Below are 72,089 nucleotides of genomic sequence, written 5' to 3' on the forward strand. Positions count from 1 at the left end.
ATGTCATGATGAAAGGTTGTGCGATGTTGTGTACCGACAGGAATCTTTTAAATAGAAGGAAAGCCCTGTCATAGGTTCTCCGGGTATTGGTGGACAGTGCTAATTGTGACAATGTCCTGCTATGTTGCATGATAGCGTCTAGTCCATTACTAGCTGGTGGAAAGGTGTAGTGGTCGTGGCTGTGCGTGCAGCTGACGGAAGTATTTGTCGAAAAGCCTGTAAATTGAAACGAGACAAATGGTCAGCCACCGTGTTACATACACCTGGGACATGAACACAAAACAAGAAGAAATTATGACACGCAGCCAGCCAGGTGAGTTTCCTCAAGAACCTCATAATGGTCAGTGATTTGGATCGACCTTTGTTTATGATGTGGCATGTTGCTTGGTTGTCTGAGTAGCAACGTGCTGACGAACCTGCCCATAGATGCCCCCATGTCACGGCAGCTGCCACAATGGGATATATCTCAAATAGAGCTGAGGTAGTGGAAAAACTCTCCAGGTCCTGAACCTCTGGAGGCCAGCTACCCCAAAGCCATTCATTCCCGTAAATTGCTGCAAAACCTGTGGTAGACGCCGCGTCTGACCAGATGGTAGGTGAGGAGTCAGACAATTTAGGGAGGAACATGCTTTCCCATTCCAGGTGGTTAAAAAGTTTCTCCACATAAGTAGGTCTGCCGTGGCCTGGGTATCCAGGGGTAACCTGTGTGCATCATGGCTAAACAGTGGGAACATGTATAGGAGCCGTGAGATGAAAGCCCGGCCTTGAGGTATAATGCGCATGGCAAAATTCAGTGACCCAAGTAGAGATTGCAATTATTTTCGGTTGCAAGTACCGAGCTGTATGTAGAGGTTAATGTTGGTAAGAATGTTCTCTATCTTGGTGCGTGGCAGGCTGGCTTGCATGGTGGCTGAGTCTAGTATGATTCCCAGAAAGGTGATGACTGTATCTGGTCCTTCAGTTTTGGTGGGGGAGACTGGAACGCCCACCTGTTTAAAAAGACTGATGGTTTCTATGAGGCTACTGGGAGGGGAAATATTCTCTTCGATCAGTAAGAAATCATCCAGGTAGTGTATAACTGTAGGGCATCTGGCTACATTTAATAATAACCAGCATAGTGTTTCGGCGAATACATCGAAAATGGCCGGACTACTTTTTGAACCAAACGTTAAGCGTGAGAAAAAGTAGTAGTGCCCGGCCCACTTAATGCCATGCAGGTGCCATAGTGTAGGGTGGATAGGCAATAATCTGAAGGCATTTGTTATGTCAGTCTTGCTGAGCCATGCTCGGACCCCTGCCTGCATGATAGCCGTAATGGCGTGATCTATGGTGGAGTATTGAAGTGAAAATTCCTCGGAGGGGATAAGGGAGTTCAGACTCAGTGTGGCAGAGGTGTGCGGTGCTGACAGATCGATGATAAGTCTTTGTTTGTGGTAAGATTTCCCCGTGACAATACCGATGGGATTTGTCCGCCATGTGGTAAAAGGAGGGGACTGAAAGGGTCCTAATAAGAAGCCCTCTGCCACTTCTTTGGCATATAAGTGCGCTAACCGCTGTAGGATTTTGTTGTGCAGATTGTAAATTAGGACATTCAAGGATTCCTGAAGGCATGTGTATGAGACCAGTATGGAATCCTTGTGATAGACCAGTGATGATGAAGTCTACCAAATGTCTAGATGGATGTTGTGACAGTAATGCCGTGAGTACAGAAATATTTATCTCAGTTAAGTATTGCTTAGGGTACATTTTATTCGGACACATAGTTTTCGCATGTGCCCTAAAACATTTTGAACATATATGCAATAACCGACATCCACTGTAATTACATGCACCGACATTGAAATTATTACATATTTGGGATTTCCCCAAAAACTTGATGGGACGACCCAGTTTGTCTTTGGGTGTTTTCTCTGCCGAACCAGCGGAACCAGTGCCCTGCGAGGTAGTAGGTTCGTTCGCAGTGGTTGGGCCATGGAGGAGCAGTATGCACAGTCTGGTGCTCTTAGACCTGCAAAGTGCCTGCAGAAAATGATCGTATCAATCTTGCTCCAGTTGGACCTTGTCCCGTACTGTGAGAAGGCGCCAGACACTTTGGCAGAAAAGGATCTATGGTAGTCATAGAAAGCTGACCCACCATATTTGTTGCCCAGGTCCACCAGCCTGTGCATATATAAGTCAAACTCCTCATGTCTGTGGGGATATACCGTACAGATCACATCACGATAAATGGCAAATGCTAATACAAATTCTGGAATAGTTAGCTTCCTATTTAATCGTGCATCCCTAGATTTTACCACCACAGAAATATAGTCATAAGCGTATGTCTTATGTTCCACTATATCCTGGGAGGCAATTAGTAGTGAGGCCAGATTGACATCTTTACCTATCTTTTTTTAGGTGTTCAGGTATCATGTGGGCAGGGTAAACCTCTTGGTCATCCGAGGTGATGGCTGGAGAAACTGATTGCAACTCAACCACTGCTGGAGGGATTGCCGTGGCCGGTCCAGCCATGGTGAGGGCTGTAGTGACCGATTCAAGTTTCTCCAGCCTAGAATTGACCTTGCTCATAGATGCCATGAGGGATGTGAGCATGCCATGTATGTCTCCTGGGTTAGACTAGCTAGATCCTTCCCCAGCGTCCCTGTTATCGGTTGAGGTGTGCAGTAACTTGTAAAGTTCTGCTTTCCTTGCTGTTGCGGAAAAGGGATTTGTCATCTCCTGAGTTCGCTAGTGATGCGAGGGATAGTCCACGACCTGAAAGATGCTGGACTAGCCGTATCTTCCTCCTGTGATGGGGTGTTTGCTCTAGCCGGAGTACTCGGGATGGAGAAATCCTCTACCCCTTCTTGAGACATACTAGATGACAAAATATATGGTTAGCATGGAAAACCCCAGGGGATGTACTGGCAGGCTAATTATGCTGGATAAGGTGAAAAATTAATCTTGTTCTTTGGTGACAGGTGAGGCCCTGCTAGTTGCCAAGTGGCTATGAGAGGCTCAGTCTATGCGTTGGCGCGAGGGGTTATTGAGGCCACCCGACGTAGCGGCAGGAGTTCGTAGGCCTCTTGGTGACAATAAAAGAAAACAGGGGAAGGGAGTGACAGGTGGCGCCCTCTCTATAATTTGCGAGGCGGCTAACTCACGTGTGGCCCTGGGGGCATTACCTCAGAAACGTTGAGGCGGGGTGTTGGCCTCGCGGACCACTAAACAATAGGCAGAAAGCCCAGAGGGGAGATACCTATTTGGGCCTATAACCCCTCAAATTTGCCAGTACTCTATGTCCTATGTAGAGATGGAGCCGTATGTGATATATGGCATGAGCAGGCTTAACGTACCTGGTAGTATGTATGAGTTTGATAAGCGACAGGTATAGAAAACCTGGAAAAACCTGAAGGGTTAGAAACAAGATATGAAAGTGTGAGAATTGGATCCTTTGATACCAATTTAGACTAGCTAGCTGTAGTGAGTTTATATCAATACATATGGAGGGGAAAATTTTAATGAATGGTAGTTACCTAACTGCCCATGTTATGTGGTATGGCCCTGATAACCAGGTTTAGGGGTATGTATAATATGTCTCTATGGTGACAAGATTAATGTGTATGATTTGATAATGCTAGTGTTTGTAGTCTAATATGGTGCAGGTTTTAAAACAATACGGTCTATCTTAGGCCGTGAATGTAAGCCACAAAAGAGGTATGTATGAGGTAAAATAATAATTGAAAATGTTCTTAAAACAGGAAAAAACGTGACGTATGAGTGGTTGAATCAAGACGTATGAGTGGTTGAATCAAGCAGTAGAAAGAGGGAAGTGCTCATGCCATTGTACAGAACACTGGTGAGACCTCACTTGGAGTACTGTACACAGTACTGGAGACCCTATCTTCAGAAGTATATTGATACCTTAGAGAGAGTTCAAAGAAGGGCTACTAAACTGGTTCATGGATTGCAGGATAAAACTTACCAGGAAAGGTTAAAGGATCTTAACATGTATAGCATGGAGGAAAGACGAGACAGGGGGGATATGATAGAAACATTTAAATACATAAAGGGAATCAACACAGTAAAGGAGGAGACTATTTTTAAAAGAAGAAAAACTACCACAACAAGAGGACATAGTCTTAAATTAGAGGGACAAAGGTTTAAAAATAATATCAGGAAGTATTACTTTACTGAGAGGGTAGTGGATGCATGGAATAGCCTTCCAGCTGAAGTGGTAGAGGTTAACACAGTAAAGGAGTTTAAGCATGCGTGGGATAGGCATAAGGCTATCCTAACTATAAGATAAGGCCAGGGACTAATGAAAGTATTTAGAAAACTGGGCAGACTAGATGGGCCGAATGGTTCTTATCTGCCGTCACATTCTATGTTTCTATGTTTCTATGTTTCTATGTTTCTATGTGTGATTCAACCCGAAAGTTTGTGAGATTTTAGACCGAGTTCTTGTGTATGTAGTTTGAGTAAAGTCAGAATATATGCGTGCCATGTAAGAAACGTGTGTACGTGGTGTGATAGAAGCGTAATCTTCTAACTGATTTTTAAACATAATTTATAACATAAGTGCTGCGTGAGATATCTATAAATAATGTAAAGTTGTTTAAGCAAAACTCCATATATATGTATAACATGAAAACATTCCAATATCACTAATAGTGCAATATATGATAATAGATTGAAACCATAACCTAAATAAAACTTATTTTAAATATTTAATAGGAAGGATATGCTCCAGTCATATGCAAGGTTCCGTAATTTGTATAATAATACCAATAGAACATGAAAACAAACTACAGGTACTGATATTGAGAGAGGGAAAAAAACAAAAAAAAACAGAATAAGATTGCTGAATACAAGACCTTAAACGTTGGTCAGTACATAGAGTATACCGTGATTATGCCGGAAGCCAGAGGGTTAATGTGCCTGTGACTTGGCCGTAAAGCGTGTGGCCGTAAAGTAAGGCCGTTAAAATTGCGACGCCGTGGGAAGTGATCCGGGCGACGGACTTACGATTTTGAAGTCCTGTGGACTTAATCTGCGACGAAGACCGGGTTTGTGCGTGGCTGGCCGGGCGGAAAACCTGTAAGGACTCCTGGACACAGCTACACCAAACGAAACTGCAGGGTTTTTTGAAAAGCAAGATGGCGCCGTACGTGAACCGGAAGTGGATTCAGATGCAGCGCTGTCCTAGAACGGTATGGAGCCAGGTAAGGGGTGTCCCTTAAGTAGGGAGAAGGTGAGTCATACGCCCCTCTCACAATTACAGGCCAAAAGGCCTTAATACATATACACACATATATACACACACAAACATACATATATATACACTGCTGTGTGTGTGGGTGTGTGTGTGTGAGTGAGGGTGCTGTTAGTGTGCTGTGTGTGTGTGTGTGCTGTGTGTTTGAAGGGGTGCTCTGTGTGTGAGGGTGCTGCTAGTGTGCTGTGTGTGTGTGTGAGAGGGTTCTGGTAGTGTGCTGTGTGTGTGTGTGTGTGTGAGGGTGGTGTGTGTGTGAATTTGTTTGGAGGGATTCTGTGTGGGGGTAGGGGGACAGATTAGGAATTAGCCCCCCCCCCCCTCCCTTCTTATTACCTTTTGCCTGGGAGGGGGATCCTTGCTGCCATCCCTGATCCCTGGTGGTTTTAGTGGTGAGTGAACTCTAGCCTGCAGGGCTAGAGTTCACTCTCATGAGATCTGAGCATTGCCATGGCATTGCCATGCTGGCAAGAGCTCCCGGGGTCCTCTCCTGCCTCCCTCCCTGCCTATGGATGCACACAGTGCGGATGCGGATGCAGGGATTAGGGTGTGACGTAAATGTCCAATCAACACTTGAATTTTTTTGATGTGATACACGAATAAAAAAGTTTAACCCCTTAAGGACACATGACATGTGTGACATGTCATGATTCCCTTTTATTCCAGAAGTTTGGTCCTTAAGGGGTTAAAGGAACGGAGATCTTTGGAGTGCACCTTTCTCCCATTTGGTTTATATGTTTACGCTAAGGTAGTAAGGTAGTAAGGTAGTTATATGTTTACGCCAAGGCAAGATTTATTAATCAAAAACATCTAGAGGGTGAGTGCCAAGATTTATCGTTGTGTATATATATATATATATATATTTTGTTGTAGATGTACCTTGTATTTGCATGTAAAGTGAATGTATGTTTCTGTGTATATTCACAGTAAGTGAATATATGTATGTCTTTGTGTGAGGTGTTAGGATATTAGGATTCAAAATATATTTGATTGTATGTGCATGTAAAGTGAATGTATGTTTCTGTGTATATTTACTGTAAGTCATTTTGGGATATTAGGATTCAAAATATATTTGATTGTATGTGCATGTGAAGTGAATGTATGTTTCTGTGTATATTTACTGTAAGTGAATATATGTATGCCTTTGAATCCTCATATCCTAAGCAGAAATACAGAGTATCTATGAAGGGACACTATAAGCACCCAGACCACTTCCGCTCATTGAAGTGGTCTAGGTACAGTGTCCCAGGTCCCTTAACCCTGCAAAGGAGGGGGCACTTTAGGAAACTATAGTGCTAGGAGAAAAAAACATTTGTTTTCCTGGCACTATAGTTTCCCTGTAAGTAGATAAAAACTGTGGGGTGTTTTAGTGGGTGCAGGGGACATGGGGCTGATGGGGCATAGAAACTGTAGTGGTTATAGGGGCTGTAGTGGGGGCAGAGGCTGTATTGGGTATAGAGGCTATAGTGGGGGCAGTGAATAATAGGGGCTATAGTGGGGGTAAGGGGTAATAGAAGCTACAGTGGAGACAAGGGGTAATAGAAGCTACAGTGGGTGCAGGGGAGTGATAGGGACTGTGGTTGTTTCAGGGGGGTAGGGGCTGTAGTAAGTGCAGACAGCAATGAAGGCAGTAGTGGGTGCAGGAAAAAAGGGCAGTAGTGGGCATGGGAGCTTTCATGGATATATGGTTGTAGTGGATGCAGGTGTTTAGGGGCTGTAGGAGGCTGTTGTGGTTGCAGCGGGTATAGGGGCTGTAGTTGGTTTATCAGCTGTAGTGGGTGTAGAGGCTGCAGGGGCTCTAGTGGTTTTATGAGAAATAGGGGCTGTAGTGGGTGCATGGTATATAGAGACTGTAATGGTATAGGGACTATAGGAGGTGTAGTGGGGTATTGTACAGCGCTATGGAATCTGATGGCGCTATATAAATAATATAATAATAATAAGGGCTGTAAGGACTATATAGGCAAGCGGTTTGTGCATGCGGTAAAAGGGCTGTAGTGGGTATAGGGACTGCATGGGGTACAGGGTCTGTAGAGTTTGCAGGGGTAATAAAAAAAAGTAAAAGGACGACACACAGTTTGTAGGTTTAAACACTGGCATTTCACCAGGCTGTGTCACCCTCTTTATTGAATACTGGCTTATTTCCTGCAAAGACCCCCACAGGGGGTCTCCGTTCTTTTTTTTTTTTTATTCTTTTTTTTTGCGTGCATATAGTTAACATCGTTGTAAACTTAGTTCACGTTCACATTTAAAACATTAATGGCTATTATGTCAATGCACATTTTTATAAAATATGATGAACTCCATAGAGAAATAAACTTTGTAGTGGTAACTGTAGTGCCCAGTGTGGGGGTGCAGAGAGCGTGGTGCTACTATCTATGTGTCTACCCATGAGGGCTACTCCCCTAGCCTTTGTTCGGTGTGGTCGCTTTCCATGTGGACCGCTATGTGTCGGCCGGGGGAAGGCGGGTGAGGGTATCGTGTGGTGAAGTGGCCTCTTTGTAAGGCATGGGCCTGCCTACCTATGTGGGTGCGTGAGGTATGTGTGTTGCGCTGGACGCCCGTATGCCTCCTAGATGTGTCAGCCGCTAGGAATTTAAATTTGTACGTGTGGGCAGCAGTGTAGATTCACACTGAGAGGGGCATGGCAGGCCAACCCATACAATGTTATGATAGCAAGTTCAATGAGAGTCAGTGAGTCTGCGGAGGGTGAGTCTCTGACTTCAGAAAACGTTCCGTCTGCGTGAGTGGTGGAATTGGGGAGGATAAAAGAATCACTGTATGTCGGCTGGTCGGTGGTTCTTCAGGTAGGCGATCCGCCTGGGGAGGTTCTGGAGGGGTTCCTTGGGATAAAGTCCCGGATGTTGTTTGGGTTCAGGTGGGCTATGCCCTGTCTGGTTGCCGGTACCCCTTGCAGGATGCCGATTGATTGCAGGTGATGTTCAAGCTCCTGCTTATCTTGCGCCTTATATGTAAGTCCGTTATGGGTGAATGAGATGGCTCGAGGAGTGCCCCATCTGTATGGGATCTCTCTGGACCGGAGATGGAATAGCAGGGGTTGCAGGTTTTTACGCCAGGATCGTGTTCCTGGTCAGATCTGGGACAATGTCAGTGGTGCCCCCTCAAACATTAGGGTTTTTTTTCCCCGCAGTGCGGTCGTGAGTGAGTGCTTGTTGGCAAGAGTTTGAAACCTGAGTATGAGGTCCGCCGTCGCCGCTGCAGGTGCTCGAGGTGATTTCGGCAGCCTGAACATGCCATCAATTTTCACGGTCTTCACCCACTTCGGTGGGAGCAGGACTTCGAGGAGGCGCCTGATTTAATGGGGTAAGTCATCTAGGCCTACCGACTCTGGTATCCCCCTCAGCTTTAAGTTGTAGCGGCTTCTTTGATCTTCCAAGGTATCCAGCTAGTCGTTGGTAGCCGTTTAATCAGGTCTGTAACCTTCTGTTCGACTGCATGAAGCCTTGTGTCATGGGAGCAGGATCTGGCCTCTGTGTAATTTTCGTCGTGGCCCCTTCAATGGCTTTTTTATTGTAGGCCATGTCTGCTGCCAAGTCTTTGCGGAGTTCCGCCAGCATTACCTTGAGTTGGTCGGCCGTGACCGGGACCCCAGTCATTGGGGGAGTCTGTCTGCTGTCCGGCGGGGGCCTGTAGGATGCTACTTCCAGGACACCAGTGGCGAAATCTTCTGAGGAGTAGGAGGAGAGGTCGTCGTGCTGCGCCATTTTGGGCCATGCGGCCTGTTGCGATAGCCGGAGCATCTCGCTAATGTCCCTCCCGTGGGGGCTTTTTTCAGCTTTAGCCTTTTTAGATTTTCTGCCCATGGTCTTGTAGCCCTTGTCTGGGTAGTTGTGGGGTATTTTGGAAACGTTTTCCACCATATATCTCAGTTTTTTCAAAGTATGGAGACGGAGCTCCGAGAAATGCGTCCTCTCAGTTGCACTATCGGCTCTGCCCCTCCAGGGGGTCTCCATTCTACACAATATACTTCCCTTAGTCCCAGGCAGGAGGGGGCTGGGTTACAGATAGCCATCTCCTGCCTTAGGAGATACCAAGCAGTACACAGGGATAAACTTTACATCACTGTTACAGAGATCCCCTCTGTCGGATATATACAGTTACTTTTGTTTCACTTTGCTATTTTGTTTCATATGAATGCATCCTGCAAGCCATTCATATATACGAATGACCGACCACCCAGCCCTTGGCGTGTGTCGCCAGTTAACCTTGTTGACCTCAAAACTGCGGAAAGAACTAACGAACAGCAGACCACCCCGCTACAAGAGTGTGCCGACAATTAACCACCCGAGAGTTGTGGTTTGTGGTTAACTGCAACCTAATGGACTGTCATCAGGGTGGCCACCGTTCGCGCCCAATTGCCCGAACAGGATACTGAATCACGCACGAAAGAACTGTCGAACGATGACCACCTAGACCCTGGCGTGTGTCACCAATTAAGCTGTGGTTTCTGCGGTTAACCGCGGTCTAAGTACTTATCCCAAGGTGGTCGCCTGTCAGGATCGGGACAGGAATCCAACACGCAGAGTACAAACAGTAGCCAGATACGTATACCGGACCTTAGAATGGCCGGACTAACGTAAGTAGTACAGTATAGAATGGTCAAAGACAAGCCGAGGTCGAGGGTAACAGAAGACAGGTAAGCGAGAGACAAGCCGAATCAAGGGTAACAGAGATAAGCAGAGTAAGGTAAACAAGCCGGGTCAAAACCAAAAGGGATAATAGAATACACAAGCACTGAGTGACTAGAACAAGCTAGAACCACGACAGGGCAATGAGCTAATGAACGAAGCTCTGTTAAATACCCTGTTCAGAGCAGTAACCACGCCTCCGAGGCTTCCTGATTGGTCCTGCAGCAATTGAGTGACAGGTCGTTCCGGAGGAGTGTCCTGATGACAACTTCCTGCCTAGATGCTGTAAAAGGCAGTCACTCCCTCGCGGCCGGCCTTGCATGACCGGATAGACCGTGGGGAAGGGAGCCATCAGGCCGTCTGGATGGAGGAACAGCTAAGTCTCTACCTCTTTCGGAGGTAGAGACCGCAGGTACCCTGACAGTACCCCCCCTCTCAGATACGCCCACCGGGCGGAATACACCAGGGCGAGAAGGGAATCGAGAGTGAAACGCCCTGCGGAGACGGGGAGCATGCACCTCCTCCTGAGGTACCCAACTTCTCTCCTCAGGACCATAACCCTTCCAATCGACCAGATATTGCAGTTTCCCCCGGGAGATTCGAGAATCAACGATGGAATTGACCTCATACTCCTCCTGACCCTCCACCTGAACTGAGCGGGGAGGGGCGATCGTGGAGGAGAACCTGTTACATATTAATGGTTTTAGCAAGGAAACATAAAATGAATTAGGAATGCGTAAGGCACTAGGCAACGCAAAACGATACGCAACTGGGTTAATTTGAGACAGTACCCTGTAAGGTCCAATATATCGAGGAGCAAACTTCATGGACGGCACTTTTAACCGAATGTTTCTAGTACTTAACCATACTCTATCGCCTGGAACAAACACCGGTGCTGCCCTTCTACGTTTGTCAGCGTGTTTTTTAACCAGCGTAGAATTGTGCAGAAGGATTTGTCGAGTTTGATCCCACAACTCTCTTAAATTGTCAAAATGAACATCCACCGACGGTATCCCTTGAGAAGAAGACTCCGAAGGAAGGATGGAAGGATGAAAGCCATAATTCAAGAAAAAAGGGCTAGAATGCGTAGAATCACAAATGAGATTGTTATGTGCAAACTCCGCCCAAGGAATCAAACCGACCCAATCGTCCTGGTGCTCTGAAACGAAACAACGTAAATATTGTTCAACTTTTTGGTTAGTGCGTTCAGCAGCTCCATTGGACTGAGGATGATAGGCAGAGGAGAAATTCAATTTGATGCCTAGTTGGGAGCAGAATGATCTCCAAAAACGGGAAACAAATTGGGAGCCTCTGTCAGAGACAATTTGGGAAGGTATCCCATGCAAACGGAAAATCTCCCTGGCGAATATCTCCGCTAATTCGGGCGAAGATGGGAGTTTAGGTAAGGGAATGAAGTGAGCCATTTTAGTAAATCTGTCTACCACAGTGAGGATGACAGTCTGCTTTTTAGAGATAGGCAAATCAACAATGAAGTCCATTGCCAGGCAGGACCAAGGCTTTTCAGGAACCTCTAAAGGGTGCAGAAATCCGCATGGAAGCGAATGGGGTAGCTTGGTCTTGGTACAAACTTCACATGCCCCGATGAATTCTTTAATATCCTTGCGTAAGTCAGGCCACCAAAAATCTTTAGAGACCAGCGCATAAGTCTTGCGGATGCCAGGATGCCCAGCCACCTTGCTGTTATGGAGACAGCGTAGCACCTCCAGTTGGAGAGCGGCAGGAACGAAGTGTCGATCCCCAGGAGTCTGTTTGGGTGCCAAATGCTGAAACTTCATGATCTCAGAAAGCAATGGAGAGTGAATCCTGAGATTCGTGTTCGCGATGATATTCCCCTTAGGAACTATGGAGGAGAGAAGTGGTTCAGTTATAGTGGATGGTTCATATTGACGAGACAAAGCATCAGCTTTAGAGTTCTTAGAACCAGGTCTATAAGTAAGTACATAATTAAAGTGAGTGAGGAACAAAGCCCAGCGAGCCTGCCTGGCGGACAAGCGCTTAGCCTCCCCAATATAAGACAAGTTCTTATGATCCGTTAGGATAGTAACAGGGTGTAGTGTCCCTTCCAGTAAATGTCTCCACTCCTTTAAAGCCTTAATGACCGCTAACAGTTCCCTCTCCCCGATGTCATATCTGCTCTCAGGCCCAGAAATTTTTTTAGAGAAGAAACCACAAGGGTGTAACGGTTTATCCACCCCTAACCTTTGAGACAGAACAGCCCCAACTCCTGTCTCAGAAGCATCGACCTCGAGCAAGAAAGGCAGAGTCGTATCCGGATGAACTAGAATGGGAGCTGAGGCAAAAAGTTCCTTGAGAGTCTTAAAAGCACCAAGAGCTTCCTCAGACCAGAACTTAGTATCAGCCCCTTGTTTGGTCATATTGGTAATAGGCGCAATGATAGAGGAGTAACCCTTAATGAAGCGCCTATAGTAGTTGGAAAAAACAATAAACCTTTGGATAGCCTTGAGTCCTTTGGGCAAAGGCCAGTCTAAAATAGATTGGAGTTTACCAGGATCCATTTTAAAACCTTCCCCAGAAATCACGTACCCAAGAAAGTCTACCTGAGACTGATCAAAACTGCACTTCTCCAATTTGCAGTATAGACCATGTTGCAGAAGTTTGTGTAACACCTTTCTGACCTGTCTATGGTGAGTCTCAATCTCCTTAGAGTGTATTAGTATGTCGTCCAGGTAAACAATAACACAATCATGCTGAAACTCCCTAAGTACCTCATTAATCAAGTCTTGAAATACTGCAGGAGCATTGCATAGTCCAAATGGCATAACAGTGTATTCGTAATGGCCATACCGGGTATTGAATGCCGTCATCCACTCGTGACCTTGCTGGATTCTCACCAAATTGTAAGCCCCTCTGAGATCTAACTTGGTGAAGATTTTGGAGCCCTTAAGACGATCAAATAACTCGGTAATCAGTGGGATAGGATAGGCATTTCTGACAGTTATTTTATTCAAGCCTCGGTAATCGATACAAGGTCTCAGCGTGCCATCCTTCTTCTTAATGAAAAAGAACCCCGCCCCGGCCAGAGAAGAAGACCTCCTGATGAATCCCTTTTCTAAATTCTCCTGAATATACTCCTCTAGAACCGAGTTTTCCTGAACAGACAAAGGATATACATGGCCCCTCGGAGGCATAGTCCCGGGTAGAAGCTTAATTTTACAGTCAAATGACCTGTGTGGCGGCAAAGAATCGGCATTCTTCTTGTCAAACACTGCCCTTAAGTCTAGGTAAAGGTCTGGTATTTGTCTTTCTGTGGACTGAGTAGGATTCTCCTGTATGTTAATATTAGCTAATGGAGAAACCTTGCACAAACACCGATCCTGGCAGCCCTGGCCCCACGAGAGTATCTCCCCTAACTCCCAATCAATAATAGGGTTATGTACTTTCAACCATGGGTACCCCAGAACTATGGGAACGGAAGGAGACGAAATGAGCAGAAGAGATAAATTCTCCACGTGTAGGATACCAACATTTAACTCAATGGGTATGGTCTCACGAAAGATAACAGGGTCTAGTAGTGGTCTACCATCTATGGCCTCAACGGCCAAGGGTGTCTCCCTTAGCTGGGATGGGAAATTGTTTTTACTAGCAAAGGCTTGGTCGATAAAATTCTCAGCAGCACCGGAATCTATCAAAGCCATAGCCCTTACTACTTCCCTCCCGCAAGTTAAGGAAACTGGTAGCAGAAGCCTGTGATCTTTATAATTAGGAGTAGAGGACAAAATAGAAACACCCAAGGCCTGTCCTCTAGAGAGACTTAGGTGCGAGCGTTTCCCGGGCGGTTAGAACAGTTCGAGAGTAAATGACCCTTAGCTCCACAATACATACACAAACCCTCTCTTCTCCTGTACTGTCTTTCCTCCTCAGAGAGGCGGGTATACCCTATCTGCATAGGTTCAGGAAGCAAAGATACCGTGGAGTCAGGACTTGGAAAAGCGGGGGCTAACCTAAAAGAAGGTCTCCGGGTCCTCTCTCGAGTGTCCTGTCTCTCTCTTAAACGTTCATCTATACGAGAGATGAACTAAATTAAATCCTCTAAATTCTCAGGGAGTTCTCTGGTAGCAACCTCATCAAGGATTACTTCAGATAAGCCATTCAAAAATACATCCATATACGCCTGCTCATTCCACTTGACCTCTGACGCCAGAGACCTGAACTCTAGTGCATAATCCACCAGTGTTCGGTTCTCCTGTTTCAGACGCAACAGTAATCTGGCTGCATTAACCTTTCTACCTGGAGGGTCAAATGTTCTTCTAAAAGCAGCTACAAAGGCGTTATAGTTATAAACTAATGGGTTATCGTTCTCCCATAATGGGTTGGCCCATCTCAGAGCTTTCTCAATAAGTAGGGTGATAATAAATCCTACCTTTGCCCTATCTGTAGGATAAGAGCGAGGTTGCAATTCAAAATGGATACTAATTTGGTTTAAGAAACCACGACACCTCTCAGGAGCCCCACCATAGCGTACTGGGGGGGTAATGCGAGAAGAAGCACCCACTGTGGCTACCTCTAGACCTGAACCGACAGGAGAAACAGGGGTATTACGTATCTCCTCTGGTGGGTTATTGGCACGAGATAATAGAGCCTGTAGCGCAAGCGCCATCTGATCCATTCTGTGATCCATGGCTTCAAACCTAGGATCAGGAGAAGCAAGCTGACTGTTTGTACTTGCAGGATCCATTGGCCCTGTCGTAATGTCAGGATCGGGACAGGGATCCAACACGCAGAGTACAAACAGTAGCCAGATACGTATACCGGACCTTAGAATGGCCGGACTAACGTAAGTAGTACAGTATAGAATGGTCAAAGACAAGCCGAGGTCGAGGGTAACAGAAGACAGGTAAGCGAGAGACAAGCCGAATCAAGGGTAACAGAGATAAGCAGAGTAAGGTAAACAAGCCGGGTCAAAACCAAAAGGGATAATAGAATACACAAGCACTGAGTGACTAGAACAAGCTAGAACCACAACAGGGCAATGAGCTAATGAACGAAGCTCTGTTAAATACCCTGTTCAGAGCAGTAACCACGCCTCCGAGGCTTCCTGATTGGTCCTGCAGCAATTGAGTGACAGGTCGTTCCGGAGGAGTGTCCTGATGACAACTTCCTGCCTAGATGCTGTAAAAGGCAGTCACTCCCTCGCGGCCGGCCTTGCATGACCGGATAGACCGTGGGGAAGGGAGCCATCAGGCCGTCTGGATGGAGGAACAGCTAAGTCTCTACCTCTTTCGGAGGTAGAGAGCGCAGGTACCCTGACATCGCCGTCCGTATGCCGAATACGAGGTAGCGGCCATCTTTTTGTCATCAAGTGTTCAGCGGGACCTGGGAGTAACATCTCTGGAACTATAATCAGCGGATGATTTGCACGAATCCCGCTGAGGTGACGGTTGTCCCTTCCATTCGCACAAAAACCATACGAACAAACTATAATGTTGTGACTTTTATACACCATTCGTGAGATCTGAGCGCAATTCGAATATCTTGTGCGCTCAGATCTGAGCTATCTAGAGAAGGGTCAAATGGGCTATTTTCGTAATAAAATATAAAAGTTATGCATTTTTATGTTATTTTCATGTGGGTGATAGAATGTGGTATTTTCATGCGCTTGGTGTGGGGATATTTATGGGATAATAATAGTAAACAGTTGAGAATTGCCCACTATTTCAATTCTCAGATCCCAAAGATCATTATCGTGTAAGTGAAATGTATTCCATATAAATAAAAATCACAATTTGTAATAAAAATAGATACAATTTATTGTGACAATTTAAATAATAATAATAAGTAACATGCGTGACAATAATCAATGACTATTTAGTATAACATAGTATGGAAAGTAACAGATCAAAGAACACGGTGTAGTTAATATCAAAAAATAAAAATAAAAATGGGCAGCAACATACATATACAAGCGACTAAATATGAGTGTAAGCTCACGATATAGAATGCATGTGCGCTCCTAAATAAACTATAAGGATAATCAAAATTTATACAAATATAAATGTATTTATTATTCAATGATAAATAAAAAGATAGCTAAATAGATCTATAATTGATAAAGTTAATATAGTATTAGACATATGACATAATAAAGCTATCTAGATATATAAAAAACACACAATTATATAAAAATGAAGCGAAAATATATATAAATGAGAAAACTCAATAAAAGTACCTAACCTCGGTGGGGGCCCCCACCGAGGTATAAACCAGAGGAATGCTCGGGAGCAGGACGAAGTCCGACGTGTGAGGAGTGTAGTGCTGGACCGCGGTCGGTGTCTTCTAAAAAGACCGCGGTGAATAGAGAAGGCACTCCAACAGGGGACGCGTTGCACCACGGTCGGTGCCTTCAAAAAAGACCGCGGTGTGTGGAGACCGGCCGGCAGCAGAACACGCCTCAAGTAGATACTCACGGGGATTCCTGCACCCGACCTCTTCCTGCAACAGCTGATCGAGGTATCAAGCTAGCAGCTGTGTAACATAGTATGGAATACAATGGCAATACACATTCCAATGGTTAACAATGATTTATGATGGGCTTCAGAGAAAGAAATTGAAACTTACACACAGCTTGCAGCATAAGGCCATAAAACTTTAGCTAACAGTTAGAATAACTGAGTAACCTTTTCAATGCTGGTTAGATCTTTCTGGGTAATTAAGACCTATTCTCATTTAATTTTAAATAAAATAACATTTAAACCAGCTCATTAATCATTTCCTGGAACCATCCAATAAGAGTAATCTACCATGTTCTATAAGCAGAATTTTAACTTGCCTAAACAGATATTTTATCTTATTTTAGAGCAAATCAATACACCTGGATAAATATCACGATATGCTAACATGTGATATGTCACATTAATACATAATAATTCTTTTCCCATCTGCAGATTGGGATATTCTAACTATATATTCTTTAGTAACTAAGATTTCTAAATATTGAAATCTGATCGTGATTTATCCAATCATATATCATGCTATTAGAAAAATGTTAATTCATTTAGATTAATTAAATGAAACCAGCATATTTACCAGTTAAAGAGATGTTCTCATCAGATGTTCTCAGGTAGCTAAGTGTCAAGGAATGTTTGTCATGGGTCTCTTTCTCGCTCTGACTCACTTTGTTCTTACTTCTTGTCTTTCTTCTCCGACTGCTCACCCCTTTTGCCTTTGCTTAACTTTCTTCCCTTTGTCTTAACTTTTTAAAGGGAACAATTCTCTGTTCGTCACTAGGTGATAGACCAATAGAAAACTGGAGGTGTGGTTAACTTCCAGATAGCAATTTAAGTATTTGGTCTATAGAGGGCAGTCTCGTCCCACTAAACATACCTATCCAGGAAAGAGTTAACTTTCCCTGGTGGCTATTTTGACATCATTTAGCTTATCTTTATGGTTATCTATAACTTAAGTTTTCTGTCATTTCAAAGTGTTTCTTTGAGTTTTGTCCAGACTATGTGTCTGGCAAATTCTGCTATAATTTCTAATATGACAGTTATAAACTAAATATGACCCTTAAATTACAATGGGACCTTATACAATATCGAAAGTAAAATTAAATTATTTAATCTTCTCTGTCACAAATGTCTGGGTTTAGAATTGATTCTATTCCATTAGCATTTAGACAGTCTGTCCATCCCCCGTTCTCATTTCTTATCACTTGGTTTGTATATACTAAGCATTCCTTTAGCTCTGGCAAAGTGGTTAGTTTTACAGAAGGGATAGAAATCTTGTGTCTTTTGTTAGCTTGAAAATAACAAAATTGAGTCTGCTCTGTTCAGAGTGACTCTGACAATATACATGTTAATTTCTTAAAGAGAGAAAAAATATATATATAAGGGGGGTGCTATATAGACATAATATACTTATATCTGTACATCAATAGATCCCTCGGCAGTTTACCGAATCAATCTAGAAAAAACATAAACAGAATGCACATAGCATAATACTGTATGAGGAAATGAGTATGAGTAATTGTGGTATTGGGTCACTCACAATAAGCAGAGCCTATTTTAGCAGGCTCTGACTGTGTAGGCTCCTCAAATCTCCTGTATGCTGTATACTCCAACAGGATCAGCTCCAGCCGCCTCTCAGTATTCCTCCGGTCACACCACACCACGGCTCAAAATGACCAAGTGGTAAAGTATAAAGGAATTTATTGGAAATACTTTTATAAAACAAATTGTATAAAAAAATTATTACAAAGCACAACGCGTTTCGACTTCCGTCTTCTTCAAAGGTGCATAACATACAAGTCAATTCAGTCTCTTTAAATACGTCCGGAGCTTTCAATTTTCGCGGGTAAAAGTTCAAATTACTTCCGTGTTGTGATGTCACTTCCGGGTCCGTCGGCCTGATTTGCGTCAATGACGTCATCACGGTTTAGTTCGTATAGTGTCCTTCAACCCGGACGTTAATGTATTCGGACGCCATCTTTATGCCTGGCATTTTACTTATAGAACATACTTGCAAATAAGGGAAAATAGATCAGATAAAAATAAACTATTCGCTTTTGTAAAAAATCTGCTTGGCAGAGCTTTCATATACATTATATATTCTACAATATTAGGAGAAAAATATTTGTTCTCTAAATTTAAAATTGCTAATAAGAACGGAATGAGGCTTTTCCATAAGAAAAAGGGTTAAGGGTGTGGAACCCCCTCTTAAGGGGAAAAAAACCCTGTTAGGAGAAAAAAAAATGCGATTCTTAAAGGGGAAGTGTATCAATAAAAAATATATAATAAAATTTAATTTAAGAATGGCTGAAAAGAAGGGCCAAACGGGGGCAGATCTTCTAAATAAGGGCTGCCATTTCGAAGTCCACATTGAGCCCGCCCGGGGTCAGTGTCTCCAGATCGAAGATCCACCTCATCTCACAGCGGCTCAATGTGGACTCGAAATGACCTCCCCTCCAATGGGGTTTAGTTGCCTGTATTCCAAAAAAATTAAGCCCTGCAGGGTTCCCGCCATGAGCGTTTAAAAAATGTGTAGAAACACTATGCTTTAAAAAACCTCTCCTTATATTGTAGATATGCTCACGTATCCTTGTTTTTAGGTTCCTTGATGTTTTCCCCACATATTGGAGTCCACAAGGACACGTGAGCAGATACACCACATTCTTAGTGTGACAAGTAATAAATGAATTGATCTTAAAATTAACAGAGCCAATCTTAGAGTGAAAAGCTTCTATTTTCTTAGGTTTATTTTTGTAGTTCCTACAGCCCATACAATCCCCACAATAATGGAAACCTTTCTGCAGGGATTTATTGATGGTTAAAAGTTTTTTTTTCGATTTAGGAGCTTCTAAATAACTAGAGGTTAATTTCTGTCTTAAATTATGGGCCCCTCTAAAGATTAACCTAGGTTTGTCGTTGAGGTATGGTAGGATTTCTTCATCCTGTTGGAGGATATACCAATGTTTGTTGAAAATTCTTTTGAGCTCTCTATGATCTTGACTATAATTACAGATAATAGGTATTTTGTCCTGTTTCTCCTCTGATACAGTTTTTAGTTTATATTCTAATAGGGTATTCCTTTCCACATCTCTAACTGATTTTATCTCCTGATCCAAGAGTTCACTACAGTATCTTTTATTTACAAATTGTTCTTTTAGAAATTGGGTTTGGGAATCAAACGTTTCTATTCTTGTACAGTTTCGTCTCATACGTAGGAATTGGCTCTTCGGTATATTATCCAGCCATGGACGAAAATGGCAACTCTCTTTATGGATATATCCATTAACATCAACCGGCTTAAAGAAAGTGCACGCATCGATAGTACTCCCTGTAGCAGAAATTTCTAGATCCAAAAAATGGATTTTATGCTGGCTGTATTCCTGAGTCAGCCTAACATTCCACTCATTAGAATTTAAGAAATTAAAAAATTCCAAAAAGGTGGAATGATCTCCCCTCCAAATGATGAAAATGTTGTCTATGTACCTTCTATAGAGGACCAGATTCGCACTCCAGTCATGCTGGGAATAGACAAAAGAATTTTCCCAAAAAGCCATAAATAAATTGGCATAACTGGGTGCGAATCTGGTCCCCATAGCGGTCCCCCGACGTTGCAGATAGTACTCCCCCTCGAACCAAAAGAAATTGTTTCGAAGGATTAAAGAAATTCCCTCCATGACAAAATCTATTTGCGCCTTAGGGTACAACCCAGATGTTTCCAAAAAGGAATAATTTGCTCGGCATCCAATATCGTGCTCTATACAAGTGTATAAGCTAGTGACATCACACGTGATAAATGCGAAGTCACTTTGCCATCTAAAATTCTTCAATATTTGTAACAGGCTCATAGAATCCTTTAGGTATGAGGGATTTTCCTTCACTAGAGGTTGGAGAAGGGTGTCTATGTATTTGGACAGATTCGAAAGAAGTGAGCCCACTCCGGAGACTATGGGTCTCCCCGGGGGGTTACTAACGTCCTTATGAAGTTTCGGTAATACATAGATTACTGGAATTTTTGGGGACTTAATATTCAGATAATCATACTCTTTTTTAGTTAAGATCTCTTTTAAGAGGCCTTTGTCCAGATATTCTACAAAAATCTTTTGGATATCTTGTTGGGGATTTTTGTTTAATTTGACATAGGTGTCTTTATCATCTAATTGCCGGTTGATTTCCATAATATATTTGTCCCTGTCCATAACTACTACTCCCCCCCCTTATCCGCGGGTTTTATTACAATCTCTGAGTCTTTTCTTAAATCCTGTAATGCCACTAATTCTGATTTAGTGAGATTATTCTTTTTGTTCACCTTTATCTTTTTTATGTCTTTAGTACATGCCTTTTCAAAGACCTTCATGGCATTGGATTTTAAGTGGATGGGGTAGAAGGTAGAAGGGGCTTTTAGTTCTGTATGTACAATTTTCCCTGTTTCCCCAGTAGTTAAATTCTCTATATTTGGTTTTCTATCAAAGAATTTTTTAATACACAATTTTCGCATAAAACGATTAATATCTGTGTAAGCATCAAATTGGTCAACATTACAGCTTGGGACGAACTTAAAACCCTTTCCCAGAATTTTTCTTTGGTCACAATTTAGAACTTTTTTGGAAAGGTTGAAGATTTTTATCTCCTCATTGTTTTCCCTCTTGCGTCTCTCCAATCTTTTTTCCTCCCCTATTTCCCCTTCTTCTACTTCTCGGTATCTCCTTTTTATAGGGAGTGGGGTTTTCTCTAGGGGTTCGATCAGGAGATAAAATCAGTTAGAGATGTGGAAAGGAATACCCTATTAGAATATAAACAAAAAACTGTATCAGAGGAGAAACAGGACAAAATACCTATTATCTGTAATTATAGTCAAGATCATAGAGAGCTCAAAAGAATTTTCAACAAACATTGGTATATCCTCCAACAGGATGAAGAAATCCTACCATACCTCAATGACAAACCTAGGTTAATCTTTAGAGGGGCCCATAATTTAAGACAGAAATTAACCTCTAGTTATTTAGAAGCTCCTAAATCGAAAAAAAAACTTTTAACCATCAATAAATCCCTGCAGAAAGGTTTCCATTATTGTGGGGATTGTATGGGCTGTAGGAACTACAAAAATAAACCTAAGAAAATAGAAGCTTTTCACTCTAAGATTGGCTCTGTTAATTTTAAGATCAATTCATTTATTACTTGTCACACTAAGAATGTGGTGTATCTGCTCACGTGTCCTTGTGGACTCCAATATGTGGGGAAAACATCAAGGAACCTAAAAACAAGGATACGTGAGCATATCTACAATATAAGGAGAGGTTTTTTAAAGCATAGTGTTTCTACACATTTTTTAAACGCTCATGGCGGGAACCCTGCAGGGCTTAATTTTTTTGGGATACAGGTATTTAAACCCCATTGGAGGGGAGGTCATTTCGAGTCCACATTGAGCCGCTGTGAGATGAGGTGGATCTTCGATCTGGAGACACTGACCCCGGGCGGGCTCAATGTGGACTTCGAAATGGCAGCCCTTATTTAGAATTTTTTGGCCCTTCTTTTCAGCCATTCTTAAATTAAATTTGATTATATATTTTTTATTGATACACTTCCCCTTTAAGAATCGCATTTTTTTTTCTCCTAACAGGGTTTTTTTCCCCTTAAGAGGGGGTTCCACACCATTAACCCTTTTTCTTACGGAAAAGCCTCATTCCGTTCTTATTAGCAATTTTAAATTTAGAGAACAAATATTTTTCTCCTAATATTGTAGAATATATAATGTATATGAAAGCTCTGCCAAGCAGATTTTTTACAAAAGCGAATAGTTTATTTTTATCTGATCTATTTTCCCTTATTTGCAAGTATGTTCTATAAGTAAAATGCCAGGCATAAAGATGGCGTCCGAATACATTAACGTCCGGGTTGAAGGACACTATACGAACTAAACCGTGATGACGTCATTGACGCAAATCAGGCCGACGGACCCGGAAGTGACATCACAACACGGAAGTAATTTGAACTTTTACCCGCGAAAATTGAAAGCTCCGGACGTATTTAAAGAGACTGAATTGACTTGTATGTTATGCACCTTTGAAGAAGACGGAAGTCGAAACGCGTTGTGCTTTGTAATAATTTTTTTATACAATTTGTTTTATAAAAGTATTTCCAATAAATTCCTTTATACTTTACCACTTGGTCGTTTTGAGCAGTGGTGTGGTGTGACCGGAGGAATACTGAGAGGCGGCTGGAGCTGATCCTGTTGGAGTATACAGCATACAGGAGATTTGAGGAGCCTACACAGTCAGAGCCTGCTAAAATAGGCTCTGCTTATCGTGAGTGACCCAATACCACAATTACTCATATTCATTTCCTCATACAGTATTATGCTATGTGCATTCTGTTTATGTTTTTTCTAGATTGATTCGGTAAACTGCCGAGGGATCTATTGATGTACAGATATAAGTATATTATGTCTATATAGCACCCCCCTTATATATATATTTTTTCTCTCTTTAACCTATTTGTATAGTGCCTTTGGGTGATTTATTGGGCACTTGGGGGTAGTTGCTGTTTTACCACCTTTATATTAGCATTAATAGCGCCAATCCACCCATATATATTTTCGTAAGAAATATTGTTTGTAACATGTTAATTTCTATCATAGCACAAAATGTCTGCCGATATAAATACCCTGACATTGGAGATAATTAGGTTAGTGTAACCGTTGAAACCAATTATCTTCAAGCTAGGGGGGAGTATTTTCAAAAGATACACTTTGCTCTCATTGGTTGGGACATTGCATTGTCCAGTGTACCATCAGGTCCAGAGGGGTTGTTTTTTGGCCGGATAAATTGTATAAATTGCCATGCATGAGTGCCAGTTTGTTTTTACCCTCAACTCGCAGCCTCGACTAGTGTTGTAGGGATCCACTGTTCCCTACAACAGTTGCCTAAACCAAGCAACTGCCAATCAGCTAAAAGGGCGGGAACCAAATCGCGCCAATCAGCGTTCAGGGGAGGAAGGAGTTTCGCCACCCAATCTGAAGGAAGGGCGCAAAACTCGGCTGCACTAATTGGTGCTCGGGGAGGTGGAGGATTTCTCTGCCCAATCAGGAGAAAGGGCGCGAAACCCGATTGCACCAATCCGCAAAAAGGCACGAAACCAATTTGCGGCAATCAGCGCCCAGGGACAAAGGAGGTTTCGCCACCCAATCGGAAGAAAGGATGCAAAACCCCATTTGAACAAGCGCTCCTTCTCTGATTGGTCGGCACAGACTTCCATGCGGCCAGCGGGAACCCTGCGACCGTGAGACCAACTCACGGCCCCAGGGATTCCCTGCTTGCGCGCGCCCTCTGTCCGGTGGATACCCACACTTAGGCATCCGCTGGAGAGAGCATTCTTCTGGGCAGCCACGAGCCTAGCCTCGTAGCTCCCAGATAGGGGACAAGTGATCATAGCTCCTTTCAGAGCGGGTAGGATGGTCCCTGACACGGGGACCGAAGACAGGGCGTGCAGGCTGGTTTGGTATACGAATGCACACAAATATGCACACACAGTGACAAGCACAGATACACACTGTGGCGGAACCAACCTCGCCACTGAGAACTGGAGAAGCCTGGTTGCTAGCCTCCTGCCCAGTGATTATGGTCCCTGGGAGATATTGCCCTTTAAGGGACTGAATTGGGACTTATGGACTGCTACCATAATGTACTGACCCTTTAAGAACTACTTTTGGGCATGTGAATTGTATAATACTGTCCCTAGCCCTTTAAATACTTTGGGGAAAGATTGATACTTTTTTATATGGCACTTCGGACACAGTCGAAGCTGTCGAAGCTGTCGAAGTGCTGAAGTTACCGAAGTTGTCGAAGTCGTCGAAGTGGCCGGCATCGGACAAAGGACCACGTGGCGGCGGCCATTTTAACTTCGAACACCGCCGACCCTTAACATCAACTCCACTTCGACACTTCGACTAAAGTCGAAGTACAGGCACACTTCGAATGGGACTTAGCCGTTTTTATGCCAGTAATTGACCAACCGCACAGCCCAAATCCATGGAACTGTTTTGGGCAGGAAAATGTGCTTGCGGTCGGTCATAAAGGGACCTCCAGCTAACTATTGATGTACTGGAGGGATTGGGATGATTTTTGAGAGTATTACTAATTGAAGTATTCTGAGTAAGAAAATGTATGTTTTATGTTTGTGACATGTATATTTTAGAAGTTATAGATATTGTGTAAAAGTTATGTTTAAACTGTATGAATAATGGGATTATGTGTCACACTAAGGGGAGGGGATGTGTGGGTTGCACCCGTGATACTATTGGTTATTTTATGCCTCCCCCTGGGTGTGGCCTGTATGTGTACACTTGTAATAAAAGCCAGGCTGGATGTGCCAGTCCAGAGTTCCTGTTTTACCCTCAAAGTGAAGTGTCGTCTCATTATTGGGGGAAGGATTTATTGCATGCTGTTCCAGTTTGACTGCTAGGAGTGCAAACCTATTCGTATGGTTCCTATTCAACTGGCTACAGCATTCAGAGGCTTGAGAGCATTCATATGCTTCTCAGATTCGGTGATTGTGGTGTCTGCCAGAGTGCTTGGAGTCCTCAGGAAATGCTAGGAGCACCCTTTAACGGAGGTACCCTGTCGGGGTGCCAGGCGATCCGTTACACACACATACTGACACAGATACACACTGACACACACTGACAGATGCACACACATACACAGATATACATCAGTACACAGATATACTTAAACACAGATACACACACTGACAAAGATAAATATACACACTAACACACTTGCATATACACACATACTGACAGACACACACACAAAATTACAAAGATACACTAAAACATACACAAATACTGACCGTGTGTGTGTGTGTGCATCTGTCTGTATGTGTATCTAAATACACATACAGACAGATGCACGCACACCCACACACACATATATGCACACATACTGACACACATACACAGATACACACATATACTGACACAGATACACACACATTATTAGTATTTTATTATTTATATGTCAGGGTATTTATATCGGCAGACATTTTGTGCTATGATAGAAATTAAAATGTATATTGTCAGAGTCACTCTGAACAGAGCAGACTCCATTTTGTTATTTTCAGCTAACAAAAGACACAAGATTTCTATCCCTTCTGTAAAACTAACCACTTTACCAGAGCTAAAGGAATGCTTAGTATATACAAACCTGTTGATAAGAAATGAGAACGGGGGATGGACAGACTGTCTAAATGCTAATGGAATATAATTAATTCTAAACCCAGACATTTATGACAGAGAAGATTAAATAATTTAACTTTACTTTCGATATTGTATAACGTCCCATTGTAATTTAAGTCATATTTAGTCATATTTAGTTTACAAACTGTCATATTAGAAATTATAGCAGAATTGCCAGACACATAGTCTGAAGAAAGCCCAAAGAAACTCTTTGAACTGACAGAAAACTTAAATTATAGGTAACCATAAAGATAAGCTAAATGACGTCAAAATAGCCACCAGGAAAAGTTGACTCTTTCCTGGATAGGTATGTTTAGTGGGACGAGACTGCCCTCTATAGACCAAATACTTAAATTGCTATCTGGAAGGTAACCACACCTCCAGTTTTCTATTGGTCTATCACCTAGTGAATTTTCCCTTTAAAAAGTTAAGATGAAGGGAAGAGAGAGGTATGCAAAGGATGCAAAGGATGCAAAGGAAGCAAAGAAGCAAAGAGGTGAGCAGTCGGGGGCAATGCAGAGAAATCCATGACAGATATCCACTCCAGGGCACTCAGAATTTCTTACACACCATCACACATCCATTCAGTTCCTGAGACTACCTACTAATCTGATGAAAATATCTACTCAACTGGTAATTATACTGGTTTCATTTAATTAATCTAAATTAATTACAATTTTCTAATAGCATGATATATGACTGGATAAATCACGATCAGATTTCAATATTTCGAAATCTTAGTTACTAAAGAATATATAGTTAGAATATCCCAATCTGCAGATGGGAAAAGAATAATTATGTATTAATGTGACATATCACATGTTAGCATATCGTGATATTAATCCAGGTGTATTGATTTGCTCTAAAATAAGATAAAATATCTGTTTAGGCAAGTTAAAATTCTGCTTATAGAACATGGTAGATTACTCTTATTGGATGGTTCCAGGAAATGACTAATGAGCTGGTTTAAATGTTATTTTATTTAAAATTACATGAGAATGGTATAGCCAGCATTGAAAGTGTTATTCTAACTGTTAGCTAAAGTTTTTATGGCCTTATGCTGCAAGCTGTGTGAAAGAAAGTGTCTCTGTGAAGCCCATCATAAATCATTGTCTTGACAATTGGCTGTGTTAACCATTGGAATGTATTGCCATTTGTATTGCATACTCATGTTATACTGAATATTCATTGATTATTATCACGCATGTTACATATTATTATTATTTAAATTGTCACAATAAATTGTATCTATTTTTATAACAAATTGTGATTTTATTTATATGGAATACATTTCACTTACACAATAACGATCTTTGGGATCTGAGAATTGAAATAGTGGGCAATTCTCAACTGTTTACTATTATTATCCCATAAATATCCCCACATATATAGCACCAGCAAACTCAGTAGTGCTGTAGAATGGCAAAGATACACACTGACAGACACACAGACACAAACATACAGAGATAAACACACATACTGACACAGATACGCATACACACTGACATAGATATACAAAAACTGACAAAGATACACATATACAGACATACTGGCACTTACACAGAAACACATACACACTAAAACAAACATACACTGGTACACATACTGATACAAACACAAGTCATGTGACACAGATACACACACATTGACTTGATATACATGCACACAGATATAGATATATATACACACACAAACTGACAAGATACACACACATACTGGCATATGTACCCTTACATACTGGCACAGATACACACTGACATAAACAGAGACACTGGTACACATACTGACACAAACACATTATACACATACACACAGATGCATGCTGGCGGAGGATGATCAGAGATATCCATTGAATGTCCCTAAGTGTGAGGAACACTTAATGGGCCCCAACAGTGTACGGGTCTCAGGGTAGCCAAACTGACCAGGACAGAATTACCAACGGGGCAGGATGCAGGTACTGTGCTTCAAAACAGGCACAATCCAGGTCAAACCGGATGTCTTATCAGTCATTGTTATAAGCATGTCTTTTGCACTTGACAGTCAGCATAGAAAAAGCAGACAGAGAAGAGGAGATACTTTGGTCAATTCTTTTAAAATTTGTGCCCTAGTTGTGCCTTGTCTGAACTGGATTGTGAAGTCATTTTACTAAGTCTTTAATATAAATGTAAAAGAACAGAGCATCCCATGAAAAATGTTTATAGGACACTCCAGAACAGCTCCAGACTGTCCTTGCAGTCTCAATAATGCAAACATTGCCTTTTCTGTAAAAAAGCAGTGGTTGCTTCCTAAGGAAATCTAAACAGCCACAAGAGGGGCTTCTTGGTGCAGACTTGCAGGATTGATGTTTGGTATCTTCACACAGCATGAATGCACCAAACTCCCAATAGAGCATTGAGTCAGAGCATATCTATAAGGGGATTGTCACAATGCATGTACACTAGCCCTCCCAATGCTTCCCTTGGGGGGAAGCATTGGATTGGCGAAGATCATCAGTAAAGATGATCTCTGCAAGAGGAGGAGCAGTGGCTGCAATGAGACTGGCTAACCTGAAGAATAAAGGTGAATTTTATTACTTCTGGAAGGGCACAATAATCTAACTAGTTAGTATAACACTAACTTTAGAAATACATGTATGTATTCCTAATGTTAGTGTCCCTTTAGTTTGTTGACGACGCCCTGGAACTCTTTTCGGACACTTATTCCGACGAACACCGAAACTGAAACTTACCAACCTCCACCTCGTTCGTCTCCTAATGCACAAACAATATATCTTTCGGGACTTTCATAACAGACGAATGAGACCAACCCCAGGTAGCTGAAATTATGGAACTCATTTCGGATTCATTTGCACGAACAGCCAGTGAACTAAAACTTTAACTCAATGGCATTTGAACTGTGTTCGTAGGATCTGAGCGCTATTCGGCTATATTGTGCGCTCAGATTCAAGCTATCTGGACCATTTGGACTTAATGCTGAATTAGAAATAGCACATATTTTATGATTTAATATTTGAAATGGAGATAAGATTTTTTTAATAGGATTCATAGTATATACATATTTAAAAAAATTGTTTTAGTTATATCTGTTGGTTTATTTCTATAAGACATCAGAATATGTGGGATATCCCTGGCTGGAAATTTAGGGCACTTGGACCGACATAATTAAATAGGAAGAAGGTCTGTGCCTTTAAGGGATGTCTGCACACAAATATATCAAGATTAAAGAAATTTTTGTCTATGATTGTATTTTCTAAGGTATCATGTTTTATGGCTGTGAATAGCATTTGAAAACAAGAGGCAATGTGAACGGAAACTGATGATAAAATAGATTGTTTATTTTTCATTGTATAAAAGATCGGATCTTTGATTGCTTCCCTAGATATACAAGACTATGTTGATTCAAAAAGCCTGTCATGATTAACCATCTATTATATTTAGAAATTCATGTAGGACATACTGAGTGATGATTTGTGTTTTAATGATGTTTTAACTGATGAAAAAATAGAGGAACACAAACCGTTTATTTTCTACTGCATAAAAGATTGAGATCTAATTGTCTAAATTAACTATATAAGATTATGTTGATCTATATTGTTTGCTAGGATTAACTGCTCATGATGTTTAGAAAATTGATGTTTTATAATTTATGTTTCAATTATGCATTTTTACACTAATCAATATGAAATAATTATATGCTGCTAAGAGATTGAAAATATAACGACAATCAGAGAATGCAGAGATACATAGAGGACTTGAATGCACCAGATGATTTTTTAATTAATTTTTTAATTGAAAGAGGTTTATATGGAACCACAATCCCCCAGAACACGGTATCTTGAGAAAGCTCGTTTAAACGAGCGAAATGCGTAGATCGTGTTTCTGGCGGGATTTTTGAATTTGGAGTGACTGCAGTAGTATCGGTTAGTTGGCGTCTCAGTGAGGACCGATCCGAGTGCACAGGACCGGTCTGAAATTCACATCAGCGGAGCGGTAACCTACCAACTTATACTCTGCATTACTAAGCTTTTATTGTGAACCTTAGAAATAACATTAACATTTTTTATTGTAAGAGTTCTTCTTATGGGGGGATTTGCGTATGGGAATAAAATGTTGTAACTGTATCACGCTATGTCAGTATCTTTTTTATTAAAGGTTGGATACATATAAAGACAACATTTTACCAACTACTGTTACAACTATCAAATCCCTGCGGACATTTGAAAGCACCCCATTAAGCTTGGAACCGAGACTATTTATTTATATATTTCTTTTGTTGACCCCTATGTGAAAAATAGGGGTATATTAACTAAGCGCTGATACTGGTGTTATATTAATTTGTATCTGGGGGTATGTTGAACATGGGGACTCCGTTCGGCGAAATATGAGTTATTGATTTTAATACAGGTTTGTCAAAATGTAAAAAGAAAATGTTTCTCTCTACCTGGAGATAATTAGGTTTTCTCCAACCACTTAAGCCAATTATCTCCAGGATAGAGAGGAGGGGTTTCACTGTTTGTGTGGTGCATTTATTAATTGTACTGTAAACTGATTGGTTCTGTATTTTGTTTCACAGTTTTCCACAAGGTCCCCTGTGGTAGTTGGTAGTTGGTAGAGGGCTAGCTGGCTGCGATCCTAAGCAGCAAATTATCAGGCAGAGCAGCAGAGGCATTCAGAGCCGTGCCAGATGGGGACATACAAAATTATGACAAGATAAAATACATTTTGTTGGCTCGATACGCTGTGACGAACACCAGCACCACCGACAAGAGCCGCCGCACACTGTGTGCAAGAGGATTACAATCTCACTGCACAAAGGCCCCCCAATAACAGCATGGGAAACTGGTCCATGTTACATGAGGTCAACCCCATCCAAGCAGCTGAGGATATCCGATCTCACCACCGGCAGACCGTGAAGTTGAATGGGCAAAAAGCCCAAGGACTGAGGGACAGTGGGGCCACAATTACCCTGGTACAACCTCACTGGGTCAAACCTTCCCATCACACTGGGTGCACCGTTGCTGTAAAGGTAGCCGGATGAGTTATCCACAAAATACCTACGGCTCGAGTACACATGGACTGGGGTACTGGGGTCAAGTCTGTGGAGGTGGGCATCATGCCAGATTTGCCCACAGAAGTACTGCTCAGAAACGATTTTGGGTGCTTGACGTCCCAGTTTGTAGCACCCACCCTGGAGGGAGCGTTACCGGTCACACCCGGCAACAGTCCAGAGCTATGGATGCCTCCCACTCAACCGACGACCAGGTAATCCATATCCCCCTGACGGTTAACCCTGACCATGTCCCATACTGGGGTACCCCACAAGACTTTGGGCAGGCCAGCAGGAGGATCCCACACTAAGAGGGTATCGGAGGGAGGCAGACCAACCCCAAGGGGACTTAGATCAAGCAAAGTTTATCTGGGAGAAGGCTTACTATACCGGGTGACCGGGGGGACGGGAACAGGGGCTAGCTAAATAGCTAAGAAACAATTGATAGTACCCTTCTAGCAGGACACTTAGGGATAAAAAAGACGAGGGACCGACTCATCCAGTCATTCTTCTGGCCCGGAGTCACCAGGGAATTGCAGGACTACTGTCGGACCTGTGACGTATGCCAGAAGGTAGGAAAAAGGGGGGACCATCCCGAGCTAAGCTACACCCCCTTCCCACAATTGAGGAACCCTTTTACAGGGTGGCCGTAGATATAGTCCGGCCACTCAGCAAGCCTAGTCCATCCGGTAAGAAATATATTCTTACTGTGGTGGACTATGCCACCCGTTATCCTGAAGCCATAGCACTGTCCAATATACATGCGGAGACAGTGGCAGAAGCACTGGTCCAAGTGTTTACCCAGGTTGGGTTCCCGAGGGAGATAGTGTCTGATCAGGGGACCTAATTCACGGCTGTGGTTACCCAGCAGCTCTGGCAGAGCTGTCGAGTAAAACCCATACTGAGTTCCCCCTATCACCCTCAGACGAACGGCCTCTGTGAGCGTTTTAATGGCACCCTTAAACAGATGCTGATCACGTTCACAGACACCTGTCGAAATTGGGAAAAGTTCTTTCCCCACCTGCTGTTTGCGTACCGGGAAGTACTCCAGGAGTCCACAGGCTTCTCCCCGTTTGAGTTACTATACGGGAGATGGGTCCAGGGGCTCCTGGACCTGGTACGTGAGCACTGGGAGGGTTATATTTGGAGACTCAGGCACCCCTGTAGTGCCATTTGTGCTGGAGCTGAGGGACCGTCTGTAGAATAAAAAGGTTTATTTTATCTGTGATGCAGCTGGCGTCCTGCTATTTTCATCTTTGAGTCCTGGTCTGTGGACTACAAGCTGGATAAGTTAGAGCAGACTTCCACTGCTCTTCCTTTGTGAGTCATATTCCATTTCTTCTTTTAAAACTCATTCATTATACAGTATTATACTATGTTTTTTCTTCTATTTTTTTTGTATGTACCACAAGTCCTAATTCTATGTGAAGTACTAGGGAATATTGTCTCTTGTAAGTTATAATTTTTTTAAGCTGGTTTTCACAATATTCACCTATACATGTGCACATATGGTTATTGTGTTAAGTTTGTTTACATATTGTGTGCACTTTTTGCACTTTTGATGCACTTGCCTTCACTTTGAAATTTAAATGTATAGCGCACCTTTTTTTCTATTTGTTATTTATTACTTGCCTCCTATGCATTGTTTGGACATTGTGATACTGGGGTGAGGAAATTAGGAATTGCCATTTCCAGTGAAGTGACGTCTCTGCATTAAAAAAAAAAGTGCAAAATATCCAGAATTATAGATTGCCAAAACAGATTTCCATATAATTTTCATTATTTTTACTGTGACTACAAGAAAGCATTTCACTCAATCACCAAGATAGACTTTTCACTACAACCAGATCTGCCCTCACAGTGAGTGCCTTCTCATTTTAGTATGAACATAATTTAAAGTCAGATGATTTTTGTTCCAGTAATTTTTCTGTTTGTACTGTGTGGATTGTGTATGGTGTTTGGTTGCACTGCAAAATTTTGACTGCATGTGCTCATTTGCATGTCAAACTGGGGACTCTGGGATAGATGTGGAAACATGATTTCTCAAGTTACTTTGAGGACTTCTCAGAGTCCAACTTGAGCTATGTAGATGAAGCATACATTTTTTTTTTGTTTTTTTCTATTTGCACTGTGGGGAGTTTTATTGTGTTTGGTTCTAGGTTTTGGCTACTTTGGCCTAAAATGTTTAATTTAGTTTGAGTAACCCTAAAGATGTACCTAATAAGCCTAGCACTTTCCATTGGCACAATGTGCAACTGTAAAGATCACATGACCTCAAAAACCCACTGATATTGTAAACTAGAATAATTGCTCAAATTACTTGTTGCTTCAAATACAAACACTGGTGTCCACTTGTCCTATCTAAGAAGTGTGCCTGTATACACGTTTTGCCATAACAAATTATGGCTGTGGCGTCCCTTGGTCATGGATGGGTCAGAACTCAGAAGTAGGGCCTATGTTCCCTTACACGCAATGCACAGCTCAGTGAATTTTGGCTACTCATTGTGAGTTGGCTGAGAATTAAAGAAGTGTAATGCACTGGTAAGGGAGCAGACTCATCAAGTCAAGGCAAACTAAATGTGGGCATAATAAAATGTTGGCAATGTGTCATGGATGTGGACATAATAGAATGAAGGTGATATAGATTATTTTAAGCAAACAAATATGTTTGAATGACTATCTGTTCCTGTCCAAATCTGAGATGATTAAATTGCGTATACGCAGAAGTAAATTCACACTGACACATGCAGTTCAGGTTAAAATAACTTCAGAAAATTTAATGGCATCTGGAGAAAAAGCGGGCTCGCAGACCCTTATAAGAGCAAAATTACATCATCATTGAATATCAAGATAACAACAAATAAACATCATTAATTGGTCTATGTATTAAGTGGTAAGTTAAATGCCCTCCCATCTATATTAGTAATTGGCTTAGGGATTTGAGTGGCTAGTGGGGCATCCTCCCATCATGGGATGTCGTCATTTCTGACAAGGGTGAGACTGAGATTCAGTCGCCATTGCTCTTTAGCACGAGGCTCACTCGATGGAAGGGCGAATCTGGCAGCCAGCCATTTTGAGTTTAGCTTCAAGGTTAGTTTCTCAGGCTTTTTAGAGAATGGACATTTCATTAGCATGGGCTAGCTATGGTATACTTTGTTACATATTACAGGAACTTGATAATTCCGGTGTTAGTCATATCCTTCTAGAAAATACATACAATACATTCTCTTTCTAATATTCTAAATGCTGTTAGGAAAATCTGTCATATAATGAAGTTAAATGGAGTTAGTGCAAAAATTTAATAAAGGTTTAATAAAGGTTTTTAATAATTCTACATCAAAGGCAAACTGAAATACACCTAGGCAATGTGGCATGTGGGCCTAATATAGCTTGCAATCGTATATGTGTTATATTAAACCATGGCAATTGTAGCGGGACCTGTTCCCAGGTTCAGACAACACTCAGCCCTGGAGGCACTCTGTCCTTACCAGGAATTTTCCCCTATTTTTTTCTCCTTGCAAGCTGGAACCGCAGACGCAGGGGTTAAAATCTTCTTCCCCTCCAGTAAAAGGAGGACACACAGTTGAGTCACACTCTTTAATGATTACAGCTTCCTTTAACCCCTTAAGGACCAAACTTCTGGAATAAAAGGGAATCATGACATGTCACACATGTCATGTGTCCTTAAGGGGTTAAGCACAGACCTCCGCAGGGGGTCTCCATTCCACACAATACACTTCCCTTAGTCTCAGGCAGGAGGGGGTTGGGTTACAGATATCCATCTCCCGCTTTAGGAGATACCAAGCAGTACACAGGGATACACTTTACACAGGGGCGGGCTGGGAAGGGGGGCAGGGAGGCAATTGCCCCCCAGGCCGCCCTAAACCAAGGGGCCAGGGCTGCCTACATCCAGCAAAAAAAGGAAAATCTGAATCCCCTGCCTCTGGCCGAGGACTCAGATTTTTCAACTTCCCTCACTCTTCCTGTAGCCTGCAGTCAGTGGAGTCGGCCGGCCTCTCCTGATGATGTCAGGAGGAGGGGGCGTGACTTTCACTGCTCTTCTCTCAGGACCGCTGGGGAGTCTGGGAGAAGAGCAGAGGAAGCCACGCCCCCCTCCTGACATCATCAGGAGAGGCTGGCCGACTCCACTGACTGCAGGCTCCAGACTTCACTGACTGTTGCTGTATGCTGGCTGCTGCCCACCCCTCCCTGGCTTAAGGTAAGACTCAGGGAGGGGGAAATACACTTTAGTTTTATTTTTATTCCCCTCCTCAGCCCTGCCCCCCCTCCCCTCTCCTCAGCCCTACATCCCCCTCCTCAGCCATACCGCTTTCCCCCTCCTCAGCCCTACCTCCCCCCTCCTCAGCGCCTGTCCCCTCCTCAGCCCAGCCTCCTCTCTTCCCCCTCCCCAGCCCTGCCCCCCTCAGCCCCTGCCCCCTCCTCAGCCCTGCCCCCTCTCTTCCCCCCTCCTCAGCCCTGCCCCCCCTCCTCAGCCCCTGTCCCCTCCTCGGCCCCTGTCCCCTCCTCAGCCCTGCCCCCTCTCTTCCCCCCTCCTCAGCCCTGCCCCCCCTCCTCAGCTCCTGTCCCCTCCTCAGCCCCTGTCCCCTCCTCGCCCCTGTCCCCTCCTCAGCCCTGCCCCCTCCTCATTCCCTGTCCCCCTCCTCAGCCCCTGCCCCCCTCCTCAGACCCCTTTCCTCCCCTCCTCAATCCTTGTCCCCCTCCTCAGCCATCCCCTGTCCCTTAGTCAGGCTCTGGTCCCTTAGTAAAGCTCTGTCCCACCCTTTCCCTGCTTCTTTTTCCCCCCTCTCAGCTCCTGCCCCCTTTCTCAGCCCCATCCTTCCCACTACAGCCCCATAACATCCCCACTACAGCTCCTCTTCCCCCAATTGCAACCCATATCACCCACACCACAACGCATTTCCCAAATTGTAGCCATCAACCTACTTAAGCCCCTATCCCCCCTACATTTCCTAAACCCCCCAATTACAGTTTATACCCTCCACTACTGCCCCTATCCCCCCACTACAGCCCTGCCCCTTTACTCAGCCACTGTCTACTGGTTTTAAAAGTGTAAAGTTTGGGTGTATGTCTGTGTCAGTATGTCTGTGTGTGTGTGCGCCAGTATGTCTGTGTGTGCGTGCAAGTATGTCTCTGTGTGTGAAAGTTTGTGTGTGTGTGTGTGTGTGTGTGTCAGTATGTCTGTCTGTTTGAGTCAGTATGCCTGTAACAGTGTGTCTTTCTGTGTGTGTCTGTGTGCCTGTCAGTGAGTGTGTGCGTGTGCCTGTCAGTGAGTTTGTGTTTTTTTAGTGTGCGCCAAATCAGCAAGTGTGTGTGTACTTGTCATTGAGTGTCTGTTTAGGTGACTGCTCCCCCCGCCTCCCCTTTCAATCACATGGGAAAGGTGTTTTTACTCTCCTCTTGGTGCAATGGGCCACTTGACTGGATTTGCCCCCCAGGCCAAAGGCTGCCAGCCCTCCCCTGACTTTACATCATATTACATTAATGGCGGGGGGGTGGGGTTACACTTTAAGTGGCTGGTTTTGCCACAGATAGGAATAGCAATGCAGTAATAGCAAGATATATACAAGGACATTCTGTAAGTGGCTAGGTTTGCCACAGGGGACAGGGGCAAGTGATTGCCAAATACAAAGGGAAACACATACTTAACAAGGGAAAAACATCACAGTACATATTGGAGACACAAAATATAAAACCAAACCTCTGAATACTCAGGGGACATGGCACTGAGTGGCGATGTCCCGCCACAGCAATACACTTTTATTAGCCTTGAAAGAGAGGCACTGACAAAACTATTTTGAAAACAGTTTAAGGTTTACATTTTGCACAAACATTTAGTATGCACATACTTGTAGCAGGAAAAAAAATTGCAAACAAAAACTTTTCTGCAAACACCAACTAAAATGAGGAAGGGAACATGTTCCATTATAAGGCAATTGTTTTTCTACCTTTTTCTAGGGAATCATTTTGAAAGCATTTACTGCTGAGTTGCATTAAAGGGACACTATAGTCACCCAGACCACTTCAGCTCAATGAAGTGGTCTGGGTGCCAGGCCCCTCTAGGGTTAACCCTGCCTGCTGTAAACATAGCAGTTTCAGAGAAACTGCTATGTTTGCATTTGGGGTTAAGCCAGCCTCTAGTGCCTCAATTATGCCTCAATTACGCAGAGCGTCCATAGGAAAGCATTGACAAATGCTTTCCTATGGGCACTTTGAATGCGCTGACGTCGGCAGGGGAGGAGAGCTAAGGGAGCCTGGCGCTGGAATTAGGTGAGCTACTGAAGGGGGACCCTGAGGGTAGGGGCACCCTCAGGGAACTATAGTGTCAGGAAACCCGATTTGTTTTCCTGACACTATAGTGTCCCTTTAATTAAAGGGTATATGCATCCCCTACCCCTCCAAATTATGCTCATTTTAAAGAGCATAGTTTTGCTAGGAAATTCAATAATTTGGAGAATAACACTGGAAAAATAGGTATTTTTTCCATTTCTCATTCAAATATTCGGCATAGATTCTATGCTAATGATTCGACTGACAAGGGAGAGCAGAAAAAAAGACCATCCTTTAGTGTTCCTTTTGCTGTGCAACCACAACACATGCGCTCCCTAGCTGGCACAGCTAGCTTTGGCTGTAGAGCATAGGATTGGTGGAATAAAGCGTCACTGAGGAGCTTTGCCCTGCTTGGGGAAACATTACCAAGCTGGGCAAATCAAAGAAGACTGTAGAAATGGAAGAGGGACCTGGAGGTGGGTGTCACAAGGAGTAGCACCCACCAAGCTAAGAAGATGCTTGCGCTGGAACAGAGGTGAAGTGAGAGTATCTTAAAAAATTACATTGAATATATCATGTATGTTGTGTTTTTTGAGACATATAATGTATTCAATGTAAATGGGGGTGACTCAAGGTAAAATTACTTTACATTCTTTTGCTCTCCAATTAAATGCATGTATCAAGTTATGCATTCAGGCCACAATTATGTAATAATAATAATAATAATAATAACAATTATGTAATATAATTGATGTATGAATTAAAGTTAACTTGAACTTAGTGATATATTTTTTCTTATATTACCAGTGCCCATTTAGGAATTGATACATTACTCGCAGTTATTCTTTAACGAATGCCAACTACTTCAATGTAGATCCGAACCATGCATTAACCAATATACGAATTAAAAATAATAAAACCTCAGTCTTCAGGCATTCACACAACAAAATACCACCTGCCCGTCGATCGGCAGTTACTATAATGAGCAGAATTATTTAGCTGCAAACGTGAGCACAATGAGCCTTCAGAAACATTCCTCTCTTTTAAATTTCTGCCTTGTTTGACGAAATCAGAGACAAGTCATGCTGCAGAACAGGCTTTCTGGTCGTGTAAGTAACCTTTGCCCACATTAAACAAAACTTGGCAGCCGCCTATGATTGGCCACAACTGAAGGTGTGATCTTCCCTCCTACAGGCAAAGATCCGGCTACAAATATAAGGAAGCTGATGCGGCTAACTCTGCCTCAGTCCTAGAATTTGGGTTGTTTTGTACTAACCTCTCACCGGTAAGTGTAACTAAGAAGCGAGTTGTGGATATTTTAATACGATAGTATTCTAGCTTTGCTATTGTTCTTGGTTGTATTATTGAGTGCAGCACTGATCATTCTTAATTGTGTGTGCATCTCACAGGGGACCGAGAATTTGGTAGGGTCTATTCTCTAAACAGGAAATTGTAGTGAACAGAGAAACTGACGAGGTTATGCACTAAAGTGAGAATTTAAAGTGTGTTTTGACCAAATTTAAGGTCAAAATAGCTGAGCTGGAAAACAATCTCTGTCAGCTATGCTTTCAGTTTAGCTACTTTGGCCTTAACTTCAAAATTCACTTAGAATTCTCACTTCAGTAAATATACTTGTTTAATGCAAAAAGTGTGGAGTTGGGAAAAAAAGTTCTCGAATTCTGCTGGTTCCTTGATTATTCTCACCTGATTTTTGTAATTTGGTTTCTTTTCCAGAATAAGCAAATGTCAAAAACCTGATTTGTAGCAAATTGAAAACTGAAATTCAAAATGTAGTCAAAATCAGCTGGAAAAACATTCTGACTTGGCAATTGTCACATACTATTTTAGCCTTCACTGTGGCATTTGGATTTCCATTTGCTGCATTTTGTCATTTAGTGAATAATCCTGAATGAGCACCAGAGTATAATATTGAAATTCCAAGGGGTCATGGTAATCTTAAATTATCTGATGCTCATGTGAGGTGCTGTCACACTCATTTAAAAACAAACAAAAAAAAAAAAAAAAAACACTTTTCTTTCCTTCGATGTCACAGACCAGAAGTACCTTGTTAAATCTATTATTTAAAAAAAAAAAACCAAAAAAAAAAACTATTTTGTTTATAGGACAAAGAATCCCATGATTTCTAGCATGACTGTCTTTGCAATTATGCTCTCTATGTGATCCTCTACATGTCTAAGGGATAGTTATTTTAATTGTTTATATGCAATATTCTAGATTCTCTATATATTTATATCTCTATATATATTTTTTTGCCTTGTGATTTTCATAATGGATGGGTCATTTACATGTACCTTTTGTACACAGTGTTCATTCCTCTCCTGAATGCCAGGTTGGAACATGTCTGGTTACTTGTTATCTAGGGGCAATAATTAACCCATAATCTATGAACTATGTCCCAACCAGCCTTCTATTTGATTGACAAATAAGTGTATGTCAATGAAAAGTTGTTTACTCTAGGGTTTATTTGAATATTACAAAGTACAAATCGACCAGGGATCCAGCTAGTATCACTAGACTATAAACATAAAATGCAGCATAGTGTAATAAAGTTACAATTTAAATATTCATTTCATGTTTCAAGGTTGCACTCACAAATTGATGTTTTTTTGAAAGCCCTCAGGTTGCCTCCCCTATGATTAGGGGGGTTCCTCCTGTTTGGTTACCATTCCAATTCCAAAATTAGGAAGTCCACACACTCCCAATGGTTAGTAAAAGAAGGGACCAGTAACAGTATTTTATTGTTTTATTTTTTATACTTTAAAGCCAATAAATTCTCTTCTTTTACTAACCATTGGAAGTGTCTATTAGTTCTAGATATGCATCATTAATAATACGAACCTTTAAAATATGACAACTTATATGTATTACTTTTAACAGGCAAAATCAACATGACTCCCCAACATCAAGCACTCACTCCAGAGCAGAAAAAGGAATTGTCAGAGATTGCTCAGCGTATAGTTAAGGATGGAAAAGGAATCCTGGCAGCAGATGAATCAGTTGGTATGACATTTTGGTTTAATATATATATATATATATATATATATATATATATATATATATATATATATATATATATATATATATATATATATATATATATATATATATATATATATATATATATATATATATATATATATATATATATATAATTTCATTTATATCTTGTTAAGACACTCCCGGCATAAAGGAGTGAAATCGCCGTTTAGGAGAGCTTCCCCTTTCAGAGATGCATGCACCACACAAATACTTTAGACCCCAAACTCCCGAACTGGAACCAGGGGAATGCGCCTATCTCCCGAACAGCATACTTAGTAATACTCCCAAACAGTAACCTCACGAATCGCTAGATAACAGCCGAACCAATACAACATCCAAGCGACGTACATTCCCAGCAATCAGTCTCTAGCCGTGTATAGTAAATTCCCCCCCCCCCCCCCCCCCCCCCCCAATCACGAAACCAAGCTCCGTATTGAGGGTAAAACAAGATCTGGCTTTAATGAGGGCTACCTGCCCATATTTATGCAGGTCTCCCACTTGGTGGACACTACCCTAGGAGACCAAATGCGAGACTGTAACAAAGGACAGACAGGTATCAGATTAGGACATAGTCACAATACATCCTGGCTTCCTCTGTCCTGGAGATAATTGAGAAGTAATTCAATTATCTCCCAGGACAGAGGCAAATTGCCATTATACACATGTGGACCACTGGATAGAGAATTACTTTAAAATGTACAGTGTTACAATAAATATAGACATGTAACATATCCCCAGATAGCTCAGGTCTGAGCGTACATTATTAGGTGAATGGCGCTCAGACCACACGTATACAGTTTAATCGCCATGGAGCCAAAGTCTTTAATTCCACGAACAGGCTCCATGGCATAGCTATCTGGGTACCTTCACATAGATTGTAATATAAAACTCAGAGTCCCGAATGCTCCGCCGTTCGGTTCACGAACGGAGCTGAAGACCCGTAGGCTGGTAGCTCAGCGGTGCTTGGAAGGAAAAGTGTCCGCTTTTGGTGTACTGAAGCTGGGCAGAACAACGCTGGCTGCCCAGGGAGCTCCATAACACAGCCATCATGTGGCGGCTATGTGTAACCGCGACCACCCAGTAACAGTCAAATAAGCTGCGGTTAACCGCAGATACTGGGTGGTCAATTGACTGCACACGCCAGCTTCCTGGTGGTCGCGTAATCGGTAGCCGTTCGGGAAACAATGTGGGGAAACAAGGGGGCTGTACAGGCAAAGAAATAACCAAACAGACGAATGGAGGGAGGAGACACATAATTCAAAGACAGACGGTTCTGTCACATATCCTTTCTTCCTTCTTTCTTCCCCTCAACCATTCTTCTGTTCATGTATCTGCATAATATGCTAATAACTTTGGAGGTGCTCTTTTACAGGTACTATGGCAAGCCGTCTCAAGCGTATTAATGTGGAGAATACAGAGGAGAACAGACGATTCTTTCGCGACCTTCTTTTCTCTTCAGACGCCTCTCTGAATAAGTATATTGGTGGTGTCATTCTTTTCCATGAAACACTCTACCAGAAATCCAGTAATGAAGTTCCATTCCCCAAAGTCCTTAAAGATCTTGGCGTTGTTGTGGGAATTAAGGTACATCTCTATAATTATAATGCACTCTCCTGTGTCACTTGTTTTGAGGAGTGGCATAAAACCCCAAACACATCATCTTATTTTTCCTCTGCTATTATAGGTAGATAAAGGTACTGCAGCCTTAGCTGGAACAGATGGCGAGACCACAACACAGGGTTAGTTCCTTATAGCATGTTGTGCATTATTTAGTTCTGAATCACTGCTTTATTTACAAGCTTGATTTTTCCATTCTCTAATCCCAGGTTTAGATGGACTTGCAGAACGATGTGCTCAGTACAAAAAGGACGGTGCTGACTTTGCCAAATGGCGCTGTGTGTTGAAAATTTCTGACTCTGCTCCTTCAAGTCTTGGTATTTATGAGAATGCCAATGTCTTGGCACGATATGCCAGCATCTGCCAGCAGGTGATTATAGTAAAATAATTGTTCAAATGTGCATAAGATGATACAGTGAAGGGAATAAAATACTTCACAACGGCACAGTGGATAGGCTACATGGGCCAATTGGCTGTTGTCAGTCACAGCAGGTGTTCAAAAACACAGCTGCAATATGCATATTTTTATATTCTCAATTTTATTTATAGGACACTTTTTTTTTTTTTTTTTTTTTTTAAAGGCTTCATGCACCAAATTACTGCATGATGTAGTGGGTTTGTTATTCAAGACTTTTTCATAAAAGAAGCAGTCATGGTCTTTTACATATTTTAGCAAAAGGCAAGTGTTTCATTAAAAGAATAATAATATCTTTATACCCTTTTGGCTTTACACACTCCCTTCCAGCCATTCTATATTCATACCAGCAATGGGAGCTCTGATAGACTGAAAGCGGTCATCTGAAGCTCTCAGCCAATCACAGACACCCATTGGTGCTTCCTCGTTAGTGCTAGCAGCACAGAGGGGATGGGCTGCTGGGGACTCTTGTTTAGCATTAAAGGAACACTACAGTCACCTAAATTACTTTAGCTAAATAAAGCAGTTTTAGTGTATAGATCATTCTCCTGCAATTTCACTGCTCAATTCACTGTCATTTAGGAGTTAAATCACTTTGTTTATGCAGCCCTAGCCACACCTCCCCTGGCTATGATTGACAGAGCCTGCATGGAAAAAAAAAACTGGTTTCACTTTCAAACAGATGTAATTTACCTTAAATAATTGTATCTCTTTCTCTGTAAATTGAACTTTAATCACATACGGGAGGCTCTTGCAGGGTCTAGCAAGCTATTAACATAGCAGGGGATAAGAAAATCTTAATTAAACAGAACTTGCAGTAAAAGCCTAAATAGGGCTCTCTTTACAGGAAGTGTTTATGGAAGGCTGTGCAAGTCACATGCAGGGAGGTGTGACTAGGGTTCATAAACAAAGGGATTTAACTCCTAAATGGCAGAGGATTGAGCAGTGAGGCTGCAGGGGCATGGTCTATACACCAAAACTGCTTCATTAAGCTAAAGTTGTTCAGGTGACTATAGTGTCCCTTTAAATACAATTGGACACTGAATGGAAGGATGGTGCCAAGGGCCTTCAGACACTATAACCACTTCAACGAGATGAAGTTCCCAGTGTTTTAATTATATGCCTTCTTTGCCAAACCTCAATTATTCCAAAACAAAAATTCCTTCCTTATCTGCTCACTTACCAATGTATGTAGAGCTCAGTCATTGGCTGAGCTGAACTGTAGGGAGTGATGCACCCTGCACTTGAATAAACTAATACAAAGACATACACATTCAGTTTTGATCTTGTAAGCAAATACAGCATGTTTAGGTCAAATATGTTAAAATTGATTTGGTGCTTGGAGTGCTCCTTTTAAAGTGGCCAAAGGGCCTTTGCTGTTTTAGTATCTGGTGAGCGCAGGAAAAAGTGATACGTTTTAGTTACCTGAAGCTGTCCCTCGAGACTGTCACCAATTGCACCTGTTGGATCCTCTTGCTATTATATTCAGCATAAAGCTAATTTTTGTAGGTGGTGGTCAGGCAGCTATTTTATCATAATAATTCTCTAACATAACAGGACTATATTCTATTCCACAGAATGGCTTAGTCCCAATTGTAGAGCCTGAAATTCTATCGGATGGTTCTCATGACCTCCAGAGATGTCAGTATGAGACTGAAAAGGTGAGAACATATTTTTATAATGTGTATGTTCATTATTCCTCATAAAATGAATTGTTAAACTTTTTTTTTTTTTTTTTTTTCTCCCAAATACGACATGGGTTTTCTCAAAGGCTGTTTAGTACTTGAACTGCTCTTGACCAGAATGTTATCAGTAACTATGATGCTATAGGTTAGTTAGTTATGTAGTTGGTTACATGGGCTAAAAAATACATGTCCATCAAGTTCAGCCTTCCTCACATTTGTTTTTTGCTGTTGTAACGGCACCCCCAGGCATAAAAGGGGTTAACAGCCGTTTAGTAAATCTTCCCCTTCCAGAGACACAGGCACAGCTACTGTAGACACCAATCCACCGAACCAGAGAAGCATGTGAATGCTCTCAAACATATGAATGCTGTAAACGGCTGAATAGGAAAAACCATACGAATAGGTTTACACTCCTAGCAGTCAAACTGCAACAGCATACAATAAATCCCCCCAAGATTGAGACAAGGCTCCGTGTTGAGGGTCAAAACAGGAACAAACAGAGTTGTGGGTTTATTGTTCTTGTATACACATTAGTACCACCCACAGGGTTTTGGGAAAACAACCAATAAACACGTACAATACATTCAGACACTCCCACACAAAATCCTCCCCTCTGCCTGTGATACAATTACCTTACACAATGGGTAATGTAATTATCACAGGCAGAGAAATACAGTTTTTCAACATTATTCATAACTTAAAAAGTATGCATCACATTCACATAAAACTTAAATTTTTCAGAATCAGCATACTCCAAACATGCGTCAAAATCATACAAATTGGTCCAGTGGTTCAAAAGATAGATAGTCCTTTGTGACCAAAGGAAGCATGGCTTTTCTGCCCAAAACCGGTTCCACAGAGTCTTCTATCCTGGAGATAATTGGGAAGTAATCCAACTATCTCCAAGGTCAGAGGCAAAACTCCGTTAAGCACAAGGCAGTAAAAAGATAAACAAAAATAAAAAACATTTATTACATAAAATACAGACATGCAACATATCCCCAGATATCTTGGGTCTGAGCGCACATTATTACTGAATGGCTCTCAGACCACACACATACAGTTCAATTGCCATGGAGCCAAAGTCTTTTATTACACGAATAGGCTCCATGGCATAGCTATCTGGGTTAAATGAGTTCATTCAGTAAATCCGAGAATCTACCGAACGCCAGAGCAGAAATACATGAATAGACCTTTCTGCATAGGAAAATAAAGTATTTAAATGCCGGTACAGTCAAAAGGCAGCAGGCAGGCAACCAGGCTCCTCCAATGCACAGTGGCGAGATTGGTCTCGTCACAGCTGTTGATCCAAAAGTAGGCAAAAAAAACTAGAGGTTTAAATTTGTTAACCTTTCGTCAACCTTTCGCCTAAAATGTTCTATCACTTTTATTTATTTTGTAACCCGCCTCTGCGCACATGATACCCTTCTTTAGAACAGGTGCCCACTATTGCACAGCATATTCAAGATGTAGTCTTACCAGTGATTAATAAAGAGGCAAAATTAAGTAATGCCCTATTTCATGCATGGCATTATCTTACTGGCCATTGCTACTACTGATTGACATTGCACATTGTTGCATCGTTTGTCTATAACAATTCCCAAGTCCTTCTCGTGTGTTGTTATCCCTATAGAAAGAAATGGAACTAATGAGGTCAGCGATCCGCCTGAAACAGGAGGAAACTGCACCCCACTTGAATTACCTCTAAATTAAAAAATCATTATAGGTAATAATATTTATTATGAAAATAACCGACACACAAACAAACAAAAAATGTGCAACCTAAAGTAAATAAAAATAATAATCAAAAATGTTAATGGTAACAATTAAAAGGGAATGGAAACCTAGATGACTAAATATAGAGCCTGAGTGAAAATTATTATTTATAAAGCGCCAACAAGTTCCGTAGTGCTGTACAATGGGTGCACTAACAGACAAGTAGATGTACCCAGACAACAGAGGAATTGAGGGCCCTGCTCAATGAGCTTGCATGCTAGAGGTAGCAGGGTAATGTGAAAAGTAGGTTGCTGGGATAGTGTTTGTGAAGAATCACCCTTCACTCATGTGGTTCTCTCCCTCCCTGCTTCTTTATTCATTGGATTTGTAACCTTTATTGCTGGTTCATTCGTTACTTTCATTTCGTTAATTTCCCTTGTTCGGTAAAATAGTCAGCTTATCGAACGAGGACCACCCTGGGTAGCAATTAGAACTCTGAGTAACTGCACAAAAACCGCAAGTTAATTACTGTTCCGAGGTGGTCGCCATTTCGGCATACAAACTCGTGGCGAGAACAATGGGCGGCGGCCAGCGGGACTTGGTTGTCGAGTGCCTGGAACTGTTTTCAGCAGGGCACTCGACGAACACACGGTCCCCCTCTGGAAGTCCCATACGAAGCCCTTCTAAATACGGCAGAAGAACGGCGTTTGGGAGTTTGTAACAGACGAACGAGGGAAGCATTCTCCAAGAACCAGATTGAAGATATCTACAGTGGTTTTCGTGCAAATTTCATCCGAATGGAGACCGGCTCTTGCCCCTGATTCTATGGAATTCTGAGTCAACAATCTCGTGGCGAGCCGGTCAAACTTCCACACGGTGTAACTCCAAAACAACCAAACAGATTTTCACGAATTTTGAATATGTTGCTCACATCACCCTCAGCTACCCAGGGATATATATGAGGGCAGACAGAAAGGTGAGCCTCGAGGCAAGTTGGGAATACGCAAGACCACTGAGAAGCGAATTACAGTAGCCAAGGCGAGAGAGGACAGTGGCATGGACAGGACCTTTGCCTTATCAGGCGTTAAATAGGTTCGAATGCACGCAATATTTTTGAGATGGAAGCAGCAGGATTTGGCGATTGATTGTACATGAGGGGTGAAGGAGAGGTCAGAGTCAAAGAGAACACCTAGGCAGCGAGCCTTAGAGGTAGAGCGGATGCCTGGGTATTCTATATGAGGCTGATCCTGTGCAAGCTGCATCCCCGGACAACCTTCAGCACCACCGCCAAGAGGTACAGGTGAATGGCCAGGTAGCTCAAGGCCTGAGGGACACAGACGCTACCATCACTCTGATGCAACGACATTTGGTCAAACCAGAGCTCCTGTCCAACCGCACCGTTTCGTGTCGCTGGAGTAGCTGTCTTCTGCCTCCCTACTGCCCGAGTACACCTGGACTGGGTAGTCGGATCTGGAAAAACCACTGTGGGGATTTTGGATAATTTGCCTGCAGAAGTCGTGCTGGGCAACGATATTGGCCCACTGGCTTCTGCCTATTTACCCACCAACACTGCTACCGCTTGCCCAGTGACCACTCGATCACAGACCCATGTTGCAGAGGACCCTACACCAGGACGAGAGACCTAGATAAGCACCCCACCGACCCTTTCCCCGACTGTAGTTAATAGACCCTTAGCTTGGGATACCCCGGAGGAGTTTGGGAGGGAAACCAGAGAGGATTCCTTCCTCCAAAAGTACCGGGAGAAAGCCGAGACTGGGGGGGATGAGCATGAACGGTTTATATAGGATAATGATTGAGAAGCGCAAACTAGTAGTACCCAGGCAGTACCGGTTGGAGCTTCTCCGAATTGGACATGCTATTCCCTTGGCAATGGTACCCTAAAACAGTTACTGCGGACCTTTACAGATGAGTACAGAGACTGGGAGCGATTTCTACCGCACCTCTTGTTCGCGTATGGAGAGGTGCCCCAGGAATCCACTGGGTTCTCCCCTTTCGAACTGCTCTATGGAAGGAGGGTGCTAGGACCCCTTCACCTCATCTGTGAGCACTAGGAAGGGGAGATGGAACATGAGGGGGTCCCCATTGTGCCATACATTCTGGATATGCGGGACCGCATGGAACAGATGGCCAGAGACCACCTCCATGCGGCCCAGTGCCGACAGAAATGATGGTACAACCGGGGCGCCCGCCAGAGGTCATTCCAGGTAGGACAGAAGGTCCTGGTGCTTAGACCAGTCAAAGGGAACAAGCTACAGGGCCCTTACAAGGTGGTGGCGCAAATCTGCAACACCACCTGTGTGATTGGCAGCAATAAGGATGAAAGGGTTCAGAAATCCTTCCATGTTAATCTCCTGAAAGAGTATCAGGAGAGGCCAGAGGATATTGCAGCCATATGTATCCCTGCTACCGAAGACCCTGACCGTCTGCCTATCCCCTTGTAGGTGATGGAAGCGCACTCAACCCTTCGTCCTGGAATTCAGGGTGCTGTGCTGGACAAGTCCTCGTACCAAAGAGGACCAAATATAGAATTTGAATATAGAGAATAATCCAGGCACTCCAACGAATTCCAAACAAGGCAGTTTTATTGGAACCAAAGAGCAGAAAGCAATGTTTCAACCCCTTAGGGCTTGACAAAGGCCCTAAGGGGTCGAAACGTTGCTTTCTGTTTTTTGGTTCCAATAAAACTGCCTTGTTTGGAATTCGTTGGAGTGCCTGGAATATTCTCTATATTAAAAGTATGCCTATCCCCGACCTCCTAGCTCGCCCGATAGCCTGCTCAGTACTGTCCAGCTAGAGGAGCGCTTAAATCCTGCAGAAAGGGGCCAATGTAGACAGCTGCTAGCTGAAAAGGAATTAACCTTCTCCTAAGAGCCAGGTTACATCACACCACGTAGAGACCCCGGGACAAGCACCCCTCAGACAACCCCCCTACCAAATTAAGGAGGGGATGAGTAAAGAAATACAGGAGCTGCTTAAGTTCCTAAGGAGTTATAGAGCCATCTGACAGCCCCTGGGCCTCTCCAGTTGTCCCCAAAAAAGACGGAATCACACAGTTGTGTCGACTACACACGCCTTCAATTACCGTACAGTGACCGATGCTTACCCAATGCCCCGAGTGGGTGAGCTATTAGATCGCATTGCCAGGGGACGCTATCTGATCACTATCGATCTGTGCAAGGGATACTGGCAGATTCCCCCCCCCCCCCCCCCGGCCAAGGAGGCTATCCCCAAGTCGGCATACGTCACCCCATTTGGCCTGTACCAATTTAGAGTCATGCCATTTGGGATGAAGAATGCCCCAGCCACGTTCCAACGCTTGGTGGATAGGCTCCTTGATGGCTTCCAGGATTTCGCTTGTGCGTACCTGTACGACATTGCAATCTATAGTGAGACATGGGGAGAGCATTTGAAGCCTGTAGAGGCTACTGGACCAGATTCGGGCCGCAGGCCTGACTCTGAAACTGGAAAAGTGCCACTTAGGCATGGCCAATAGGGAGTAAGGGATTCCCAGCAGATAAGCTCCTCCTCCTTTCTTTACTGCTCCATCGCAGACAGGTCAGAGTTTTTGGGCTCTTCCTTTATATTAAATTATTATTACTGTTTTAGGATTTATTGGATTTAGTTTGTTATCCTTATTCTAGTTTCTCTGTATCTATTATAGGGATCTAGCTTACTAGCTAGCAGAATCTGCCTAACTGTACTCTTTCATAATTTTTTTCCTTCCCTATACAGACTTCAACTCGCTCTTTCGCGCTCTTTCGCGCTCTTTCGCGCTCTTTCGCGCTCTTTCGCGCTCTTTCGCGCTCTTTCGCGCTCTTTCGCGCTCTTTCGCGCTCTTTCGCGCTCTTTCGCGCTCTTTCGCGCTCTTTTGCGCTCTTTCGCGCTCTTTTGCGCTCTTTCGCTCTCTTTCGCTCTCTTTCGCTCTCTTTCGCTCTCTTTCGCTCTCTTTCGCTCTCTTTCGCTCTCTTTCGCTCTTTTTCTCTCTTTCCGATATTTTCATTCCCACCCGCGGGCGGACACGTTTCCCTCTCACGACGGCTACCCCACCGTCGGACACCTTCTCCCACCTACCCGGCCCTTCCCTGCCGCATCAGTGCGGTCTTTTACTTTCACTTGCCGCTCCCCGTCCTTCTCCTCATACGCGCGGCGGCCATTTGCAATCTCGCGAGATTGCGGCCGCCATTTTGTTTTCCCTAACAGTGCCGCGAGGGACACACACTAAAATGGAGCTGTTAGCTATCGATGTTGGAGGTCAGTCCATTCCAAAACATATATATTTCTTGCTGTACCTAGGCACTAGTGCCCATTATCCTGTGCCTGTCTGGGGTGCTGCCCCACATAATCTGCTGCTTTATTTGGAGGTTGCCCTGTGGCCACCCCTGTCACCCTGGGTGAAGCCCAGCATTCTACAAACCCCAGTATTGTGGTGCCTGCCCTGTTAGGGCTATTATCCTTTACACTATTAGTGTCTGATATATAGTTATATCTGTTTAGGATTATTTCTTCTGGCATTATTATTACTATTTAGATGCTGGGATCCTTTTCTATACAAATACACCACAGACCCTGCTGGGGCTTTTATCACATTATAATTGTTATAATTATATTTTATTGCGACTACATCTATTGGTACACCACTGCACCCTGCTGGGGTCAGCAAAGTGTTACTCATATTGAGAATAGAGTACAGCTGCACTGACCTCTAAAGTTACTTACTTTACGCCCTATGCCACATATATATATTATATCTATTGATCACAATGGAGCCTCCCAGAATACAGTAGACTTCCAAAATATGATAAACGAGGCAATTGCAGCCTCCATGGAGAAAGCCCTCTCCAAAATGATGGCCTCTACTACTGAGAAGAGGATACCATCAAAAACCCACCAATCACGACACGACTCCGATTCCGAGGATTCGGAACCGCATAAGAGCCAAGAACCCTCCACTGGCAAGCGCCACTGGAAAGGGGGAAAAAGGTCAACAGAACCCGTCTAAGGGAAAAACCCCGGCTAAAAGATGTAAGCTCTCAATGGTCGCTACCCCGACCCCGTTACTCAACTACTCCTCAGAAGAGGAAGACATACAGACCAAGTCCTTGGCCATTTTAGATGAATGGCAAGCTGACGAATCAGATGGACAAGAAAATTATTGAATTTTCTGAATCCCAACCCGGTCTGTTACCACATACATTACTGGGAGACTCCCAAGTGACTGACACTGCAGATAATCCGCAGGAAGACGAGGAAGCCATTTTCGACCCTTCAGGTCAGAGATTGTTCAACCCTAGAAACCTAAGACACCCTCGCTCAGGGGACTGGATTCCCTAGATCACCCGGCAAAATGTATGCACCTCTGGCTTAGGAAATCCATGGATAAAACAGTTCGCAACAGACTACGTTCCGAATGCCCAAGACCCTCTCTACCAGACCATGTAGGAGAGACACCTGAGTTTGACCAGGTGATGACCACCTTTATGTCCCGTGGTGGCCATGACCCGCGCAAAGGCGTGGAGAAAGGTTTCAGAGCAGTCCAGGACAAACTACTGGACTCAGTGGGACCACTTTCCAGGATCATGTACCTGGCAGATGATGCTCTCACGAAAGCACACCAATTCGACGCGACAATGGTTCGCGAATGGGCTCACGATGTACGGGAGTGGGCACAAAGATGCTTTTGCTTTGTGGGTAATACCAATGCCGCCCTTTCATCCGAGCAGCGCAAAGCAGCTTTACTCCGTATTGACGGAAAGTTGGTGGAATTGGGCACCAAAGAACTGGGTCCGCTGGCACAGGGCAAACTACTTGGGGACCCATTCCTCAGACTTAAATAAACATGTAAATATATTTACTTCTCTAAACAAGGCTCAATCGTCCATGAGGAGAGTGTTTCGACATAACCCCACCAGGGGTGTTTTTGGAAGGGCTGGCTGCCAAAGGGGCCGTGCTGCCAGACGATTCTGGCCTTCAGGCACCCGCAATGCAAGACCCCAACCTTTTTACCCCGAAGTGGGATACGGTCAACACTTCTCATACACCAGAGGAGCAGACAGAGGACGTGGACCACGTATCCGGGGCAGAGCACTTTTCTCTACAGGTAAGCAATCGCCTAATCCATTGCCTTCCCCTTCGTATTGCAGGTCGCATCTCCCTTTTCTTTCAGGAATGGCAGACCATTTCCACGGACAGCTGGATCCTGCAAACCGTGCAGGGCTACATCATCGACTTCAAGGCCCGTCATGGACAATCGGTCGCTCCAGGCCCCGTCAAATGCTCAACAGAGGACACCGAACTCATTCACAAGGAACTACAAGCGAAAGGCGCAATCGAACCCGCCTCCGGGCCACAAGGTTTCTACAGCAACATATTCCTGGTGAAGAAGAAAACGGGGGACTTTCGCCCCGTCATAAACTTAAAAAGACTCAACTAATTCGTTACGTACAGGCCCTTCAAGATGGAAGGCTTACACCTCCTGAGAGACCTGTTACAGGACAAAGATTGGTTCACAAGACTGGACATGAAGGATGCGTACTTCTCGGTACCCGTCCACCACTCCTGTCGACAATTCCTATGGTTCCACTGGCAGGGCCACCCCTGGCAATTCACATGCCTCCCCTTTGGCCTCAGCTCGGCCCCATGGTGCTTCACCAAATTACTGAAGCCCGTGGTCGCTCATCTTCGAGCACAAGGAATTCGGTACATCATATGCCTGGACGACTTCCTGCTGTTCTGCTCTGACAAGTCCAGACTGATACAGCACACAAACTATACCACAGACCTCCTATCATCCCTAGGATTTGTAGTTAACTTCCACAAATCAGCCATGACACCCTCTCAAACAGTGCAATTCCTAGGTTTCGAGAGACTCAACCACAAGTACCCTACGGCTACTGGCGTCAAAGATCTCAAACATTCGCAAAGAACTGCGCAAAACCATTCGCGCCCACACCATTCCACTGCGTGCCCTCGCCCGACTAGTGGGACTCCTCTCAGCTATCTTCCCGGGCCCACTTCACTACAGGGTGATGCAGCGCTCAAAACATCTTTCCTCAGACAAAACCCATCGTACGACCAACCGATCCCAGTGACGGAGGAGGTCAGGGACAAACTCAGCTGGTGGCTAAACAGCATGGAAGCATGGAACGGTCGGGCCATCTTTGGGAGCACATCCGACATAGTCCTGGAATCAGACGCCAGCATCTGGGGATGGGGCGCCACAAGCAACGGTACATCGACAGGCGGAGCCTGTTGTGCCTGCCAGATGTCATTTGATTAACTTTTTTTTTCTCTGTTACGTTATTGAACCTTTTCTCTGTTACGATGTCGCTTCTGAAAGAGGAGCCTATCTGCTGGGAATACCTTACTCCATATTGCATTTTTGATTGGTTAAACGTTTACTTTCTTTACTGCTGTGGAGTTTAGTAAAGAGAGATATGCAAAATAGGAAGCCTCCTGTCATTATTAAGATTATAGGTACACTGACGCTAGCATAATCTTCAATTATATCTACCTAAAATCTAGGGATAAAATCGCCCACATTCTCAAGCCTGTCTACCTCAATATTTCTCACAGAACAGCTGCTTCGAGGCAACCAACACCCTTTTTATTTTAAATATCAAACTCTAGCTGATCTCTACCCCAGGATATGTCTGTTATAATATCACTAAAAACTAAGAGCTAGGTACTAACTTTCTCCATCCTACCCTGCATGTTCTAGGTCTCTATTCCTTTTTAATTGTTATCATTAACATTTTTGATTATTATTTTTATTCACTTTTGGGGCACATTTTTGTCTGTTTGTGTGTGTGTTGGTTATTTTCATAATAATAAAGTTTACTACCTATAATGTAGTTTTTTTTTTTTTTTTTATTTCGAGGTAATTTCAGTGGGGTGCAGTTTCCTACTGTTTCAGGTGGATCTCTGACCTCATTAGTTCCATTTCTTTTTATCTGTATATTCACTGACCTACCCTTAGATCTGCGGCTAAGTGTTGTTTCTCTTTTCGTTGTCTTTATGCCTCAGTGCATAACTTTGCATTTCTATACATTAAATTTCATCTGCTATTTGAGTGCCCAGTCCACCTTCTAACTCCTTCTGCAGCAAAGTAATATCTTGCTCAAATTGTATTACTTTACAGAGTTTTGTGTCATCTGTAAAAACTGAAACATTTCTTTCAATGCTTTTTTTCAAGGTCATTTATAAACATGTTAAATAGAAGAGGTCCCAGAACAGAACCCTGAGGGACACCACTTGCAATCTCTGTCCAGCTTGAAAATTTACCATTAATGAAAACTCTCTGTACTCTTTAATCCATTCCACTTTGTTACAGAAGTATGGATTCCTCATGCATGCATTAGCCAGGCCATAGGGTCCAAACTCATAAGGCCTTACAGTCGATAGAAAATGTTTTATTCTTCATTTTAAACACCAAGATTTTTCATTTATTTTTTCTGTAGAAAAGTACGGTCTTTGAGTTTTTGTAAACTGTGTGGAATCACATTGGGTTTCTGGACCATATCTTAAAGCTGCTGTTTAAATTCACCTATTTCAACATAGTTTATAATTGAATTTACTGATTTCTTCATAATAGGGTGCTGAAGAATTTTGTATTTGTCTTCTCTTTTAGGTTCTCTCTGCAGTGTATGCTGCATTGATACAGCACCATGTTTATTTAGAGGGAACACTCCTAAAACCAAACATGGTCACCGGTGGACAATCGTGTTCTGAAAAATTTACTCCAGAACAAGTTGCCATGGCTACAGTTACCGCCTTAAGACGAACTGTCCCTGCTGCTGTACCCGGTAACCTTTTTGCTTGAATTCTCTGTCAGTGACTTGCTGTTCTGCACCATCTGATGGAATAAGCCAGTATTGCATTTTATATTAAAGGGTCACCCCAGACCCCTGAACAACTTTAGTTATGTGTGAAGAGTGTGTGCTGTTTTTATTTTATTTTTTTCAATAGAAATTGTCACATTTATAAATTACCTTGGCTTTTAAGCAGACAAGCCGATCATTTACACCCAATGAAAAAAATGCATAATTAAATGTAATAATTAAACTATTCATTTTAGGTATATCTACTAAACCTTTTTATATTTCGTATTTGGGTAGTGGAGTGTACCTTTAAGAGCATTTTATTTAAAATTACACAAGTATTACAACCTATATTGGTATTGTCCGTCAGTGTATTAGAGCTCCCTTTTTAACCTACATTTCATCAATGTTCATGAGCTGATACTAGTTTAACACGTGGCAAATGTTTCTGTAAGAGTTGTTTTATAATTTAGCTTTAGAATCTCACTCTTCATCACATGGCTGAGATAATCATGTTACTCCTTCAATGTAAAGTTTGCTGTTCTTGAACTGCAGTGAATTTTAGTTTCAGGGTTAAAATGACACGGAAGTGGCACCTAGACCACTTTGAGATGAAGTAGTCTGGATGCCTGTGTGTCTCTAAACTACAAAAAAACACCTAATCCTATTGCTTACAACCATAAAGTTCACCTCTTGTGAAAATTAAAGTGGCTTTGTCACCTTACCTTTATTTCTATTTTTTTTACAATCCCCCCTCCCCCCCCCCCCCCCCCCCCCGTCGTCATTGTGATTGCAGTGGGGAAAATGCCTTGTCTATAGAGGCTCTCGTGGTATCCTCCATAGACATCAGTGTTGTACTCTCGTGATTGCGCAAAAGTACAGCACTGATGCAGGCTCCTGGCAAATGAAACACTAGGAGCTGAAGAGGACCCACCAATTGCTGATGGCGGCAGCCGCGAGGGATGGCTCAAGGTAAGTAAAACGTACTTTTCCCCTAAACCTCAGTGCCATGCTGCAAATGGCGGTCAGCATTGAGGTCTTTTCAAAACATGCAAAGTACACAAAGCCACTTTAATGTGCCTTTCAGTCCAGAAAAAACAAAACCTTTTATTGTTAGACAATTTAACCCCTTAAGGACACATGACATGTGTGACATGTCATGATTCCATTTTATTCCAGAAGTTTGGTCCTTAAGGGGTTAAAGAACTGTTAAAGCATATAGCATATTCCAGTTTTAAAATCTTCCCCATGAATTGTTCCATAATCAGAACTTCCATGGTGTCTCACATGCTAGACCAAGACACTAACACTTTTACATACAGGAGGTTGTGGTGAGGTTACCACTGATTTGTTTTTTGTTTTTTTTTAAATAAATATATATATATATATATATATATATATATATATATATATATATACACATACACACATACTGTGGGGTTGGGGTGCAGTGGGACTTTTAATCCCTTTTAATAACTTTAAGCCCCAACGCAATACCTACGGGTTGGGGGCACAAGAGTGGGACTGGTGTAAAACTGCAAAAATGGTGTGCTGTGACATGGTGTGGGGAATTCATAGCTCCATACCTACTACAGAGGGCCATAGTTGTAGTGCTTAAGGTGCCTATGTAAGCATTAGCTTAAAGTAGAAAAACCCTTTATTATTTTTATTTTATAAAACCATGAGGTCCACATTGCTTTGTAATCACTTCTTGTAAGACTGGTCTACATTCTTGTTGACAGATTACATGAATGTTGTTTTTTTTCAGGCATTTGTTTCCTCTCAGGAGGTCAAAGTGAAGAAGAGGCCTCTCTCAATTTGAATGCTATGAACCGATGCACCCTTGCTCGTCCTTGGCGTGTATCTTTCTCCTATGGAAGAGCTCTACAGGCTTCTGCCCTTTCGGCTTGGCTTGGAAAGCCTGAGAATAAGAAGGCTGCACAGGAAGCTTTCCTTAAAAGAGCACAGGTCAGGAGAGTCTTGCCTACTTCTTTTATTAATGAAACCAAGTTATTACTTTAACACATATTATATAATATATATATTTTCCCCTGCTTTTTTTTTCTTGTATGAAAAACCAGCTTGTAAAAGTTGCAGACCTCCTAAATGCAGACTTTATAAGTTGTTCCCCCTTTTTCTCCAGCACAATCATTCAGTCTGTCAGTGAATACTCCAATTAGAAGCTGTGAGTGTGCATGCAGCTTTTCTCCCTCCCTCCCTCTTAACCCCTTAAGGACCAAACTTCTGGAATAAAAGTGAATCATGACATGTCACATGTCACATGTCATGTGTCCTTAAGGGGTTAATTGAGAAGGGAGAATGGAGGCACACAAGCATAGCACACCTGTTGCTTCTGTTAGCTCTGTGGAACTAGCATAATAAATCTTCCCTTTCTTTCAGATTGACAACCAGGGAAGTGTTTCTGCCTTTAGATATAAAACTGCCAAATTATGCCTATATACTTAACATTCAGCATTTTTTTTCAGCATAACAACTTTTTCCCTGTTATTATAGTACATTTTTAAGTTGATTTTAAGGCAATTCTCTTCCCCCTTGAACCCTCCAAACATTACAGATTGCCGCTGGCTCCACCTCTTCCATCCATCTGATCACCCTCACTTATACTTATCTCCCCCTCTGTGCTACCCTGCCTCTCTGTCTCATGGCAGGCCTGCAACTCTCACTTACTCCCTAACTGACAGGGTCTCAACTTCCGGTACCTTTAAACTTATTCACTCTGTACCTTCACCTTCTTTTGAGGTCATGCGATCCACTTTTTTTTTTTTTTTTTTTACCCTTTCTCACAATGTCCTGGCATATTTCTCTGCCTTGCCCCCTCACTTCGATTCCTCTGGCAAGCTGGGAGCAACTTTGGTTGTTCCCAGCTTGTCATTGTTTAAGATATTTTTTTAATAAATGTGCTGATTTTCAGCATGTGTGGGATCTATGAACATTGTTATTATAGTATGGAGGATGTGCTTAAAAAAATAAATAAAACAAATGGGGAAAAGATCATATGAGTGACCTTTATAACAAATGTTTACCGTGCCATCTCCTGACACATACTTCAGTTATGTCTCTATACTGGTTTCCCGTTTTGTTTAGGATTCGGTTCTTGTGCTTACATATTCTCGTTAATTGGCAGATGTGCCCAGACTCTTCAATTTACCACTTGGCTGTCACACTCCCTACCCAGACTCTCGTCTGCAGGTCGTCTCCACGATGGCACTCTCCTTCTCTGCAGGCCTTGGGGAAAAAGAAATCCCCATAAACAGCCTTCTTAATACTTCATCATCTACAACCTTCCTCTGTCTACTGTGCGCCCTTCTCCCAAACACCCATCCCTTCCTTGGGTACGATCAAATCACTTTATTCCCTCAATTCACTTTGTGTATTTGTCTCTCATCCCTTTGTATTGTAAGCACATTTACCTAGGGCTTCAATTACTTCACCTCCATTTCCTGTATGACATATGAGCTTTGTTAGAATTAAATGTTATGTTTTGTACAGCACAATTTGGTATATCTGTATTGAAAACATACTTTTGGATGTATTCCTTGAAATGTGCCAGCTCTTTATCTTCTATCAAGGTGCAGTATGTCATACAGGTTCACAGTATCAAAGTCTTGTATTATAACTCGTTTTTGTGTCTCCCCCAAAATCTTGTTGGACTACAAATATTTTTGCCTGATTTGTAACCTATAATTTTATTTTTATTCTTGCAGATTAATAGTCAAGCATCCCTTGGTCAGTACATTCCATCTGGATCTTCAGATTCCGTCTCATCTCACTCTCTTTTCCAGCCCAGTTATAGCTATTAGACAAGACATCTTGTCCTATGACACCTAAAATGCTCTGTGCAGGGAATCTTTTATTATTTTTTTTTGTATGACTCTCCTATCTCTAGAATCTCTGTAGATATGTAGCAGCAATACAAACATATTGCGTTATATCAAATGGACCAAATCTAACAGGAGCAGTTTGTAAAACAATAGATATATTATACAGGAAAGGTTTGTGCAATTTGTAGCGATTTCCCCATCTTAATATCATTTCGAGCTTAAGCAGGACTAGAAGAGCCATCTTGTATCTGTGAAAGAAAAAAAAAATGCAACTTTCTTTGGTTGCTCCCAGCTTGTCATTGAGAGAATATATATAATATATTATAATTTTCTTTTTTTTTTCTTTTTTATAAATGTGCTGATTTTCAGCACGTGTAGGACCTGTGAACATTGTTATTATAGTATGGAGGATGTGCTAAAAAAAGTGATCATAAGTGACCTCATAACAAATGTTTACCGTACCTTCTCCTGACACTGCAATTATGTCCAATTAAAATGGTATTTTACTGCTAATGTAGTTTGTTACATCACCTTCTTTAAGCAGCTAACTATTTTTGTGGTCTGTGTAACGGACCGTTTCGCTCACAAGAGGATAAAAACCGTTTAGGCGATAATCCCCTTCCAGATGGACAAGCAGCTACTGCAATTACCAATCTCCCGACCTGTAAACTGCACGAATTCACCAACTCCCGAACAAGAGACACACTTGAATTCCCCAATCTCCCGAACTGGAAACACACGAACACTGGAATAGCTGAACAGGAAAAGCATACAATCCGCTTACACTCCTGGCAGTCAGCATATAATCCAATTCCCCCAAATATGAGACGACACTTCGGTTTGAGGGTCAAGCAGAATAATCTGTTTAATGAGGGCGACCTGCCCAGTATTTATGCAGGTCTCCCACCTGGTGGACACTTCCCTAGGGGACCAAATGGGAGACTGTAACCGACAGACATGTATCATTTTAGGACATACAGGCACAATACTTTCCCACAATGCATCCTGGCTTCCTCCCCTCTGCCCTGGAGATAATTGAGAAGTAATTCAATTCTCTCTCAGGACAGAGGCAAGACTCCATTATGCACGTGGTGAACACAGGTACAATATTACTTTAAAATACACAAAGTAACTTTTTGCACATAAAACACAGACATGTAACATATCCCCAGATAGCTCAGGTCTGAGTGCACATTATTAGGTGAATGGCACTCAGACCACACGAATACAGTTTAATTGCCATGGAGCCAAAGTCTTTAATTACACGAATAGGCTCCATGGCATAGCTATCTGGGTTAAAACATTCACATAAAATAAACTACTGAAGTTCCAGGTGTTTGGCTCAATTGTCCCGAATAGGAACCAGGGGGCTGGAGGCTCAGCGGTGCCTGCACGTAAAAGTGTCTGCTTTTAGTGCATGAAAGCCGGGCAGAAAAGCGTTGGCTGCCCGGGGAGCTCCAAAACACCGCCATCGTTTGGCGGCTAGGTGTAACCGCGACCACCCAGTAACAGTCAATAAAGCTGCGGTTAACTGCAGCTACTGGGTGGTCAATTGCCGGCACACGCTTGTTAAGCCGCGGTTAACCGCGGCTTCAGGGAGGTAGATGGAGGGCACACGCCAGCTTCTCGGTGGCCAATTAACGGCGCCGGACAGCTTCCCACGGCTCTGGGGAGGCGTATAAAAGGCTGTTTGTTCGGTAGATAGAATCTACTGAACGGCTGTGCAGAAAGGAAGGAATAAATCTTTCTGCACAGTAAAATTAACTGTTTAACTGCCGGTCCATAATCCAAAGGCAGCAGGCGGGCAACCAGGCTTCTCCAGTTCACAGTGGCGAGGTTGGTTTCACCACAGTCTGTCTTTTTGTTTTTTATTAATTTTTTTAAAGGGGCAACACCTGTTATTACAGTAATTTGTTTTATAATATCTTGAATGCTCTGATGCTGTCATTCTGTTCAGTGTTAAATATTTTTTGTGGTTTAATGGTAAGAGTCCAGCAGCCTGTCCTTTTCTCTCTCTCTCTCTCTTTCTGGCTAATGAGGAAACATTAGTCTGAGCTTTAATGGTGCCAAAGTAATTGCCTGACAGTGTCAGCTCACAGCTTTTCAGCCAATAACAGTAGCAGTTTATGGTATGAACTGGTATGGCAAAGGAAGAGCTACTCTGTCTTAAGTATACCTGCAGTGGTTGTCCGGCTGTGATTGCCAGGGACCTTAAATCAGTGTTAAACTGCTTGAGCAGGCGTGCAACTGGGCAAGAGACACAAAAAGTGCCTAGGGATGGGGACAATGACACACACAAAAGGGAATGGGATAATGATACACACAGAGGGGCTGTGGAAGAAGACACCGAGACACTCAAAGAGACTGGGGAAGGGTACAGAGACACACAAAGGGGCTGTGAAAAGGAACACAGACATGTGGATGGGGCATTGTGTCTCATTTCACAGCCCCTCTGTGTGTTAGAGGGGAGAGGACAATGATACACACAGAGGAGTTAAGGAATAGGTCAATGACACAAAGAGGAGAAGGGGACAAAGGTGTGGGGACAGTTACACATAGAGAGGAAGGGGCTGGAGGGAGACACAAAAGGGCTGGGGAAAGAGACACAGAGGGTCTGGGGAAGGGGAAAATGAGACACTCAAAGGGGCTGGGGAGCGAAAGATAAACAAAGTTGGCAATTGGGGGGGGGGGGGGGGGAGGCAGCGGCAGCTACAAGTAGCTGGTCTTGGTTAAAGCACAAAATAGTCTAGCATTGGCCCTGTGCATATATAGACTATATTAGACTATTTTAAGATTGCTTTGGACTATTTTATTTACCCACAGCTACTGTATATTATTGAAAATAGCACTTTATTGTCATTCCTGTACTTTTGTGGCGCAGCCATTTTTTCTCTGTTGTTCTTGTTGATCTCTTGAAGGGTTTAGATATATTCCCTTCTTTTGATTTGCTGTCTTTATTTTGATTATTTAGCGTTAAACCTGCTCCCTTTTTTCTGTATTGTCTATGTATGTATAAAATGTATTGTGGGGGGGGAGGAGGGAGGGGTTATCCATGGAAACAAATATATTATTTAAAAAGGAAAAGAGCTTTATGCCCCCTTCCTATGCCCTGGCATGCACTCTAGCCTCCTTTGGCTGCAGGCTGACTTCTCTCTTTTCTTTCCATGAGCTGATTGCTGTGTCGGAGCATTGCCAGTCGGAGCATTGCTCGTAGAAGAAACATAGACTCCTGGATCCTCCTTCCTCTTCCCTCTCCTGCAGCCTCCCAGATCCTCTTGCTCTCCACTGGCAAGAGAAAGGCAGACAGCAGGTCCGGATCTCTTGTGCCATGGGCATTGCGGTGGAGCCCCTATACATGTGGGGACCCCGGGCAAGTGCCCAAGCGGAAAGACAGTCATAACACTATACAAGGAACCAAGAGGCAAAGACACACTGAAAACTTTCCTTAAACACAGACTGTTACAATAACCATTGCCCTTGAGGTCAGTCTGCACTGTTCATAGTGACTGTGGCTGCTGCACCCTAGTCAGCATCCTCTGAATCTCGATTCACGGCCAGGGAATTCCATTTTCCGGCATTCCAAGATGCCGCCGCCGCTGCATGATGAGATTGATATGTAGGTTAGAGGTTGGAAGAAGTGTGGCTAATGTTGCATCCAAGATGGGGCTTAGTCCCACAGTCAGTCGCATTGACCTCAGGTAACCACTCCTACAGATGAGACCAGGTTATGTAAATGAGCCACTAGTTTATATGCAGAGCACATTGTGGCGGAACCAGCCCCACTTGTGCCTGGAGAGGACTGCTTGCCAACCTCTTGCCCTGCTACTATGGCCCTGGGATGTATTGCCCTTCTAGGAACTGATTTGGGCATGTTGTATTTTATTATGCTGCTACTGGCCCTTTAAAAACCATCTGGGGACATACTGTGGAGTTACTGGGTGGCCACCATTTCATGTATGAGAGGCACATAGTGAGAACAATGGATGAAGCACATGGTGAGAACAATGGATGGTGGCCATTTTAACTCATGGACACTGTTTTGACTTTTCTACACGGTGCCATCTCGCCGGTATTTGGTGCACAAAGACATTGTTCAGTAGTTTTAAACTACAGAACAGGGGACACATTCAACAGTAATTATTTTTCATATTGCCTTGAGCTCCTTATACTCTCACCATCACACTGCTGTTCCGGATCTACATATATCCCTAGGTGGGGATTGTTCCACCTAAAACTCCATACACTAGAGCAGGGGTAGGCAACCTATGGCACTAGTGCCATGCACGGCACTCGAGGTGTCTTTGCACGGCACTCAAGGCTGCTAGAGCCAAACAGGCTCTGGCCTATTTGGAGTCCCAGTAAAACTTCAGATATCTGCTAATCCGAAAAGGTGGTGAAGGACAATCCTCAATTTATGCATTGCAGCACGTAGAGGTAGTGATCTCAGATCACTTCCTCCCAGCACTTGTGAATAGGAATCCACACTGTAGTAGAGCAGCTCGCAGTTGCTGTTGCAGCTCCTGTCCTTGACATGTACCTGGCCGGCCTAGTCCCCACTGGAAGCCGCCCACACTGCTAGATATACACAGAAATGCAGAATAACCCTCCCCTGATACAAATACTACGGACAACCCACACACAAACATACACACAATCCGGACAAATGAAACACCACTAACAATCCACATACATGCACACAACCCCACATGCAATACACCAAACAGCCCCCACAAACTACCAAACACACACTGTGACATATCCATCCACACACACACACACACACACACAATTCCACAAGCAGCCCCCATACACAGCCCACATTCATATGTATCATATACAATACCATAAAATACTCATGAACATATACAATATAATAGCTCATATACGCAGGGCCATCTTTAATGTGGGGCAAACTGGCCAGCTGCACCATGAGCCCTGCTGGCCTCAACTATTTCTAACCCTCTGGCCGGTAATCTACACACAAAGGACCACCCGGGGGCTTCTGTCAGCAGGGGCCTGGTCGCACGCTGAGGCGCTTTAACAGCGCGAGCAGGCCCCTTGCTTTTTGGTAGCAGGCTGGGAGGAAGTGACGGCTGCGCATCACTTCCTCCCACAAAGAGAGGAGCGCGCGGGAAAGAAGAGTATGCAGATTGGAGGGGGGCTGGCCGAGAGCGCTAGACCCAAACTCCCAACACCTTTCAGCCACCAGCAGGAAATGTAGGAAACTGGAGGGTGGGTTTTAAAGTGTATGTCTGTCAGTGTGTGTCATCTGTGTGTGTCAGTATGTGTCAGTATATCTTTGTGTGTGTCAGTATGTGTCAGTATATCTTTGTGTGTGTCAGTATGTCTGTGTGTGTCAGTATGTCTGTGTATGTCAGTATGTTTATGTCAGCATGTCTGTGTGTGTGCGTCAGTATGTCTGTGTGTGTGCGTCAGTATGTCTGTGTGTGTATGCATTTCAGTGTGTATATATCTGTGTGTGTGTGTGTGTGTGTATATATGTGCATACATCTCAGCATTCACACACTAACACTACACACAAATACACCCCTGCATTCAAATTTCAACACTACGTACAAACACATGTCTGTGTTACACACCAAAATTATATGTAAATACACCCCTGCATTCAAAAACCAACACTACACAAATACATGCTTGCAATCACGCCAACACCACATACAAACATATTCCATACAAAAACCTGTTTACATTCAAACACACAAAAACTGCTTAGTGCTAAATACAGACCTGCAAACATGAGTAAATGGTAGAGCCCCAGCTGTCAATGCATTCTGGAGTTGCACGACAGATGGGGATCTACCTTTTAATCACCCGTGCAACAGGGAGACTCCCCAAAATTCTTGCACCTCTCTACTTAAGGTCCGCCACTGCGTTGAGGTGGAGGATGTGATTGCATGCCTGGGGAGGAGGGACAGGGTCCAGGGGGCCCCAAGCAAATGCTTTGCCCAGGGTCCAGTCACTATTAAAGACGGCCCTGCATATACGTACAAATACGATACAAAGCAATTACAGTAAAAATAACAAGCAGAATACGGCAGCATACACACCTCGATTAAAAAAATAAAAAATAGGACTGGCACTCTACGGGACATCACAATCCTATATCGGCACAGTGCTGCTAAAAGGTTGCCTACCCCTGCACTAGAGCAAGTCATTTCTCTAGCAAATGTAAGTAGGTCAAATATTATTTACTTATCCTACTTTTACATATGTACTGTACCATTGGTATACATCCTTATTTTTTTTTCATATGATGAACTGCACTACCTTGGGAATCTGATACCAGCAAAAAGAAATCCTTAGGGGGGGCGTGGCCGACCGGCAAACTTAATGGACGCACATTAAACCTCTCGCTCCGGGCCCAAACACAATCCAAAGCAATCGGAGGAACAAACGAAAGATGGGTAACCCCAAAAAGCAAAGCAATACTCAGGGTCACTCAGGGAAGACCCCAACGTCTAAATCGGGCTCCTTAACCCGCGGCCTCGAGTATACTGGAAACAGACTCCCCAGCGGAATCACAACCACACAGCCCTTGCTATTCTGACAACTCCAGACAAACAGATAACCAAGAAGAAATCGACTACAAACAAATAATTAGAAACCTACCTTCCAAAGCAGACATACAGCAAATGATAAATAAAATGGAGTTATCCTTCCAAGCCAAAATGGAGAAGATGGGCACAGGAGTTCAGCAATTAGACCTCAGAGTCACCGACCTAGAAGAAGAAAAAGATTTATTACAAACACAAATTACAAACATAACAACTACGTTGGACTCACAAATCTCAAACTGGGATCTACTCAGCGCCATATTGATGATCTCGACAACAGGAGTCGAAGGAATAACCTGAGAATCAGAGGTATGCCAGAATCTCAGGGGGAAAATATAACAGGGCTCCTCACAGAGCTTTTTAATTTAATACTGGGTAATGCCACTGATAACCCAATACTATTTGACAGAGCACATAGATCACTCCGTCCAAGAGGACTTACACTCGATGCCCCGAGAGACATAATATGCAGGCTGCATTATTTTAATATAAAAGATAATATAGTGAAAATCCTGAGAGACACTAGCCAACCTCTATTATTCCATGGAACTCCCATTCAAATATATCCAGACCTCTCTTGGTACACCTTACAAGCGAGGAGGGCCCTTAAGCCCATCACGGAGCTCCTACGCCAAAGAAACATAAGATATCGATGGGGATTCCCTTTTGCACTGATTGTGTCAGCAAAAGACACGATTTACTCTATTGCAACGTTTATAGATGTAATACCTTTTTTGAGATCTTTGGACCTGCCAATCACACCGGTAATAGACTGGAATTCCCCTCCACCTAACCAAGATCTACTACAACCATCTCAGCGACAAAGATGGCTCACTCCAGCAAGAAAGCGACGTACAGATAGGAGATTTCAATCCCCCGACCAGAGGCAGAATAGACCACCTATGGAAAGAACGCCGCAAAGACAAAGTTTGAATGATAAGCTTGAAACATAATCAATAAGACTGAAACCCAACGAAAACTACTGTCCCTCAGTTCTGGTGAGATAAACCAACAACCCTTCAAATTACAAGAGACTTGCATTTTTTCTTTTCCTATTCTTGGGACTAATCCATTTGTCAGTCTCTGTTTCCACCTTGCAGTGATTCAATCACGCATCCAATCTACTCAGGTCGTATATACTATTTTTCAACTTGTTATATATGCCTAAAAGAATCTATGTTAAAGGGTCTAGACATATTCAAAACATTGCTATCAGACTTTGTTATCATTGTTCTTAGCCTAATTAGGAATGTACCTGATTAAGTTCAATATTAATATGTATAGATCTATGACTATCTATTCTCTTCTTCAATAATATACTGTATGCCTATGTCTATATGCTGATAATTTTTAAGAGTAAGGGGAATACACATTCTCTTCTCTCAATAGAGACATCAGAAAGTTAAACCATGCCTAACTCTAAATCAGAGACCCCCATATATCGCCATAAGACAAATACACTCACTGTAAATTGTTAAATGTCTCTTCTTAGTAGTATGCTCTAAGATCCTTCCTTAAACTCTAGGACTACTCCAAGTATATGAACATGAAGATAGACTTCACAAATCATCACAACACCTCTCTGACCCCTCTCCTGAAGCTAACCAATACTCCTAATTATACTCATTACACAAAGAACAGTGACCCTCAATACATCTTATAATCCGTATTTATCTGAATACTCTAACTCATTCACGAAAACTCCCTTAATTTTTAATTGGTCACTAAATTTGGCTACTCTACACTGATATCACACTTTAGAACTCAGGTGTTCTTCCCCTTCTAGAATTAAGTTTTAGATAAAAAAAAAGAAATAAATAAAAAAAAAAAAAAGAGGGAAAATAAAAAATACTACGGGTTGGCTCTGCCTTGGCGAACCTATCGGAATTAATTAATGAATAGACATAGCATGCTTACAATTACCTACCAAAGTCCTTACTACCTCTCCAGACAACGACCTATAGATTATCTATCACAGCCCAGATTACAGCAGCCTGTTAGATATCCTGATCTCTCACAAATCTCACCAGACAAAAAGGGGAACTAAAAATAACCAATGCGTCTCCAATACAAAATATTAAACTGAAGGATTGTAACTTGGGTCCCCAGCCCAAGCGCTCGCACACGACCCCTATATCTTTTGGTTCTATCTCCTGCGTCAAGGTAGAACCAGATTTCCCCTAGGGGAAAATTTCTGTCACCCTTACCTCTAGACCCCACCTACCCCTTTGTCATCTCCCTACTCCATATCCTCTCCCTCCTATCCCTGACCCTAATCTCCCACCCTCATCCATACCTATCCCTACCTAGACCCTCCTTTCCCCTCCCCTGATATTATCCGCTCCCCAACCACACACCTCTCTCTGAACACTAGGTCTCCCGGAAATAACACCTAGCGAGTAATCTAGACTTCTATAAAACTCCATACAGAGGATATAGCCTCTATATTCTGAAGTAGCTCCCTTACTTTTTAAAGTATCTTAAAACATTCTAGAAATTTCCCAAACTGTTTACTGTTATTTCTTATCATCACTGTTATTTGGTTGAATCATCTACTCACTTGCACCAACTAGTAAATAATAGCAACACAGTACTTATACCGTAAAATTTGGAATTGTATTACAGGCACTGGAAGACCAAGGAATACCACCATTCACAAAATTTTGATAAACATCTTTATAGTAAATACACCTCAACCTACCACACAAAATTGTATTACCTGTCCAGAAACCCATACACATTCCTTCAACAAGAGGGATCTGACTCCATCTTATGTCCCTTGACTAAGCAATTTATCTATCTCTTATACACCGGATAATCCCTAGTCTTCCATTCAAATATCCCACTTCCCCCAAAGATTAGGTTCTTTGATTAATCTAATTTCCACGCACTCCCACAGGCTACTATGACTACCGTCAATATCCTCACACAAAACGCAAGAGGACTGAACTCTCCAGAAAAAAGATCAATCGCACTTGCTGACTTCAAAAGATACAAAGGACACATAGTATACATACAAGAAACCCACTTTAGGAAAAACTCTGCCCCCAAACTTCGTAACAAAGACTACCCAATAGGGTACTTTAGTCATTTTTCAGAAGCAAAATCCAGAGGAGTGGCAATTCTTCTAAGTCAACATTTACAATTCACTTTCCAGGAACAATTAGTAGACGATTCAGGGAGATTTTTATTCGTTAAAGGCAAAATAGGCAACACTCAAGTCACATTAGCCAACACTTATTTGCCAAACAAGAAACAGAATCTCACTCTCCAAAAAATACTACACAAACTCTCTTTATTTAGAGACGGGATCCTCATAATGGGAGGAGACATGAACATAGCACTAGATGAAACATTGGATACTACATCGAGCTCCAGAGATTATCAATCCCAGTCACGATCTCACATTAAAAAATCCTTATATGAAGCTCAACTCTACGATGGCTGGCGATCCGTGCACCCCACACAACGAGACTACTCCTTCTACTCACCACCTACGGGCACCTACTCCCGAATCGACACTATCTTTTTGCAACATAGATATCTCCCAATTGTTAAAAAAGCCCACTATGGCCCAATTACATGGTCTGACCATGCCCATTTGTCTCTTTCCATCTCCCTACCTTCAATCTGCACTCCACTCTCACAATGGAAACTTAATGACCTAATTCTAAACGACAAAACCACTCTGAATAAGATCCGAGAATCGACATCAATCTATTTCTCAGAAAATACGAACCCTGACACTACCCCAATCATGATCTGGGAAGCCCATAAAGCGGCGATAAGAGGGGAATTAATTAAATCTGCGGCTACACTCAAAAAAAGCAGAGAAAAACAGATAGAGCTACTCACCAGAGATATCACTAATCTAGAAAGCAAACATAAGAATACTCTCTCCTTAGATGAGTACAAACAACTATCCTGTAAAAGATCAAAACTAGCTTCCATACTACATCTCAATGCCAAGAAAAAATTATCATTAACGAAAAACACATACTACTCTCAAAGTGGCAAAGCAGGCAAACTTCTAGCGAAATCCTTACAACCAGAAATTCTCAGAAATTAAAAAAAGGGACGGAACCCTAACATGCCACATGCCAGACATATTGTCCTCCTTCCACGAATTTTATACCCAACTTTATAATCTCACCAATACCAAACCCACACTTGAAGAAATAATGGAATTTCTTACAACCAGAATCAAACGAGCTATCCCCGCCAACGAAATTACATTTCTTGACAGCCCTATAACCACTGAAGAATTCGTACACACGGTCAAATCTCTACCCCTAGGTAAAAGCCCGGGCCCTGATGGTTTTACAGGGAAATACTACAAGGAATTGTCCCCCCTACTAGCACAACCATTTGTCAACGCGTCCAACATGAGTCAACTTTCTTCCCATATCCTGGGTTCCGCGCTGGAAGCAATTATCTCTATTATCCCTAAACCCGGGAAAGATACTACTGTATGCGGAAACTACAGACCTATATCACTTATTAATATCGATTTGAAAATTCTGACCAAGATCATGGCCACCAGACTTAAACCATTCATGCCGGCGCTTATACACCCAGATCAAGCGGGCTTTGTGCTAGGCAGAGAATCGAAAAATAACACTACAAAAATCATAAATATTATTCACTGGGCCCAACTACATAAGTCTCAAAGTGCCTTGCTGGCTATCGACGCCGAAAAGGCTTTTGACAGAGTCAACTGGACACTATTGAAACAAGTCATGAATTTCCTCAATTTTGGTCCTAGATGGTTGGAATGGATAAATACGATTTATTCGAAACCCACTGCGAAACTGAGAATCAATGGCCAACTATCAGACTCAGTAATTATTTCAAATGGCACGAGACAAGGATGTCCTCTCTCACCACTATTGTTTATACTAGTGTTGGAACCATTCCTCCAAGGCATCCGTGATAATGGATAAAAAGGGATTCAGATCAAAAACCAAGATTACAAAATTACTGCTTTCGCAGATGATCTTCTCTTCTCCATCTCAGACCCACATAAAACCATCCCCCATATTATTAATGAAATGCAACTTTATGGGAAGATTTCCTTCTTTCAAGCCAATCTCGCGAAATGCGACTTGATGCCAATCTATTTGACAGATGTCCTAAGTAAAACGATCAAATCTAAATATGCATTTCAATGGACCACCACGTCTATTAAGTATCTGGGGATACATATTCCAAATAATTTGGACTCTACCTATGCAATAAATTTTCCACCTCTGATCGATTCCATCACCAAAGATCTCTCTAGATGGCACAAACCATGCTTCGGTATGCTTTGCAGAATAAATGTTATCAAAATGAATATTCTCCCTCGCATCCTCTACCTCATACAAACGATTCCATTAAAAATCCCATCTAAATTTTTCTCTACTATTAAATCTATGTTTTTGAAATTTGTGTGGGCTCACAAACCTCCTCGTCTAGCCTACCAGACACTAATAAGAAAACGAGATCAAGGTGGTCTAAATCTTCCAGACATATTCAACTACTATAGAGCAACTCACCTACAAAGGATTTACGAATGGACGATTAATCCCAGCACACTCCAATGGGTTGAGCTTGAGAATAATTTCACTGAGATCCCACTTTACATACTTCCTTGGATTCATATTGACAACCGACTATTGGGAAAATTCAACAAACATCCAACAATCTCAGCATCACTATACATCTGGCTCAAAATGGGGACGCAAACAAAAATTGCACCATATCCATCGCCATTATACCCTCTAACTCTTAACCCCTACTTACACGAAGGCACCACAGGGAAACAATTCGGCCTTCAATTCAAAGGTCCTTTCCTGAAACTTTGCGACGCAACACGAGAGAATAAACTGAAGTCCTTGCAAGAACTCACAGGCTCTGATAAATACTCCGGGGTCCAACTCTTCTTCTACGACCAGATGAAACACTTCATCAACACTAGATCACTCTTGCCATTGGGGAACAGGACTCTTACTGAATTTGAGAATCTTTGTACCAAACACCCGTCAAAAATTAGAACCCTCTCGACTATGCACTCCATACTCAGAGAAACACACTCACAGAATTCTCCTACTTTCACCCTGAAATGGTCGGATGAACTACAAATTCCCTTAACTAACATTCAGTGGAAGAAAGCCTTTATCACTATCCATAAATCCTCTATTTCAACGCATGCCCAAGAATGCAACTACAAAAGATTAACCCGTTGGCACAACACACCTGCCAAACTACACAAATACTACCACACCTCACCTGACCTGTGCTGGAGATGTGATACTCAAAATGCTCATCATGCACACATCTGGTGGCAATGCCCGATAATAAGCAAATTTTGGAAAAGAATTCACACGATCATACAGCTGATATACCAAAAAACTCTTGCATGTAATCCGGAATATTATATCTTCCTTCTCGCACCACAAGAACTCACAAAGCTGGAACAAACCCTGTTCTGCCACCTTGCTATGGCAGCCTCACAACTCATCCCTAAGTACTGGAAACAACCTCAATCTCCCTCGATCCGGGAGTGGGTTCAGAGGGTGGAAGAGATCACATTTATGGAAGAAATTACCTCAGCCAAACTAGGGAAACTAACAAAATTTAGATCTACCTGGAATCCATGGAACACATACAACAATTGCACCCCCCTCCCCCAAGTAGTCATCTTATCCATATCCTCTCACTGGAAAAAGAACATAAAATACAATAAATGTACGTGGGAATATTTGACCAACTAACCTAATTCTTACACAAAGAATTAGAAAAACTTACTACATAAACAATTAAACTCCTACTCAAGATAGTAACTATAAATACCAAATTACTGATTTCATTAATGAGACAAGACAAGAAACATTGCCATATACGACGATACTCCGGAAGACTAGTGTTACTGTTTTACTGTTATATTCTCCACTTACACGTACTCTCTCAAAGGTATTCGCCTTACGTTCAAGAAACACCTCAAATAGTGACTTGGTCTTCCAGTCCTCTTCCTATTACTTTTGAGATATTACAAGTTCATACACAACGCTATGTTAACGTAACACGTATTGTAACCTTTCAAATATTTCCTGCTCAGACATTGTTTTACGTTAATTTAGATTTTAAGTATGTTGTTGTTATTCAAAAACTTACTGAAGTCTCAAAGGCCTGAACAGTTAAGAACTTCACGTAATCGGACGATCATAAATTATGCTAAGCTCATAGTATCATCTCTATCGTTCATGCTTCACCTAGCACTGTTAGAAAATATGTATTATCTTACGTTTGTATACTTTGACCAACTACCATCTTGTTAACTCGCATTTCCAATTGTATTTCTCAATTGTATAATTTACAAAACAATAAAAAAACAATAATAAAAAAAA

General features: G+C 42.6%; 1 protein-coding gene across 1 annotated transcript; it reads left to right on the forward strand.

The window, feature by feature from the left end:
- The first annotated feature begins 38,142 nt into the window (after positions 1–38,142).
- On the forward strand, positions 38,143–58,636 carry ALDOB (aldolase, fructose-bisphosphate B). Its single transcript, XM_063434901.1, has 9 exons — positions 38,143–38,236; positions 39,850–39,972; positions 41,384–41,595; positions 41,696–41,750; positions 41,838–41,998; positions 43,621–43,704; positions 54,092–54,266; positions 56,050–56,249; positions 58,007–58,636. The coding sequence occupies exons 2-9, from the start codon at positions 39,861–39,863 to the stop codon at positions 58,100–58,102; spliced, it is 1,095 nt and encodes a 364-aa protein (XP_063290971.1). The 5' UTR covers positions 38,143–38,236; positions 39,850–39,860; the 3' UTR covers positions 58,103–58,636.
- The last annotated feature ends 13,453 nt before the right edge of the window (positions 58,637–72,089 follow it).

This window comes from Pelobates fuscus, chromosome 10, assembly GCF_036172605.1.
Source record: "Pelobates fuscus isolate aPelFus1 chromosome 10, aPelFus1.pri, whole genome shotgun sequence".
Lineage (NCBI taxonomy): Eukaryota > Metazoa > Chordata > Amphibia > Anura > Pelobatidae > Pelobates > Pelobates fuscus.

Excerpts from the sequence above, each read along its gene's own strand:
- ALDOB (XM_063434901.1), top strand. The coding sequence starts at position 39,861 with ATGACTCCCCAACATCAAGCACTCACTCCAGAGCAGAAAAAGGAATTG. Across the intron at positions 43,705-54,091 it reads GTCAGTATGAGACTGAAAAG|GTTCTCTCTGCAGTGTATGC; the intron begins GTGAGAACATAT and ends CTTCTCTTTTAG. Across the intron at positions 54,267-56,049 it reads TGTCCCTGCTGCTGTACCCG|GCATTTGTTTCCTCTCAGGA; the intron begins GTAACCTTTTTG and ends GTTTTTTTTCAG.